At 34.9% G+C, this 71,181-nt stretch overlaps 2 protein-coding genes across 3 annotated transcripts; both read left to right on the top strand.

The window, feature by feature from the left end:
* Window positions 1-27,396: 27,396 nt before the first annotated feature.
* On the top strand, window positions 27,397-42,714 carry LOC18434377 (uncharacterized). 2 transcript variants are annotated; one of them, XM_011625112.3, is made up of 4 exons: window positions 27,397-28,760; window positions 28,888-28,938; window positions 29,158-29,230; window positions 42,274-42,714. In XM_011625112.3, the coding sequence occupies exons 1-4, from the start codon at window positions 28,132-28,134 to the stop codon at window positions 42,421-42,423; spliced, it is 903 nt and encodes a 300-aa protein (XP_011623414.2). In that variant the 5' UTR covers window positions 27,397-28,131; the 3' UTR covers window positions 42,424-42,714. The 2 variants fall into 2 exon arrangements, with proteins under 2 accessions (XP_011623414.2, XP_088726732.1); XM_088870606.1 differs by lacking the exon at window positions 42,274-42,714 and having other exon boundaries at window positions 29,158-29,633.
* Window positions 42,715-55,855: 13,141 nt separating this feature from the next.
* LOC18434378 (TCP-1/cpn60 chaperonin family protein) lies at window positions 55,856-58,449 on the top strand. Its single transcript, XM_006844449.4, has 2 exons — window positions 55,856-55,930; window positions 56,400-58,449. The coding sequence occupies exon 2, from the start codon at window positions 56,538-56,540 to the stop codon at window positions 58,134-58,136; it is 1,599 nt and encodes a 532-aa protein (XP_006844512.1). The 5' UTR covers window positions 55,856-55,930; window positions 56,400-56,537; the 3' UTR covers window positions 58,137-58,449.
* Window positions 58,450-71,181: the final 12,732 nt, after the last annotated feature.

The raw sequence follows: 71,181 nt of genomic DNA, 5'->3' as shown, positions 1-71,181 counted from the left end.
TAAGAGATTCTTCAAAACTTTTTCAAGGGGGTTGATAAGGTGAAAATAGTGTGCCTTCAAACTCTTAGGGCTGAGTTTGAGGAATCATACATGAATGAATCTCAAAAACATTTTGGAGTACTTTTCAAGCATCTTGGTCATTGTAATGGATAAGAAATGCAGAAAATGTCAAAAATATTAGAGATTATTGTAGCCATTGAAGAATCAAAAGATCTAGAGACTATGACTACAAATAAACTCATAGGTCCCTACAATCCCACGGGCAAAGATTACTAAAAAAGACTCAAAACTCTTTGGAGCATGTAATTCAAACAAAACTTATGATAAAAGAAGAGAAAAGAGAATCCTATGGAGTAACTGGCCAAAGAGGTTGTGTCAATGGAAGATTAGGATGAAGAATATGTTGAGGATTGATGTCTTGTATTATGAGGAAATAGATCTGCCAAGGTAGAGTAAAGAGTCGACTCCAGAGGGCCGTATATGGGGTATTTCAATAATTTATACCATTTACCTGTGACTATATATATTGTTGCGATAGAGGTTCTTTTAGGGTTAAGGAAAAACATAGATTTCTTTTTAATAAGGAAGCAGAGAGAGGTGTGAGGAAGGGAGCTATAGTAACACTATTTTCCATTGCCCGTAAAGAAACTCTCATCTCCTTATGGACGTAGGCACGTTGCCGAACCACTTATATCTTTGCGTTGTGGTTGTTTGTTTATTTGATGTTTGTTTCTTCTTTCTTACTCATTGGATTGCTATTTCGTTTTTACAAATTGGTATCAGAGCCTACCAGGTTATTCCACTTTCTGGGGTTTGTTACCACGATGACAAGAAAGGGCTCAAGCGTCAAGTTTGACATTGAGAAGTTCAATGGAAAGAACAACTTCACTATTTGGCGATAAAGGATGAATGATCTTCTAATACAGCAAGGTCTGGTTAAGGCTTTGCTAGGGAAATCGCAGAAACCAGCAAAAATAGACGTTGAAGAGTGGCAAGAGATTGAGAAAAATGAGGTAAGCGTGATTTATCTGAATCTATCAGATTACACCTTGCGTTATGTGGTGGACCTTGAAACTGCTCTGGACGTTTGGACAAAGCTCGAGAGTATTTACATGACGAAATCCCTGACGAACAAGTTATTCTTGAAGAAGCAGTTGTATTCTCTTTAAATGGAAGAAGGCACGGATGTGATTGAACATCTCAGCGAGTTCAACCAAATCATAAGCCAGTTAGCAAGCCTTAAGGTTGAAATCGATGATGAAGATAAAGCCTTACTTATGTTGGCTTCGCTTCCAGGATCATTCGATCATCTAGTAACAACTCTACTGTAGGGAAAGGAGACTCTTGAGACGGACAAAGTCACTGCTACTCTTTTGTCAAACGAGACAAGGAAGAAGACTAGCAGTATTAAATCTCAAGGAGAAGGTTTCTTTAGAAAACACAAAGAGAGTCATGAAAGGGGCAGATCAAAATCAAAAGGGATCTGGAAACAAAAATCGGTCAAAATCAAAGGGGAAGGGGAAGGGCAAGTTTGCTTGATATTACTGCAAAAGGGAATGTCATATGAAGAGAGACTGCATGAAAAGAAAAGAGGATATAAAAAAGAAAGCAACATGAAAAGCATCTGATGAAGCTAGCGTGTCTGATAGCTTTGACAGAGATGATAGAAATCTTCTCTCTATATCTTTAGGTAAGAATCAATATACTGATTATTGGATTTTAGATTCTGGATGTTCTTTAAATAAGTGTCCAAATAAAAACTGGTTCGAAACCTACAAATCATAGAGTGGTGGGTCTGTTCTAATGGGGAATGATGCGGTATGCAAGACCATTTGAATATGAACTATCAAAATCAAGATGTTTGATGAGATAGTACAAACCTTATCAGATGTGAGGCATGTCCCACAATTAAAGAAAAAATTAATATCTTTGGGGGCCTTTGATTCGAATGGTTGTAAGTATACGATAACAAGTGGAGTTCTAAAAGTTAGTAAGGAATCTATGGTTGGCATAAAATGTCAGATGACTAGGAACCTATACAGGTTGATAGGGAATACAGTTACATGTGGAGCTTTTGTAATCATAGATGAAGAATCCAGCACAGATGTGCGTTTAGGGTATATGAGTAAACAAGGTATGATGAAACTTCATAAAAAGAAATTACTGAAGGGTGTCAGAGCCTGTACATTGGATTTCTGTAAATAATGTGTTTTCGATAAACAGTGCAAGATTAAATTCAGAACTGCAAATCATACGAGCAAGGATATACTACACTATGTACACACTGATGTATGGGGGCCTTCACCAATCAAATCTAAGGGTGCGACATAATATTTCATTATCTTTATTGAAGATTATGAGGTTTCACAAGATCAGGGAGCTTGTGTCAGAAGGAATCATTCACTTGAAGAAAATTCATACGAATGACAACCCTCTAGATATACTTACAAAGCCAATCACTATGGAAAAGTTCAAGCTTTGCTTAGACTTGCTTAATGTCACTCATTGTTGAGAGTGTGGGAAGCACCCCATGGGAGGTGGGGGTGCAGTCCCGTACCTTTATGAAGGTATGCGGATGAAGACATCTTCAGGCTATCTTCAGGGTGGCTCGACAGAATTCAACACAATGTAGAGATTATTGAGGATTGATGTCTTGTATTCTAAAGAAATAGATTTGCCAAGGTGGAGTCAAGAGACGACTCTGGAGGGCCGTTAAAAGCCCGAATGGGGTATTTTGGTAATTTGTACCATCTACCTGGGATTATATATATTGTTGCGAGGGGGGTTTTTTTAGGGTTAAGGAAAAATGAAGATTTCTTTGTAATACGGAAGTAGAGAGATGCGTGAGGAAGAGAGCTATTGTAATCATATTCTCCAGTAAAGAAGCTCTCATCTCCCCGTGGACATAGACACGTTGCCGAACCACATATATCTTTGCGTTGTAGTTGGTTGTCTCTTTCTTTTGGTGTTTGTTTCTTCTTTCTTGCTTTGTGGATTGTTATTTCGTTTCTACATAATAGAAAAAGCAACCTCAACAATGGAGGTGAGATAAAGTAGAAGATGACGAAGAGGTTATTTTTCAAGGCCGTATTATCATTCAAGGCATGCAATATATAATGTTCAATATTATAATTGCAAAAATTATGTTCATTATAGTTCTAATTGTTGACATTAGTCTCACAAGGAATGGTTTGAAAAAGCTAATTTTATTTTTAAAAAAAATTGATGTAGAAAAACTAACTTTGTTATTAGCTTATTATGATACCACTGAGAATAAAATGATATTTGATCACTGGACACCAGTTCAAGCAACCAAATATGTGGTAAAAAAGAGTTAATCCTAAAGTTGAATGAATTGACTCATGGGCATGTAATATTTGGAGATTCATCTAAAAGAATCCCAAAAAGCCAAGATAAAACTTTCAAATAAAAATTGGTAGTCATCAATTTATTTATGATGTATATTATGTGTCGGATATGGATAACGAAAAATGATACCCTTTCTATAAGGGACCAAATAAACAATTTAATGGTCAAAATGGTTATGTCTAAGAGTAGAATGTTTCTAATGAATATTAAAAGTGAAAATGTGAAATGCCTCAAATCTATTAAAGTGATGATTCATAGTTATGGTACTTTGGTTTTGGGCATCTTAACTTTCATAGCTTGAAATTATTATCAAAGGCAAATATGGTGAATGACTTGCCATTGAGAAAGCAACCTGATAGTGTATATAAAGATTGCATTGTAGGAAAGCAAAACCAAGAAAGCTTTAAGATTGGAAAATTAAGAAAAACATAAAAAGCCTCTCCAATTTGTCCATACAGATAGGTATGGACCACTTGAACCCATGTCACTAAGAAAAATAGGTATTTTCTAACATTTATTTATAATTATGATGGAATAAACATGTGTTTATTTCTTTAAAGAAAAGTTAGAAGTTTTTAAGAATTAGAAACAAAGTGGTTGTCAAATTAAAGTGATATAATCCGATAGACGTGGAAAATACAATTCAAATATTTTTCTAAATTTTTGCGAATAACATGGAATTTGTAACTAAATGACCACCACCTACAATGAGGTTTTGGAAAGAAAAAATAGAATTATTTTAAATATGGCATGATGCCGGTTAAAAAAAAAATGCCATTTCTTGTGCAGTGTATTTGTTGAATAAGTATCTTACAAAAGATTTGTGGTCTATGACACTCGAAGAGGCTTGGAGGTCGTTTCTAAAATTCACAAAGACAAAAAGGCAAAGCTTTGATGGCAAGGGAGAAAAATGTATTTTCATAGGTTATTAAGAAAACATAAAGGGCTTAAAGCTGCACAATTGCATCACAAAATGGTATTCTGGAGTACAAATATGATTTTTAATAAAAATGGTGTATGAAGTTGGAAAATTTTATCAAGTAAATAAAATTATTGAAGTTGATAAAGTGGAAGAAAAGAAAGAGGTTGAGCATCAAGAAGGCTCTCTGAGTCATTCTTGTACCTCATCTTCTAGCAACCAATCTATTTCTTTAACAAGTAGTTCCTTTAATAGGCTCATAAACACAAAAATTCTAAGTATTCAAGAAATTTATTCAATTACTCATAGGAATGATATTGCGAATGATAATCTTATATTGTTTTCTCTTTATGCATATTTTGATCCTACTGGTTTTGATGAAGCATTTAAAAAGTATGAAAAAAAGCTATAAATGAAGAGATAGATCCAATTGAGAGGAATAACACATAGGAACTTACAATATACTCAGAGGGCATATAGTTATTGGTGTGAATTGGCATGACAAAGAAATACAGATGGCCAAATCAAGAGGTATAAAGTAAGGTATTTGCTCACATTAGACATTTGGAGACTATTAGATTAATTATTTATTTGGAGCCCAAAATAAATTAATTTTTTTTCATATTGATATAAAATTGCATTCTTGAAATGTGTTCTTGAAGAAGATACATATTATTTGAAAAAAAATATGAGAAACTAAAGTTTAGAATTTGAAAAAAGGCTTTTCATGGGTTAAAGCAAGTACCTAGGGCATAGAATATAGTAGAACTAATAAATAGTTTATAGAAAAAGGTTTTTCTAGATGCCTATATGAGTATAAATTGGGCATAAAGAAAATAAAAATGAAGGTATATTGCTTATTTGTTTGTTTTTTTGTATGTTGATGATTTGATCTATACAAGCACAATTCAAAGAATCCATGATTAGGGAATTTGAAATGATCGATATTGGGATCGTGTTTTATTTTTATAGGATCGAAGTTAAATAAATGGCTAATGGATTTTTCTCTATCACAAAAGGCTTATGCAAAATAAATTATCAAGAAATTTAAAATAGATGTAATCTGGTAAATACGGTGGTGGAGTATGGTTTAAAGTTGAGGAAATAAAGTGATAGAGAGAAGCTCAATCCTACTTTCTTCAAAAGTCTTATGGGAAACCTTTGATGCTTAATATATACAAGATTAGATATTCTCTATGGGCCAGCATGGTTAGCCAGTACATGGATGCTTCAAATACATCTCCCTTAAAAGTAGATTATCCGGTATATTAAAAATGCATTTGATCATGGTTTGTTTTATTTATGTTATAATATTTACGGTCATGTAGCTTTTATTGAAGACTTGGATAATAGAAAAAACACCTCCAGTTATGTCTTCTACATTGGGAGTACGATCCTTATTTGGTCATCACAGAAGCAATCGATCGTTATAGTCTCAACTTGTGAGGCCTTGTATATAGCCGCCACATCAAGTACTTGTCATGCATTGTGGTTTCAGAATCTTCTTAAAGATCTTTGAAATCCTCAAGAGACTCCTACCAAGATCCATGTCGATAACAATCATGCAATTGCATTGGCAAAGAGCCCAGTATTCATAAGAGACGCAAACATATTGATATCGGTTTCATTTCATTCGAGACTAGGTAAAGAAAAGAAGTTACAACTTATTTACACAAAGATCAAGTTATTTTAACCAGAGCCATCAAAAGTGAAGTAGGTAAAAAATTGGAAATCATGTCAAGGGTGACTGAAATGGACAATCAAGATTAAATGGGATGTTAGAAATGTGTGTGATTTTGATTAAGGATATTTTTGGATATTTGAATTTATGTAAAGGATATTTTGAGAAATTTATGTTAAGCACATATTTAGAAGAATATATTAAAATCATCGTAGAATTCAAAGGTGATAATTCCAAGAATGAGAAAGGAGTCCAATGAATTTGGAATGTGTATTCAAATGTTTTGTCATAAATTCATCGAAGTATTTAGGACATATGTTAAGAGATAGAACACAAGAAAGGTGTAGAAAGAATCTGAAGGCCCTCAAAGGTGTGTGTAGACACACATGCACACTATGTATTTGTGAAATTGGGACGAAGAAAAAAATGTAGTTTGGTCTATTTTGGGTGCATAGTTTATATATTTATATATAACACTTTTTTCCTCCCTTTTCCTAACATTCCAACCAAGAAGGAACCTCTAAAAACTCACTTACATGTCCAAGAGACCCCAAAATAAAGAAATAAAACGTATAGGAAAAATAAAATAAGCCAATTTGAATAACAAGCTGAACCTAAATAGTGGACATAGATTTGTTCGAAGTCAAATTCTTATTTAGTAAATCCTAGAGGAAATTAGACTTCTTATCATCTAATTCTCCGATCAAAGCCAACATGGAAAGCTACTAATATTCATCATCTGGTCTTGTTAGGAACCGAGGCTATCTCGATTATCCTTTGTTGCAGTGAACTCCCACTACAATAAATCTAATACATCAAAATCAACTTGTCAATCATTGACAACTTGATTCCAAGAAATCTAACATCTAAAAATCAAATATGGTCTAGTAAATTTGGTAAGAATATGATGAAATCAAGAGAAAGTAAAATAGGAACTCTAATAGTACAACTACACACTACAAACCATAATCAAATCAACATCAATACACAATAAATGCAGTTCACTCAAAATCGGGCTACATCCACAGGCAACAGGCAAAGAACTTATTCACTATTAATGGAAGAAACTAACAAGTTTGTAGTTTTGTAGAGATTACCTCATACAATGATAAAGAAAGCTCAAATTGATTTTTTTACTACAATAATACCATCAATCGACCATTTTCTTTGTATCCGTCGATGAACACCGGCCTTGCAAGGAAATTCTGATGATATCCGCCCAATACAAGGGCACAATGGTGCTGGTTTGTGCAAGAAATCCTAATATCCACCACCCAAAAATTCTCTACACTTTTCTGTCTCCCAACAAGAGCCTCCCTCTCAAAAAACTCACGTTTCTCTCTCAACACAATGACTTTATGGGATCCCATAAGAGTCATATTTCTTGTGATGAAAATAGCCCTTGGCATTAAGTGAAATGTCATAAATTAATGGGAGGTGATTTTTGCATCACCTTCTTAACAATCTCCACTTTGATGCAAAATTACATCTTTACTTTGCCAAACATATCTGGTTATTCATTTCTTGAAGAGCCTAGAGAACTTAACCAATGCCACAAGCTCTCTAGCCTAATAACCATAATGAGCATGTCTTGCCCATCTTCTTTCATGCTTGTGCGTCTCATGCAAACTCCACCCTTTTCAATACTCACAACCTTGAGTTGAGCATGTCTTGCCCATCTTCTTTCATGCTTGTGCGTCTCATGCAAACTCCACCCTTTTCAATACTCACATCCTTGAGTTGAGCATGTCTTGCCCATCTTCTTTCATGCGTGTGCGTCTCATGCAAACTCCATCCTTTTCAATACTCATATCCTTGAGTTCTTGAGGCCACCTTGTCTTCATACATGTTCTAGGTGAATCATTTTTCTACACCTTTATTTTTATAACTGGTACTTAATATCGATCCTTTGCATAAGTTGTTTCCATAAAACCTTGCATAAGTGTTCACGAACTTCATATCGCAATTTTCTAGAAACTAATCTGATGTTGTTATGGATCTCCAAAATTAAAGATTTCTTTTTTTTTTTTAAAAAAAAAAGGTCCTACCAAGTACTCCTTTACTTGAGGGAGTTCTTGTACAGTATATGTCCATAGGAGCAGTTGGCATATGCGCTCGCACATCTTTATCTTTTTCTTCCAATGACGATGACGGTGAATGTCTTCCAAGGCAAGAAAAAAACTCAAAGCTCAAATCTGGTAGGGTGCGGTCCTGGTCGTGGAACTCCCACATTCACGTTGTAGCTTCCATTTTCATTGGCGTCATTTAATTAATATTTTTTTAAAAATTAATTTTTAAACTATTTTAAAAAATAAATAATAGCCTATCTTCCTCATTAAATTACCCAAAAAAAATTGACAAAGCTCAAATAGGATGACAACCAATTTCTTTTCTTTTTTTTTTTGTGAAAAAAATTACATCGATATCGAAAAACTTTATGGGAATTAGAGTTTAGTAACTTTTGGTCTATACCTTTTGATATTACAAAGGGAGATCCCTCTCTCATCCTTTGTTTTTTAATTCCGGTTTTATTATTTGATTCAATGTTACAAAGATTAGAATGTATTTTTATTTTATTAAATTTTTTTTTTTTTGTTTCTAAGGCAGTCCGATGCTATGAATATTGTACCGATCCATTTTCATGGCAATTCGATAATGGAAACAGGGAACCACCTTATAGTTCAATATTTTAAGTGATCAATTACTTTTAAAAAAGAAGAGCAAAAATAAGCTACACTGATATCTCCAATAAACTATTCAAGGACTTTATGTCCTTGGTGGTCCCCCTAACCACAAAGAGCCCAATTTACCACAAAATACTTTTGAATTTTGGTGAAATCGTGATGCTTAAGAGCTTAGGTAGACTTGCCGTTTTGGAAAAAATAAGAGATTGCTGATGGAGTCAAGGAAATGGTAATTTTTTTAAAAAACGTTGGGGTCTAGAGGACCACCTACCCGATAATATCCTTCGACATTAGTAAAATTACATTAGTTATGCCTTGGGTCGGTCCGATATTAAATATATCAGACCGACCTATTTATTTATTTTTTAATTTATTTGATACCTCCAAAACCATATAATTTAAAAAAGTATGAAGTATGGGGCAGTCCAATATCGAAGAGTGGGTCCATCCATCATCTAAGACATTAGACTTTCCCAAAAATAATAAATATAAAAATAAAATAAACAACAATCCGTTTGTTTGCAACATCGTACCCATGGGAAAGCCGGAATAAAAATGAGATGAGATAAAAGGACATTGTTTAAAATATCAAAAAACATGGACTAAAATGTAATTTTGAAAAAAATTTCCAATCTCTCCAATTTTTTTTATTTTTTATATTTATTTGGGGGGTTCTGAAGGCATTTTAGAGGATGAAAAATGACCATTCTTCTCAGGAACAATGTAACATTTCTACTCTGTAACTTTTGCTTAGAGAGAGAGAGAGAGTACCAATAGAGAGAGAGATATATGGATTTCACTCTTCAATTTCACATAACATATTCCATTACGCTAATTCATTGCCACCAAAAGAAGGTAGCAGGCCCCATAATTCCCAAAGAAATCGATGTTCATATGATTTGTCTTTCTTTATGGTAATGGTCGTATCATTGGTTTCATAAAACAATGCCATTGATCAAACTAAAATTAGTGGGAAATGCTCCACTTTCCTAGTCATAAACGTGCCTCAATAATTTGAAGAAAAGTGTAGTCAAATGCAAAAACCACATCTCCTCAGTCCTCTCCTCCTCGCAAGAGAATCATTAATGGCTTGACGTTATAAGCCTCAACAATGGAAACATAAATAACCTCCACTCTGTTCCTTTCTTTTCTTTCTAGAACCACCCAACATTATTTGAAGCCAAACATGATAATCTCTTAGCCCCATTTTTTTTCTTGGTTAAGTTTCTTCATCTCATTGTGTTGGAAAAATCAGTCGTGAAAAGGCGCAAAAAAGACTAAAAGTTAAAAGGATCGAACTCCCTTATTGTTTTCGGGCAAACAAAGCTCATTTTAAAGACAATATTTTCCCCCTTTCGATACTGTAATAGATGTACATAAGAATGGAAACTCATCCTCGGGATATAGAGAAATAGAAGGCCTAATTTTTAATGCTTAAAGTTTCCATGCACCCTGACCAAAACTCCGTTGTTATCACCAGAGTCTTGTGTTGTTTAGAGAGAGAAAAAGAGAAAAACGAGAGAGGGAGGGATGAGTTCTCTGTTATGCTCTCTGAAAATTTACAGAATGGTGAGAACAAAAAGTGTTGGAAGAGTGTAATTGAGATGGAAAAAGGGATCCCTTTTATAGAGTTTTAAGAGGCAGCCCATTTACTATAGGAGTGGTTACATGCATCACCAATAGTCACAAGTTACATGCATGCCCTTAATCTCGACGGCCTTGCTACGAGCCTCCATCTCTTTAATGGCTAATCATCATTGGACACGATCTCCACTCATGTTACAAACCTCCATCTCTTCAATGGCTAGTCATTGTTCCATGCTAACCGCACTCACCCTTACACGCACGTATGCATGTATGCACGTCACTTTCTTCGTGTGCTCTGCCCATGCACCACCATTCTCACATTTATACTGAGAGTAAAAGGCAAGAGAATGCCAACATTTAAATACCACTCAATCTTTACTCTCTTATATAATGTAAGACTAAAAACCTATATTTTCTCTCCCTATAAAATATAGCTTAGAAAAATCACAAAAAATAATATTGTTATTTTGAAATACAGGCAAGTATTTTCAAAACAAAAAAAATACTAATACATTGCCCAATTTTTTTCCGCAAAGTGGAACAACTTCGATTACCTTTATTTGTGTATATGTCAAAAAGAGAGAGAGAGAGAGAGAGGTCTTTGGTAAGGATTTAGGACTATAGTCTTTGAAGCACGTTTTCTCAAATTCATTTGTACATTTTTTTTATCTTTTTTTTTTTTGCTATATTCTTTTCTTACCATCGATGCGCTGTGACACTTTTTCTCTAACAACCCATAACCATGCTTGAGCTCGTCCACCCATTAATTTCCACAATCTACTCATAATCCCCAGCACTTACTAAAACTTTCACATACTCACAGCACCCAGCATCACTCGGGTTTGTCATGTTAAGGAAATGAAGTAACTTTTATTTTATGGTAATTGTTAGTTAGGTGCAATCACCTGTATTTTATGGTTAGTATGGCAGTGCCTTAAAGTTTGGGTAACTGTCTTAATAACGAAAAACCTTCAAAAATTAAAATTTGAGTTGATCGAGTTATAATTTTGGATAAAATAAAAAAAAAAATCAGTTGATCGATATTTTTTGTAATTTTTACCTATAAATGGAGCATTTTATATTTTACATAAAATTATAGAGTCCGCCCTAAATCACTCAAAACAAAAAAAAGGGCTCTTGTAAAGGAGGAAACAAGATAATAAGAAACCTTAAGGGCTCTTGTACACCATATATAAATGGTTTAGGAAAAAAGGTTGGGCTTGAGCACAAATAGATGTTTTTTTTAAATATATAGGGGCAATCACATGTACTTACATGTTTTGACTCAACTTTTATGAAGGAAAGTAAAGAAGAAGAGAAAGGTAAATGTGGTCGAAGATGCCTTTTTGAGGTGTGTATTTAATATATAAATTTAGTGTGGCTTTTGTTGATGGATAGTGGGATTGATCATCCCAAAGCAAAAGTGGTGCAACTTTCCATGGTCCTATGCATGTTCCATGAAGGGAAAGAGAAGGCATTTGCTTGCGCACTCTCTTTATTTTATGGCAAGCATGGGAGCCTTTTAACAACAATAACATGCACGCACACATACACACATGCATGGCCCTCTTCCTTGCATGCATCTCTCCCCAAAATATTCCCCCACTTCCCATCACTCCTACATCATCATTGCCCAAACTCCAGTTTTTGCACACACCTCTCTCTCTCTCTAAAGTTTTTGCACACCCCTCTCTCTATCTCTCATAGAGTATTACTTTCCTTTTCTCTTTCTTCTGCGACCTTAACTTTAGTTTGACATTTTTGTGCTTCTCTCTCTCTCTCTCTAGATTTTGCATTTCTTTTTCTCTTTCTCATTCTTTTGCAAGCCTGATTTTAGTTTGACGTTTTTCAAGCTTTTCTCTCTCTCTCTCTCAAATGGAGTTTTTGTTTCTTTTTCTTTCTCTCTCTTTCTCTTGCAAGCTTAACGTTAGTTTGACATTTTTCAAGCTTCTCACTCGCTCTCTCTCTTTTTAGTTTTGCACACATCTACCTCTCTCCGAAAGACTATCTGTTTCTTTTTCTTTTTTTTCTCTTTCTTTCGAAAGCCTAACGTTAGCTTGACATTTTTCAAGCTCTTTACTCTCTCTCTAGTTTTTTCACACCTCTCTTTCTCTCTCTAGTTTTTGCACACTTCTCTCTCATAGAGTATTTGTTTCTTTTTCTCTTTCTTTTGCAATCGTAACTTTAGTTTGACATTTTTCAAGCTTCTCTCTCTCACATAAGGTACATAGTCTCTTTTCCTTTTCTTGTTTTTTTTGCAAGTGATAGCATTGCTTGTTAGTTTGACATTTTTGCATTGTAGTCTTTTTTTATTGCCTGCAAGCTACCAAAGTAAAAGGCCATTGTCCTTCTGGATATTGTTAGGTTATAGCTCGGAAATCCACCATTGAATAATGCGGTAGAGCTATTACACCATGACCACCAAGTCAAGGGACCCAACTTCTCGTTGACCCAAGCTTTCTTCATATTCCCATCTAATTCGTTCAGTTCGTAGATATTTTTTAGCGATGTACGTACATTACTACACGAAATACTCTGTTTATAGATGAAAATGATAAGAAAGTTTGGTCAACCTATTTTTTTTTTTTTTTTTTTAAAAAGATCAAAAAAAAAAAATAGCCATTTGGCCATCCTCGAATCGCATCATTTTTTTTTTTTTTAGTTTTTTTTCCCTAGTAGGGTAGTGCCCGGAGCCTCTAGGCATAGTGCCCTGGTGATCCAGGTTCAAGTTTGTGGATTGCTCTCTGGTTCCTGAGCAGTCTGAGGCTCCCATCCTCGGACGACCACTCTTTCTTTTTTATTTTTTGAGAAAAATAACGGTCTGAGGTCGTCATTCTTAGACCGCGCTTTGTATATTATTTTTTGAGAAAAAAACAACGGTCCGAAGATGATAACCTTGGACTGCTCTCCGGATTGAGCACAACTCAGATCTAGAGTGGCTTGACGTCCCCATTCTCGGACCACTCTTTATTTCTTATTTTTTGAGATAAACATCAATCTGAAGATGGGTACCTCGGACCGCTCAGCATCGGTCTAATAATTCTAATCTCACAGAGCCTGGACACAGTCCAAAAAGCTTGGGGCACTACCTTATTAACGAAAAAACCAAAAAAAAAAAAAGTTAAATTGCCGACATTTCTTGTAATTTCTACATATAAACTGAACATTTTGTATTTTAGATAATGTTTTTGGGTCCATACATAAATCATTTTTTTTGGGTAGTTCAATAGTACGAGTTAACTTGGGATGTAGTATTGCTAAATTCAACTACTAATCGTTATAGCGCGAGCCCGACCCAAATCAATTTGTTATAAGCTATATCTAAAAATACATAAGATTACGAAGTATAAATAGTTTGCAAGCAAATAAGTAGCATAAACCATATGTTTCTTCGTGCTATTAGTTTATTACAATTCTTTGAAAATTTTAAAGTTTATATTAAATTTTTTAAAATTTCAAATCATCATGAAATAGTCATATCGTAAAAAATACAAAAATAAAAGATTTAAAAACTGTTTTTCCTAGGAAAATACGCAATAAGCCCATACTTAGCCTCACTCTTTTATAACCAAAACATATATATATATATATTATCACTAAATGTTAAATAAAAAAAAAGGGCAAGTCATCTCCCAAACAACCAACTGCATGGCAGGGCTGACGTGGACCCCTCCCTGACAACGCGTGCGAAGCCGTAGTTCATGGGGGAGCAAGGCTATGGGTCCCACCACCCCCTATTTTCTTCTTATTAAAAAAACGCACTACTTTTTAATCCTTATAATAAATAATTTTAATTTTTTTTATTGGGCCTCTTACCATTTGCAATTTCGGGTCATGATTATCGGTTTTGCGTAGTATGGAATCGTCATCATTCCTAGACAGCCTGAGACCTCGGTCTACCCGTTACGAGCTTTTCAACTCACTTAATTATTTTAAATTATTCCTATTTTCTGGCCTCAATAGGTCCCACCCTTGTGGTTGCTTGCCCTTTTCATTCTAGTTTCTCGGCGCGTGGAGTTGAAGAGAAAGTGGGGAGATAGCTTTTTAGAGAGAGAAGGAGATAATGAGTTTTCAAGGGATTTTTTTTAGGGTGTAGAGAGAGATGACTAGGATATTTAAGCACGTTTAGAGAGAGAAACCAATGATGGGACAAGGGTGGGTTTTGGCCGCGAGAGGCTCACTTGTTAGTACAGTTGTTAATGGACCCGGATCCGGACCCCACCTGGACCTGCCGGGTATAGTAGACACAGGTCTATTTATTGGTCTAACATTTGAACCCGGTGGGTTGGGTCTTGATCTAAAACCTCGACCCGAACATTATTCAGGTTTGGATTTGGGTCCGATTGGACTTTACCTGTACTCGTAAATTGTTCGAGGGAAAATGCTTCAAGCTTGAGTGTATTCAGGATCTTATACAATAAGAACTTGTAGTCATCTTCGCTTTTCAACAATAAATCAGACGACTTAAAATCTAATGGTTGGTGATTGTGACCTTGTTGTCAATAATATGGATACATAATGGTAAAAACAAAAAAAAACAGCTCATAGTAAGAGTGGTAATGGACCCGACCAGACCTGGGACCCAACGGGTACAAAAATGAGTTCAACTTTTGGACCCGATGGGTCGGATCCAGGTCCAAAACCTGGACCTGAATACTATTTGGGTGTGGGTCCGTGTGCGGACTTGATCCGTACCCGACCCATTGCCCCCCCTACTTGTAATGGTGGCAATACAGATCAACGAGTGATTTAAAAAGTGGACTGCCTAACGCTTGGGTGGCCGCCTAGGCTGTCTAGACGGCTTGGGCTTGTGCTCTGTCTAAGAGCGGAAATGCTAGGCAATTTTTGTTATTGTTTTAGCAATAGAAGGGAAAAATTATGGGGTTTAGTTTGAAACTTAAAACCAGCATATCTGAGAGAGAGAGAGAGAAAATAAAAAAATAAAAAAAATAGTTTTTAGTGATTTTCATATGATCGAAAAAGTTTCTCAAGCCGATTAGAACCTAAATCCTTAATTCTTATGTATTATATAGTTATATTTATGTAAAAATATTTTTTTTTTTATTGGGCTACTGATTCTGGGCACCTACCTAAGTGTCTTGAATCCCCTAGGCCGCCCAGTACTTTTTGAAACATTAAAGTCGGCCCAATCTTCCTGCGTTCTAGGACCAGGCTGGGTTGGGCTACGACAGGCCAGTCCGAACGTAGTTCTAGCTTGGTTCTTAGGTCATAGATTGTAGCCCAATCCTTACTTTTTTAGTACTGGTCTCCGGCCCATTGCTAGCCTGTCTTGCTCTCTCTCTCCCTGCTCTCTTTGTACTCTCTCTAAGCTTATCTCTCTCTTGAGTCTTGACAGAGAGCGAGTGCTAGCCATGATCGATCATGCATGCATTAGGTAGGCCCACATTTTCGTTAGTGGATGAGTTTGCGTGGCGAGAGAGGACAAGTGTGTAGTCTAGAGAGAGAAAGAAGAGGGACCCTACTTAGTGCCCCAAACTCTTGTTACTATTCTTGAGAGAGAAAAACAGCGACGGGTCTCACAGGGTTCCCTCAATGCACTCTTTAGAAAGCTAAATGTCATGTGACGTTATTAATCAAGTTTTGAAGGATGTCAATTGACGTCTCTCACTTTCTCTCTCTAAATATTATGTCATATGACGTGATTATTAGAAGTGGAGGCATGTCTAGAGAGAGAAAAAGGAAGAGAACTACATGTATGGAATCCGCACAGGAAATCATTGTTCCAAAGTATGGGCTCAGATTTGGGTCAATCAAGGTGAAAAATATCTCTAAATACTACCTAAAAGAAAATCTGCATATATGAATAATCAAATTAAAATATTCAACGAAATGGGAAATTATAACAAATAGGTGGCTACTAAAATAAGGAAAAAGTTTATATAAGTGAGAGATTATGGAAAATCAAATTAGGGCCCACTTCAAAATTTGACTAGATGAGATTGTTTTTATGCCTGAATGTCATCAAATTGATCAACGCAACATCAAGATGTATGCTTGAATGTCATCCAATTGATCATCTCAACATCAAGATGCATAGATACGAGGAAAAAATAGATTTCAAGTTTTGAAAATAGTGCATCTTGTAACGCATTTTTGGACCGTCAATGAATTGTAAGTTTTCATAGATCTGCTCAATCTACATTATTTTTGAAGCTTTAAATTTTATAATTAAAATGAAAATAGATTTCCAGTATGAAAACCACATTTCTCAACACTATTTGAAGGTGCACATTACTTTGATTGTTTAGAGCCCAGCTCTATATAAACTGCACCCTTAAAATAAACAAATGGTCCAACTTCTCCCTAAATATGTTCAATTATTTCACATTTGTTATAAGACAATTGCTGTTTAACAAAAAAAGAATTTCCATAGATAATTACATAGTAATGAAATATATCACTTTTTTGGCGGAGCACCGTTCCATCTCTTGAGAATGATTTTCATCAGGGGCTCAATTTGTACTTTTTTTTTTAAAAAAAAAAATTTATGGCAATACTGAAAAGGAATGCGTACTCAATGTCTTGCATTGCATTGATCTACAACTTTTGCAAAATGAAAATAGTATACTTTTACTATTTCTACGATTTTTGGCGAGCATAATTTTATTTTCTTTCTTCTCGGTTTTTCTTTTTTTTCTCACTTTTATAAAAAAACGAGAATTTCACTGAGATGAAATCGGTACAAGAGAAAAACACAAAAGAAAATAAAGAAAGAGGAAAATAAGAGAAAATAAAGAGCAAAATAGAAGAAAATGGGGAGAAAGAAAAGAGAACCTAGAGAAGAGGATGATTAAGAAGTAGCCTCCTTTGCTAATCGATCTGCATCACAATTCCTCTCCCTATTAACATGAGAGAAGATCTATCACTTATTTGTTTTACACACTCACATCCTCTCAAATTTTTTGTCATCCTTACCAGAGAAAATATGACACAAAATTCGCCCCGACACACTATGACGACGATAGCCATCTCTTAATGTGCATCGGAGTGTAAGATAACTTCCCTAAACAGTAAAACTTCCTCCATTTGACAAAAAGTCCAGTTCTCTATCCCAAGAAAGTTTCATAAAATTCAATGGCCAAAGCAAAGATATGCATAATACATGGATTGTATTACAATAGTGCACACAAGGCCCGATCCTATCAATTCTTTTTACAACCAGAAAAAGAGTGTGTCACCTCAAAATATTGGACGGCTATCAATGGTATAATCGGGAAGAAAACTGTATAAATTTTTTTCAGTGCTGAAAAAGGAAAAATTATGTTTCATTCCTATAGTTCTTTTGTAGCCATTAGGTTTACCAAGATAGCAATTTCTTAAGATATTACTTATTGATTTTCTTTTTTTTTAATAGTAGCAGTGGAACGGATGCAAAATCTTGCTAAACAGTTGAAAATGAAAATTTTTACAAAATACATTTTATTATTTCTATATAAGCGTGGGAGCAATATTCAACATGTTTTTCTACAAAATTACATACCTGTGAGAAAAATAAAAACAAAAACTTGATCATCCTCATTTTAATCCAGAAAGATCTTCTAGAAAATGGGCTCCAATATTGGGGAATGGTTTGATAAGGCTGCAGCCCTATAATAAAGTCTCACCTCATAACTCAATGAAAATTGCAAGTCAAGTATTGAAAAATCTTTGTATCGATCATTTCGGTTTGATCATTATGATTATGAAAAAAAATTTAGGATTTTAAGCTCTAAATGTTGTAACCATTTCGCCTAAAAATAAGGTGTTCAAGTATGCGCAAGATCTGTACATTTAATTTCAAACAGCTTAGGAAAAATTGCGTCCGGTTAACTGGATTTCGACCAGTTTTGGTGAACAGGCTACGATATTTAAAATAAAAAAATAAAAAAATCATATAAAATCCGATAAAATAAATGATTTTATTTGTAATGTATTTTTTAATGTTTTTTATTATTTTGGCAAATATTGGAAATGGTTTTGACAATTAATACTTACTTTATATTTTTTTCAATTTTTTAAAAATATAAAAAATACTCCTGAAGACAAATTGATTTTTTAAAACCATTTTTAATTAAATTTCAACTTTATTCAGATGTGGTTTTTTTAATCATACTTTAAATATATTTTTTATTAGATTTATTTTGTATTTTTTTATTTCTTTTAATACTTTTTTGACTTCTGGAACTTGCCCGGTTGGAACGGTTTACTGGTTGTCAGTTGACTGTTATCGGCCCCATGTCCAGTTAACCATTCTAATTTAATTTTTTTCTATACTGGCTTCAAATGTTTTTTTTAATTCTAAAAATTGATTTTAAAGGCATTAAGGAGAATTCAGTATCGAAAATACTTTCCATACAATGATTTGGGATGAGGTTTTATTTTGTTTTTATGAAGCCTAGGCCCTAAAAAACCTGTATCCACACCTATATATATTAGCCTTATGACGTACAATAATACCAAGTTATGACACATCAACACAAACAGTTGGAAGTGATGTTAAACATGATTTACAAGATAATTCTAAACCCCATTGTGCGCGTGTAAGGAAAGGTACCATGATGGAAGGCCTCTTCATCATAATTTGTACAACAAATACTGACGATCTGACTTATCGAACCATACTATTTCTAATTCTCCATATGTGGACATAAATGCCTTCAAATTCAACCACAAAGAAAAAAGAACTTAATTTTGGTCCAGTAAACATAAGTAAATAAGGGAAGTTCATTAACATGCAATTAAGAGATGATTTATCTAATTTTTTACTTCATTTTTGGATTTAATTTCAAAACCATCAAAATACTTGGGATAGTTGCGAATGCGTAAAATGTTAAACTAAAAGGATTTTATGCTCCTACAAGAGTATTCTGTTTCCCAGAGCCCCAAATTTTTTGGTTGTAATCTCTTCAACCTATGGGCTAACCTCAATAAGAAATAAATGAATAAATTCCAAATTGTACTCTCTCTACACTTGAAAAAATTAATTTCTCAATATTGAATAGAAACCATACAATTTTTGAAGGGTGCTATCTACGTGATAGAAAGCTCAAAATTAGTTTTTTTTTTTTTAAAAAGGAGAGTATAGAATGAGACAATTTACTTTTTGTACAAAGTAATCACATTAATCTTTACTATTTGATATGAAATTGGGTGGATGCAATTATTCCATTAACCAAGCTCAAACTTCAAAACAAAATTTGTCGAGCTTTGTGACACATCCAAACTATCGAATTTCACATCAGATGGGTGTAAGTAATTGTGACCGCCTTATATCCAAGATAAATGGCCTTGTTGTATACAATCCCTTTTGAAAATAATATGCAAGTGATTTTAAGATAGTTCTCATAATTTCATATTAAACAGTCCTGTCAAGTAAGTCTTCTGACCGAAGGAGCAGTTGTATGCTATGCTCACATGGGAGCGAAGCGTACGTGCTTAAATGTTCAATATTTGACAAGAGAAGTATAATTAGAAAAGTTTCAAAAAAGAAAATGGGCCCTTCATTTTTTGGGGAGAGAAACTCTCTTCACCAATATCCCTAACGCCTCTAAAAATTAGATAGTCCTTGTTCAATCTCGGGAGTGTTATTTTTTTGAGCATAGGGAACATGTGATTTTGGAAAAATCTACGATGCCCAAGAGTTCATATCTCCAAACTTTAGGGTCCTAAAAATACTCTTAGCTTGAGATTTACCCGAAGGAGCAAAGGGACATCATGCTCCCGAGCGATCACGCCATATTTTGGCATGTACTAAAGTAGATAAAAAGAAAAAATGTTGTTGGTTCACCCCACGTGTGATGGGCCTCACACGAGTTGTAGCCATCATTATATTGCATGCGAACATGGGCATGATGGGTCTCTTCAATTATAGGGTTGCTTGCATGTATCTTCTCTTGAAGGCTTTTGGGACAACAATACGTAAGGCATGGTCGATAAAAGCTAAAGCTTTGAAAGACGTTCTTAGATGGGACCCCTTATCAAGTACTCTCTCTCCTTTAGTCTTCCCAAAATCTTAGAGTCATGATCAAAGGAGATAGAATTCAGATCTCTCAAGTCTTTGTGGGGAACCCATTTTCCTTGGTTCTCCTTAAGCAATATCACATCTTTTCTCCTTTGGGTAAATGGAAACACATCTTTTAATTAGTCTTTTGGCTTAGTGCAAATACTTCTAGGTTTAAGGATATACCATTATACACGTGGTGTCTAATATGCCACTAATTGAAAAATCGTGGATCTGACTCAGAATTACTCGTGTCGATCCGAAAAGTAGGCGATATTCATTTCAAAAATCCTAGAGTTGTCACGATTATTTGATTGTTAAATTTTTTTTTTAAGTTTTTTTGTTCAATATAGCTTGATTCGACCTTGGCATCGCCCCAATCAGATGCATTGAATATGAATCAGACCTTAGCAGATTCGACCCTGGAATCGCCCCTGTCGGATGCATTGAATCTAAACCAGACCTTGGCAAGTCCGAGATAGATTCCGAATCTTGAAACAAATGGAGCATACTATGTAGGAAGGCACTCCACCATCTATCTCCCACAATGATGGACGGTGGAGATTAATCGTTGTTTCTTTCTCATGTATGCATGTTCTAGGCTATGATGGCATCCATCCATGTATGTTCCATGAGATGAATGCCATATGACTTATAACTTTTGAAGGTAGATTAACCCTCACTTCACTTTCTCAACGTTTTTTCTCAAGACACGAAGTGGGTGCAGTGGTGGTGATGGTGATAATGGTGATGTGGGAGTGATGACATAATGACGACTCAAAGTGAGAAGATAAATTATTTATTTACATTTTATTTTACCACGGTTGGGAAAGGAGAGAGGCGCTTTGTTTGAATGTGGAATAGATTTGGTGCACAAATTGAAAGGCCTTACGAGATGCAATGTGGACCAATCAAAATGTGTTTGGGCTAAAACATAAGCATCATCATCAAAATGGCGTATAAAGTCATGGCTATGATTGGCCATGGAAGCCTTTTTCCCGGAATTAAATGGAGGTGCAATCACATGCATGGATACGTGCATACATGCCTCATGAATGATTTCGCTTTCTTGAAGAGTAGTAGCAAAGGAATCAATGCACCCACCCAAACATTATACTTTTTGGTACTCTTGGGTCCTTTTCACTTATCGAAAAAATATATATATATTAAGTAGTTTGGTTAAAAGATGAAGTTTCTATAAACCATTGCTTTATGAAAACAAAATAAAGCCTCACCTCAAATCTCCTTATGGAATACTACTTTCGGTAATGAAAGTCTCAATTATGGCTTTAAAATTAATTTATAGCACTAACAATAAAATTTGAAACTAAAAAAATGCAATGATCCGCATGACATATAAATACTTATTTTTCAAGAAAAAATGGTCAATCTAGATAATTTGTTACGAGATATATAATTTTTAGATCTTAAAATCTTAATTTTTCTTTACAACCATAATGTTCAAGCCTAGATGATCTATTTAAATATTTTTCAAGGCTTGAATTGCAATTTTCAATAGGGCTTTACTTATTTTAAAAGGGTTGCAGCCCTATCAAACCATTTTATTTGGTTAAAAGGTCAGGTTTGTACAAGAGGCTCACCTTATACTATATAAGCAAGGAATACCCCTAAATTTTTCCGGAGGATGTAATTCCGGTGTTGGAAATTTTATTGTCACTTGAAAATTTATGATCAACTTTAATAATAAAATTTAAAAATCTAAAAATGGTGCAGATCAGAGCATATCTATACATACTTAAAAATCCTGAAAATAGACAGTCCAAATAACCTGTTACAATATGAATTATTTTAAAACTTGAAATTCTTCTTTTTTTCTATATTCATACATCTCGGTCGAGATGATCTATTAGAAGCCTTTCCAAATTTGGAACATTCTTTTCTATTAGATTTTTGATGTGCACCTAATTTCTATAGTATAAGGTTGCAAACTTTTTCGTTCTAAGGGAAAATTTTCAATTATCCCTATGAGATGAACAATTTAACATTTTGCCGTATCTTTCTGTTAAATTTAAAAAATATTCATAGAAAAATATGTGGTTTTGATTTGAAAAAGTTGCAAATGGAAAAATGTTAAATACTTCACCTCTAATTGGCACTTTGATAAGTTTTTATTTAGAATAAAATTAATAAAAAAATAAGTGACAACTCAATTAAAATTTTCCAAAAAAATTGTACTTTGTATAATACTTTTTAGGAGTCAAAATAGCTAGCTATGTTTAAAGAAATTCAAAAACTTTTCTCCATAATTTTAAGGAAACTGCAAAAAAAATATATTAAAACAAGTAGTTCTTAAATGTTTTGAGTCCTTTTAAAGTATTTGAATTTAGATACGTACAAATCCTTTAAAATACGCTCATCATCCTGTGATGTACACCTTCTCAAGAATATTGTTGTTGTGGACTCATATAAGCCAAGAAATAAGAATGGTAACTTATATGTTTGATCTAAAATAGAAGGCATTGAATTTGGGTCATAAATAGTCAACCTAATTAGCCAGCCTAGATCCCGATTCATTGCCTATGATATTTCATTTAAACCTCAAATGGCACGCCGGCATGCATGATGCACCATAAAAATCAGATAGCAAATAATTTTATGGAAAAATTTACAGTGAGCCCATTTACCTTGGTACGAGGAAGGCACTATTAATCTTGACCATTAGATGTAAAATCGGGCGGCTGCAATTATTCCGTGGCTTAAGTTCAAACTTCAAAAGAAATTTTTTCGAATTTTGTAACGTATCCAAGTTATTAGATTTCATATGGGATGGTTGAAAACAATTGTGACCTCCTTGTATCAAACGTAAATGGTCCCATTGTATACAATCTCTAATCTTTTTTTATATTGTTTTTTAAAAAATGATTTTTGTTATTTGTATTTAACTTTGAGCAATTAAACTGTGCCCCTATACCTTTGAATTGCCATCTAGTTTTTATTCAATTTCTTATGCTTAATTTAGGTTTTTTAACATTCCAACTATTTTACATTTTTGTCACAGAAGTATTGAAACTGATATTTTAGTGGTTAATAGTTGTTTTGATGAGAGTTCCTACGTCGGCAGGAATTCCAATTTTAACTTGATAGATTATTATGCGGCCATCAATATCTTAACATATAATTTTATTTTTTTGGATACTTCTTCATATTGGTTATCTCTAGCTTATATTTATAGACAAGAGGGAAAATATATCGGTACTTTTTTTTTTAGGTTTCATTTCTCTAGAGTCCCAAGGTTTCAAACATATCTAGCGGCATAGAAATCTCATGTATTATATATTCTAACCCCCTGGACCAACGTTATCTCATTTGATCATATCTTTTAAGCTCAAACAAAAACTCAAAAGACACCATTTTCCCTATTCCTATCTAAACCCCTTCCTCTCTCTCTTCTCCCGAAACCTCTCTCCTGTTTTTCAATACTTAAAGAAAAAATATTTTTTCGAGAAAATATGAATTTGAATAACTAATGAGAGAGATGTTTATACATAGGTAAATATGAATTTATTCTTAAAAAAATTATTATTGAATTTCAATAACGAGCTAGGATAGATTTTGATGTGGAAGATATTTGAGAATCGCATGAAGTGAAATTAAAAAAATTAAACTCTTTTTTTTTGTCGTTAGCGATCCTAAATTTGAGATAACGTTTTGATGATGATGATATGACTATAAAATTTGGAATTAAATATCTTTTTTTAATGTGATTTGAAATTAAGGGAAAAGTTGCAAGGGCTTAACCCTAATCTTAACATGAAAAAGGGTTAAGCCCTTCGTGAGAGAGAAGGATGAGCGATCCCCGATACCATACATAGCGTTGTCACACTTAAGTTAGAAGGAAAGAAGAGGCCATGTCCTAAGAAATCTCGAATGTCACCCTTTTTGGTAGTAAAATTTCGCCTTCATCGCCGTTGGTGTCATGCTTAAATTCCAAGTATGAGAGAGAGAGAGGCTCTTTTCACTTGGTCTGAGCCTGCACACAACACAAGGGCGACCTTTCAACCTCCCCCTTTTCCTCTCAGCAATCATTTGCTAAGTGAAATTTGCTTTCCACTTCTAAGATTTTACGGTGGGTTGGGCGGCGTGACTTAGATTTTCTTTTAAGGACCAACCAAACTCATGCTTTTAGCCAAAAAAAAAAAAAACAGAAAAAAAAAAAAGAAAAGAAAAAAAAAGAAAAGAGAAGAGAAGAGAGGAGTGATTTACATACAGGCCTTAAATTTTTAGGTAAAATACGAAATGATCATAAAATTTTAAGTAAAATACTAAATGTTTCAGTTATAGGCCAAATTACAAAGAAATCGATTAAGTTGTTTTTTATTTTATTTTTTTCAAAATTGCTTTTTGGTCAACTTGAATTTTGATTTTTTGTCGTTAGCAAGGCAGTATGTTAAAGCTTGAGGCACTGTGCTATTAATGAAAAAAACTAGAAAAAACTAAAATAAAAATAAAAATTTGAGTTGACCAAGGGGCAATTTGGAAAAAAAAAAGCAAAAAGAAAAGAAAAGAAAAGAAGAGAATAACGGGTTGTCCAACCTTCTTTGTAATTTCCGCCTAGAAACAAAGCATTTTGAATTTTACCTAAAACATTGTAACGAAACATATCGGTGATAATAGGCAAGTCGAATCGGCAAAATTTAGGGCCGAGGTTACAAAATGTTGCTCAAGGGCCATCGAACAGGCAAAATTTAGGGCCAAGGTTACAAAATGTGGCTCAAGGGCCGGAAAACCATAGCCTAAGATCAGGCATGGTCGGGTCTAGGGCTTGGGTTAAGACAGGCCTAACCCGGTTTGTTGCTGGCCAACATGTTTGCTCTTTACATTTTTTTTTAAAGTAATGATCCTATGAGACCCTCCTACACCCATGTGTGTAGGATATCAAACGATCACCACTAAATTTGGCACATATCTTTAAAAAAAGTTATCACATGAGTATGAGACTTAACTTTTCTAAAGATTTGTATAAAATTTAATGGTGATCTTTTAGGATCCTACACATATGGGTGTGGGTGGATCTCACAGGATCATTACTCTTTTTTTTTTATATTTTTTTTTTTCCATTTGATCTCGACCAGCCCGGATCTGGCCTGGCCTGACGTTGATATGGCTCGGGTGTGTGCCACACTTCCTATCTCTCTCAAGGTGTGCATGAAAAAGGACTAACCAAACACTCTCTCTCCCTCTCTCTTGTGGCTTGAAGGGTAGTAATATCATAGTTTTAGGTAGATAAGAAGGACGCAATATGTTTTCTTAGTTTACATGCTTTTGCATCACCCATTTTCTTTCACACACACACACTCTCTTGTTGTGCCTTGAGCCCACAGTCCCCCCCCCCCCCCCCGCTTCCTTTCTCCATCATCACTCAATTACTCGTATTTCCTCCTTCCTTCCCTCTCTCTCTGAGTGGGAAATGTAAACTATGAACTTTGAAACCCTGTAAAATATAATTTTAGTGAGTCAAGCAATATCTCTTTCTCTCTCTCTCTCTAAATTAGTTATGCAAGTCATCTCTCTCTCTCTAGGAGTTAATGAGTAAGTGTGAAGAGTGCGGTTTCAGCCTCGGTCGACGAGGGCTTGGACCGCATGGTCTTGGTGTATGCAAAGAGAGTCAGAGCTTCCCCGTTACCCGACCGACTTTTATGGGCTTTCCACATAAAGTACCCCATCTCTAACTTAGAGAGGCCAACATTATCATCCGCTTTTCAGGGCACAAGTTTTAGAAAATCCAGACCTTCCACCTCCTGACCATTTTAAATAATAGTATGATGTATGCCTCTGCACCTCTCTTCATACTTAATAACAAGAGGATATATTTACATGTAAACAAACACCACATGTGGTTTAGAGAGAGAGAGAGAGAGAGAGAGGTGGGTGCACCGATTTAGTAGCAGTAGTGAGAGTGAAAGAATGAATGTGCGTGAGAGTGTAAAAATGGTGGATTTAGAGAGAGAGAGATGGGTATGGGTTATAGAAGAGAGAGGTTGCAGTTGTCTGTAGAAAGAGAAAGTTGCATATAGAGAGATTTATAGAGAGAGAAAGTTACACACAGAGAGATTTGTAGAGAGAGAGAGGGTTGGGTGAGGAGAAAGAGAAGGGAGAGGTGGTGCGCAGATGGAGGATAGAGAGAGAGAGAGAGAGAGAGAGAGAGAGCATGGAGTGAGCGTTGCAACGAGTTTGACGATTCCGGGGAATGGTCCTTCGGTACGGGCACTGTCATTGGCAGGGGCATTATGGGGCTTTCCCTTTGGCCTTGAAATTCTCAAAGCCCATGTATCTTATATGCCTCTTTGGACGCTTTTGTCCTCGCTTTTATGACGGAGATGAAAGAAATAGCAAAAGGCCCAGAGACTAAAAGCCTCCAACCTTTTCTATTAATGACGAATATACCCTAAAAGGTCAAAACTTTCTCTCCCCTCTAAATTTGACCCCCCACTTAATATAGCTTAAAAAAGCAAAGTTTGGAACAACTTTTTAATGAATTTCCCCGATAAAATGAGCACCTTCCTTTAATCAGATTATTCCTCAATTCGAATGCCCATTTTTTTTTAGAAAGGGGCTGTAGGGTAGCTATAGACTCGCCCGGTAGACTTGACTTGGGGTCCGAGTATGGGTCTAATTTTTAGACCCAATGGATTAGGTTTGGGTCTAAAATTTGAACAATGAATACTATTTGGGTTTGGATTTGGATTCAAGTCCAACTGAACCCAACCTGTACTTGACTTATACCCATAAATCGTTGAAAATAAAATATTTTATTTTAAACCTTAATTGTTTTGGTGTGTTAAAAATTGTATATAATAAGAATCAATAATCAACTATTAAACAACAAATCAAACAGCTTGAAATCTATTGGATGGTGCTTATGACCTTGTTGTCAATAAAATAGATATTTGATAGTAAAAAAAAAGCAAAAAAAAAAAAGTTCATATTTATAGGGTCGCAATGGATCCGATCAGACCGATGGGTATGGATATATGTATGGGTCTAATTTTTGGACCAAACAAACTTGGTTCAAGTCGAAAACCTGGAACATAATACTATTTTCAATCAAATCTGACCCATACCCAACCCGAGTCCACCCCCTAAAGAGCTAGGGTTGTGGCAGTAACACCCCATGATTCAATTGTACGTTGCGCTTCTATTTCCATTAGCACCTCCATTACCCTTAAAAAAACAACAACAACAAAAAAACAAAAAAAAGTCCCTTTGTTATATTTTTTGGGCGGGGTAAAAAAAAAAACTAAATCTTCGGAGGGGCAGATTGGTTGTTTAAGATATCAATGGGGTGTTCTCTGTCATAGCAAATATAGTGGGGGTTGGTTCTTGTCAATCTCAATCAACCCCTGATAAGCGCCAAATCGACCTCTCGTCCCCCTTCTCTCTCTAGAGAATGCATAAAACTACAAACTGAACATATTCCCTTCTCTCTTCTCTCTCTCTGTAATCCAAGCTGACCCCTCTGGTCCGAAACTCACCCTTTCCTCTCTCTGAAAATAAACTACAAACCATACTGTCCGAATCATCGAGCCCTCTCTCTCTCTCTCTAAACTGCAAACGGCCATATTCCCTCCCAATAGGCTGCCCCCTTCTCTCTCTCTCTCTCTCAGAGGTTTAATGGAAATCCTTATTCCAATCCCCAATTCTCACCCATTACCAAACACCCAACCGTGATTTCGCCCAAAGCCCACCCTGTCTCATCCTTTAATGGGCTTTTCCAATCACCCAAATGGATACACACACCATTGAACCAACAATCCTAATACCCAAACCTCATCTGAACGAACACAAGCATGAGTTTCTCTATCTACCATCATCAACATGACCAACCTCGGATCCTTTCGAAACTGTGCGAATCAAACTCCCTTTTGTGACCATGGTTCCTTCTCACTTCCCTTCTCCTCAGACTCGAAACCATAACGGCAAGGGATGCTTCTTGGAACCAGGCAATTTCATGGAAGATTTTGCACTCTGTTTGTACCAAATTAACTGTGACAATTACATTGGATCAGACCTAACCAGTGATTTCATGGCTGAAGAGGACTCGAGAACCAGTAGCTTCAACGAAGCTGGATCAAGCTCCAGGGTTCTTCAAGAAGAAGAAGATAACTGGCTCCAATTAGGGTTAGGGTTAGGGCAAAGAGAAAATCGCCATGAAAGCAGCAGAGGATTAGTAGAGCTCGAGCTTTTGCCTAATCGCCAAATCGAGCTGGCTAATATTAGGCCCCCTCCCTTCGTGTTAAATTTACAGAGACAAAACCGTCCTCCTTTTTTGGGCGGTTTCCCAGCTCCTAGAGCGGTTTTCAGGCCACCGGAAAGTCAGTGGGCTTGGAATTACCCAGCAAATGTTAATGTTTCGGGTCTTTACGGGAGGCCCTTGCCGGAAAATCAACGGGGCTTAAACTTTCCGGCAATTTTGCCTGCCAAAAGTGGCCTGAGAATTGTGGACACGCCTCAAAGGACGAATTCAGGCGTTTGGTTCGTTTTAGAAGCGAATCAGAACCTGTAAGAGAAAACCCAGATGGGGTTTGATATTTTCTTTTATTTTCATATATTTTTGGGTTCTTTTGATCGATAAAAGTTGGGTTCTAATGATTATTCCTTTTTTGTTTTTGGTGTATTCTTATTGCAGAGAGAAAGATCGAGTTTTGCCTCAGATACCAAGGAGCTACTTGAGAATCAAGTATGGGTGCTGCTGCTGAAATTGTGGCTCTTCTCTTTCTCTCTCTAACTCATTCATCTCTCTTTCTCTCTTTCTCTCTCTGTCTTTTTAATTTTTTGTTTTTTCACCCCATGCAACCGTGACTAATCAATGCAGCGGTTATGATTACCGCAGGTCTTTCTCCTTTCTTTTCCATCTTTTTCTCTCTCTAAAAACTGCCTTCTCTCTCATGTTTACAAGGGACGGCAAGATGACGGTTCAGGTGGTGATGAAGTACCTGGCTAAGAAGCTTGGACTGGGCAGTGAATCAGAGGTATTTCTCTCTCTCTCTCTAAATGTTCCAAAAGGAGTTGGCTATCTCTCTCTCTATGTGAATGTTTCAACAGTAGTTGGGTTTTCTCTCTCTAGAATCAGTTTGGTCACACATACATCGTGTATCTCCTTCGATTGGGCAGAAAGGACCACATTTAGAGACGCCATGAAAGCTTACCGACTGACATAATTCCAAAACCAAACATTCAAATATACAATCCACATTAGCGATAGCTTACTCTACCACATATTGCAAACTCTTGTCATCCTCCAGGATAAAGGCTTGTTTGGGAGTTGTTCTTGCCTTGATTAAGGACAATACCTTCAATATTACCTTCGATATATTGTCATTGTCAAAAAAAAAAAAAAAAAAAAAAAAAACATTACCTTCAATATTACATGCTCTACGCCTTCTATAGGTTCAAGGTTCTAGGGTTTTGTAGTTAGAGAATAACTTCTATTTCTCCTTCTTTTTAGTTTTCGTTAAGCAAAAATAACCCATTTTTGGTAATACACATTACTCATTCTAGAACCCATTTAAATGCTTTCTCATAAGGTGTATGAGTTTTTTATTTTTTGTCAGCAGATGAGGAGATAATTGGTATTCCTATAAGAATCCTAGGATTTACTGCAAAAGAACAATATTAGGAATCAAGGACCACCAAAAATTTATGGTTTATTTTATTGATCTAACCCCATTTTAATTATTATTTAATACTCAAGCCTAAGTTCTCCACTGATTAGCTCACGTCCTTAAGCAATTGCAGTTAAAGTAGAGGCTTTAATGCTTGTGTATGCAGTGCCCTAGGACCCGTAACCCTAAATCGAAGAAAAAAACAAGGGCTTGCATTCTTTCTCTTCAATACAGCCTGATTGATTTATGAGCCATAGAGAAGATTTCCCTTAGCTTTTTTCTCTTATGGAATTTGAAGGCCCATTTATTTGTATATCATTCTACTTCATTGATGAAGATTAGGTTCTAATTCTACTTTCTTTTCTAATTTTGATGAAATCAAAACAATCGCTTCTCGCTAGCTTAAATTGACATCAGGAAGCTTAGATGAAAGTGTTAACCTTTAAATAAACCTTAAATTTAAAGATTTTCATTGTCTAATACACATTGTATAATTTAAGTTGAGTTTAACTCTCAATCTGCTATATTCTGATCGACACCAAATCAGTAACAATGCCGGATGAGTCACAAAGTGTAGCACATTAGCTCCTTGCTAATGTTTGCTTTGTGCCAGGCCAAAACATGTATAAAGAGCAAAACATTTTAGGCTTTATTTGTTAAATTTGTAGGAATCATCCTGAATAAGATGGACATAGATTATTTGTTTTTTGCTCGAAGCCCAAGTTCATTTTAAATATGCTATATGTTTGTGTTCTAACATTGATGTGCTTCATAGGCTTCAATAGTCCAGCATTCTATTGTGTAGATAAGCCACATTTGGTTGAAAAGTAAATGAAAACTGTGTATCACTATCAGCAAGTTGTTTGATCTCTAAGGCCTGGTTTGGACAGAGTCGAGGGTAGTACTATATTTTTGTTTTTTCTCACGTACATCAGTAAATAGTTTTAGGAAGTGTTTGGTCCACTCCATCTAATCATGATTGAGGACCGTGTCTCTTCCCCGCTTATTTGGATGAGAAAAAGTTTATATAAGGTTGCAACCTTACTTGTAGAAGTAAGGTTGTATTAATCCACACTGTCCATTTTATTTGGACAGTGTAGATTTAATATTATTTTAAATAACGTACTACCGTTTGACACTGGATGGTATAGTATATTCCAACCTTACTTTTACCAATAAAGTTGCAACCTTATAGAAACAGCTCCGAAATGCCACCAAATGCTTCCAAACGAAATTACCAATGTCCAAACTTCGCCCGACAAAAAATGAGTTGTATATGGCATGCATTTCTTGAGCTACTGTTATAGACTTACGCATGTGTGTTCTTTACTTGTGCCTCGGATTTTCTTACACACCTAACAGTATACTCATACAGCTCACTTGTATCTACATCTATAGACATATATAGTGCTAAAATAAATACTCCAATGTGATCGATAATGGTAGACATTCCACTTTTATAAAGCATATTTATTTAAAACCATCTTGCTAGATTGCTCAAACAAAGACTACCTGAACTAGTATTGTATCTTAAAAGTATTTTAATTGGGTTTAGTTTTTTGTGTCTAAGCTTGTACCATTGAAATAAAATGATTTTCATGGTTTTTGATACCTGGAAGTATTATCTAGCCTAAGTTCAAATTTTTTATTTGTTTCTTACTGCATAAAAATATTCTAAATATATCACAAAAATGAATGAGTTATGTAGGTATGCAAATTGACGAACAGTTGGTCGAAACTCTCCTATGTTTAGTTTTCTTTATGTACCCAATTTTTGTTTCGTTTTTCTTTCTCTAAGGCAGCCAAATAGGAAAAGGAAAGTGTCATGTAGAATAGTGAAAATATGATACAAATTTTCTAAATTTGAGCTTGGCTTCTTCAATTTAATGACATATTTACCTCGAAAAAACTATTAATGTATACTCTTCCATCCCCTTGAAACCATTGTTGTGTAAAGTGTGGTAAATGTGCATCTCTTAATTTATCCAACTGCTATGTTTATGCAAAAAGCAGTTTATAGTTTAAAGATGAAACTCTTGTTCTCCTGGTCTAGTGATTGCATATCTCTTGTTGAAAATCACAGTTTCATTTATGTTTACTTCTTTGATCATAGGTTTCAAGAATAAATATCTTTTCTCAGTCACTTTAAACTGTGCAATAATGATCTCATATTTAGTTAGCTATCTACTGCTAAGAACTTTTAGCAAGATTAAGTAGCAGTATCATCTTCTTTGTGGTAGTCTATATAAGTCCTTATGTTTTTAGTTTTATTTTTCAGCATACTTGTTCTTGATAAGCTTACTTCTTAAGAAATCAAACTGTTGCGTATAAAGAACACTAAAAATAACTGGCATAAACAATTCAGAAAAGATAGTCCTATTCGCCCTCAGAAAAATGGGTACCTACATAGTGAGATCTTCTCTGCGCACTGCACCTCTTGTCTGAACTCTCGATCGGATAGTAGTTCTCATCCTTCTTATCGAACCATTTTGTACAATAATAAAACCATCTTTGAAATTTCACTTATATATATTCCCTCTTGTTAATTTCCTCTAAATGTTCATACAAGAACGATTCATATATTAATTGGGTTTTGGGGGTACAGATTGGTACATCAAGATGAACCATTATCTCTTTTGTTTATTTTTTTTCTTTTTGATAAATAAAATGAGCCACTATCTTGATATGTATAGTAATTATAGTTTCATATTGAAATACATACTCGAGCTTGACTTTAGGGTAAATCTTCTTTTTTTTCCTTTTCGATAAATAAAATGAGCCATTATCTTCATATGTATAGTAATTATAGTTTCATATTGACTTACATATTCGACCTTGACATAGAAATTGATTTTAGGAGAATATTGACTACTGAGAATGTTAATAACATTTATTTGTAGAGACATGATACCTAAAATAAGTAGACCATTCATTCTCCGAGCTAGACATAGTAGCACTTTTTAGGGACTTACAACAAATTATATGATTGGGGTGGATGGCATGTAGCAAGTCGAATTTAGTTGTTAGAAAGGTAGCATAAAGTATAAAAATGATCCATCCCTATGAATTGGTTTAGATGATGTCTCAAATGGAACGTTGCAATCCTAGAGAAGTAATCTTCTCTCTCTAGAATGAATGTCCTGTGTAGAGAGAGAGAGATTTGACTTCACAAAGGGAAACAATTTGACCTAACAAGATGGCCTAAACAAGATCCATTTTAAATGAGAAACAACAATTAGACCCAATGAGGGAGTGAGGACGTGGGCTTAGACAGCTCACGAAGGACCAACACCTTGTAAATTCATGAATATTGTAACCCATGCATCACATTAGGAAACCCTAAAAACCACTCAAAACCCTAAAAAAACTGTTCATGGTGGGTTGGAAGGAATGCATGAAAGTTATTCGTTTGTGAAAGGAATGCACGAAGCTTATAATAATACAAGTAAACGATAAATATGAGATTTTATGGATTATTCTTTTTCTTTTATGTGGGTTTCTCCTAAGTCACCTCTTGTTTTTAGGCGTTTTCATTGGGTGATGCTGGAATTAGGGTTTTTTTATGGGGTGCAAGATTATTTAGGGTTTTTTTTTATGGGGTGTGAGAATATTTAGGATTTTCTAGGGTTTTTTTTGGGCTGGTTTGCTAGGTTAGGTATGTTGTTGTGGCATTGAATAGAATAAAGAGGAACATTAGGGCATGAGAGAGAAGAACGTGAATGTAAAATACTAAACGTGCATGAGTTCATCACGCTATGAGCCATGAAAGCCTTTAGTTTTCCCATTTTACCCTTTTGGGAAAAGAATTGGTCTAATTTGTCGCCGCTCTTTATGGGTCCGCCACCTTTTTATTTGCCCCTTATTGATGTGAATATAAAAGCCATTTAAATACGAAATTTTGGTGTATCTTTTGGTTAAGGTGGTTTTACCCCCAACTTATTGTAAAAGACGACTATATCCATTTCATGTCCTAATTTTATAAAGGAACTAAATTTATATAAGGCAAAAGCCCTAAGCAATCAAATTTAAACGCACCTCAAAGATTGGGAAGATGTTTTGATGCTTAAAAATCCCCAAATCAATCATCTCAACCTCAAGATATATGAACATGAAAAAATTTGGGTATCAAGTCTTGGAAATAGTGCATTTTGTAAAGTATTTTTTGGACTGTCAATTTTCAAGTGTTCTTAGATATGCTAAATCTACGCTATTTTTTAAGATTTAAATTTTATAATTAGAGATGAAAATAAATTTTTAGACTGTTAGAAAGATTTTCAGAACTAAAATAACATATTTTGATATTGTTTCAAGGTGTGCCTTACTTTGACCATTTAGGGCGTCAGCCTTATACGAACCACACCTTTTCATAAACTGTCTCCATACTCCAAATTGTTGGGTAGTTTCCAAACATTTTATGTGGGTCTTGTAGGAAAAAAGGAGAAGAAGAAATGGTCATTGACTGAAAAGATAGGGGTTGGTTTGACATGGTGGGGTTGTTTATGAACGATACAATGGGTTAGTGGGTCACTGTACTATTGCACATCTATTGTTTTAGCACCAAGATTAAAATTTTCCATCTCTTTAGGTCAATGACAACTTTTTGTTCACAAGAGCACAAATATTGCATCTAATTTTTTACTTTTTTTAAATAAATAGATACTATAGTCTTTCATTTACTAAAGGTACTATGTTTGTATTACTACTAGTTAGGTCAATTTTCCCAATTCCTACCCAATGTCTAACGACACCAGATCTTCATTAACAGATGTTGTCTTTCTTAATATTTGGGGAGCTATTGGTAAATATTTGAGACATTTGATTTCTGGGATATTTGTGATGGAATAGCTGCTTTTCCAAAGAATATTATTATTAAAATGTTATCAAGAACTACGGTTTTCCATTTTCTTTAAAAAAAGCGAGGTATTATTTTACTTACAATCACCTCTATTGATCATTGTTCATTCATGATTCATTATTGCCTAGGGTTAATGTATAATTCTCGCTCCATATTAACTTGGATTACCAATATAGATCCAAGCTGTGAGACCAGCTTTGTTTCATGTGGCAAGATGTTGGGCGGTCAAGAAATAACACAACCCATAAGATATGTATGGTTGAGATGAGGTTGTTGAGATGGATGTGTAGTAAGACAAGAAGGGATAGAATTCGAAATGAATACATTCGAGAGAATTTAGGTGTGACTCAAATAGGCCATACGAAGAGAGAAAGTAGACTTAGGTAGGCTGGCCATATGCAGCACAGATCTAGTACACCACCTATTAGAAGGTGCGAGTTTGTTCAAAGAGAAGACTAAAAAAAAGACAAAGGGTAGCTCAAAACGACGTGGTTAGAAGTAGTGAGAAAATATATTGAACTTATGACCATACTGAGGATATGAATCTTGATAGAGCAGAATGACATATCATGATTCGAGTAGCCGATCCCAAATAGTTGAGAAAAAAGCTCTGATGATGATAATGTTACCGATATGGATCCAAGTTGATCATATAACATGTTCATTTTTAATTTTTTTCGGCCTCCAAATAATCAATTTAGTTATTTCTACCTCCCACGAATTTCTACAAAAATGACCAATGAGCACTGACAGAATTGTTGGACCACCCATAGAGGATAACACCATTTAACTTGTGTCCCTTTTGCCATATGGGGTGAAAAATGTAAGGAGGCTAATGGCATTTAGGTTGTTGTTAGGGTGTTATATAAGAACAACACCTTTTATGATGTCTCTCTCTCTTTGTTATATTATAGATTGGTATAAATATGAGGACTTCAGGATTGTAAAATACTTTTTGAGACGGTTGAGGGGTTTTTGTTTGTTTTTTAATATTTTTCCTTAAATACAAAGTATGTGATGAGTGTTTGCCTCATTCGATAACTGACCGCTGACCAAAGAGGCTTTACGTGTAAGACTATTTGCCTTTGGATTGAAGATAGCAAAGAGAACAACGTTGGAGGAAGCATGAAGCTACTCCTGCTATTCTCTTATATTATAAGGAAAAAGTCTATATAAGGTGCTTATACTGTATAAGTAAGGTGCACTTAAAAACCCCACTAGAAAAGGTAGTTCTTATGTTGGAAAACCTTCGCATCAATCATCTCGACCGAGAGATTTATAGAGAAAAAAAAGATTTTTTAGTCCTAAAAATAGTTCATTTTCTAACATATTATCTGGACTATCTATTTTCAAAATTTTTAAGTGTTTATAGATCTACTTGATTGTCACCATTTTTAGAAATTTAAATTTCATAATTGGTGGTAACAATATATTTTCATATCATTGCAAGGCTTTGTGGCACTGAAACTACATTTTCAACATAGTTTCGAGGTGCACCTTACTTCAATAGAATAAGGTTGACACCTTATACAAACGTCACCCATATTATAATATTAGAGGATTACAGTATTAGAATGTAATGTATTATGATTAGGGAAAGTACAAGATAAGCCAATTTGCTTTTGGTACATAGAGATTTCAATCCTTTAGATGTAAAATTGAGTGGTTGAGGGTGTGCCTTTGATAGGGAACATGTTCTTAAAGAATTTCTTTTAAATTTTGTGATAAACCCTAAGCCTTCTGGTTTCTCGTCTAACGGCTAGTATTTATGACATCCTTGTACCAAACACAAAAGGAAAAAATTTATACAAGGGTGAGACCCTAAACAATCAAATTAAGGCGCACCTCAAAAATTCACTAGAAGAGGTTGTTTTAATGCCTAAAAATTCTCAAATTGATCATCTCAACCTCAAGATGAACAAACTGAAAAAAAATGAATTTCAAGCCTTGACAATGGTGCATCTTATAATGCATTTTTTGACCATCAATTTTCAAGATTTTCAAATGTTCATAGATGTACTCGATCTACACTATTTTTTTAAGCTTTAAATTTTATATATAGATATGAAAATAAAATTTTAGGCAATTATAAAGATTTCTAGTTTCGAAACAACATCATTCAATACTATTTGAAGGCGCACCTTACTTTGATTGTTTAGAGCCTCGGCCTTATACAAACCACACCCAATACAAAATGGTGTGATAGTATGCAATTCCTTATGATTATATATTACAACGATTAAATTAAAAATATGGAATCCCAATTTAGCTAACTTTTAGCTAAAGAAAATTATAAAGGATAGCGTTGAAGATTGGAAAGCAAAGTTTCATGGGGCGACACTTGATGAATCACACGTGGCTTCACCTTATGGCCTGTTTGTTTTTTAGGTATTATTTTTGTTGGTTTTAAGGTATTATTTTAGCTTTTATGAATTTTGTAGTTGAAATAGGGGAGTTTTTTCAATTATTGACCGGACAGGAGAACGATTTACGGGGTATGGTGGTCATTTCTTGGTATTAAAGGTTTGCCCTTGTGGGGAAAGAATGTCATGGTCTAATTGGTATGAGATGTATGATACACCATGGTGGACATTAGCATAAGGTCGTGATTATGGACATATTTACTCAGATTTGCTTAATCTCAACCGTCCATTATTGAAAATGCTTGGCTCCTATCATACAAAAAGCAAAAAATATATAAGATTTTTTTATAAAAATATTCAATAAATATATTCGTCGGATTAGAATATGCGAACTGAAAAAAGAATCGAGAAAAATGAAGATAAAAAATACTTTAAAACTAGATAGCCATTGTATAATAGAACAGACCATCATGCATAAGGTTCCTAGTTTTTGGACACGTGTTTTTTAGTTCTTCCTTTTAGCTAACTTTACTTTTTTTTTTTCTTGTAGTTTTTTTTTTTAAAATGTTTGATAGGATGGTTCTTTTTTGGTAGTACAAGAGGAAAAAGGTCTTCTTTACTGTACTATAACTAGAATTCAAGACGTCTTATCGTTACATCCCCCAATCTAATATTGAGGGCATTTTTAATAGAGTGGTATTTATTAGTAATGGAATGGAGGTTATTAAATATGCCAAAAGGTATTCTACGCCTTCAGGAGTATACTGTCCATGTACTCCCTCGACTAAAATCCCACATAGGATTAATTTCACGACCTCAATCTTTTGGGGATATAACCTCTTTAATATATAGATTAAAGTCAATAAAAAAATCCTAATTGCACCTTCTATGGACTTAAAAAAAATAGCATCTCAATATTGAATAAAAACCACCTAATTTTTAGAGGGTGTGATGTAAGTGTTAAAAAACTCAAATTTCTAAGTTTTTCTTTTAAGAATAACCTTTTAAGTGGCTGCCAAACTTTCGAATTGAAAAAGTCAACCGAGGGAGTAGAAGTCTTGGCAGCATGGTATATGTTATCATTAAATATTTAGTAACCAATATTCCAACATCTATAGAATATCTAATACAATGGTTAAGAGGGATTTCTCATATGATGAAATACGGGGAACCACCTACATAATCATTTCGTTTGAATAGTTTTACTAAACTTGATTTTAAATAAATAGTAGTAATAAGACTCGCCTAAAATTATGATAACCTGGATGTTTTTTTGAGTAATTCAATGGGGAAGACGGGCCTCTACCCGTTTTTTTAAGTAGATTAAGAGTTAACTTTTTGAAAGTGTAAGTGGGGTAGCGTTAGGGGTCGGACTTAAAACCACAACGTGGTGATGAGGATGTGGGGTACTACCACCAAGACGCCAACCCCTTCCCAACATTCAAGTAATCAAACAAAGAGAACTAACAAACTTTCTAAAAAAAAGGAAGAAGTTTATATAAGGCGTCAACCTTATAATGTAAAAGTAAATCGCACCTCAAAAACCCATTAGAAAGGTTATTCCGATACTAAAAAACCCTCCAATTGATTGTGTTAAATTTGATATTTGTATGATGATGAATAGAAAATGATTTCAAGCACTAAAAACAATGCATCTTGTTGCATAATATCTAGAACATCTATTTCAAGTTTTCCAAGTGCTTATAGATTTGTACTCTTTTTCATGCTTTAAATTTCATAAGGATGAGGTTTCTAGAAGACCTAGGCTTTATAAAAATAAAATAAAGCCTGTCCTCAATTCCTCGTCCGGAAAGCACTTCAAGCAATGAAAATCGTAATGACATCTCTAAAATCAATTTCCAACACCGACGATGAATTTGAAACTCAAAAAATGGTAAAGATCTTGCCTATCTATGAATACGTTTTTTAGGGTGAAATGAACTGTCTAGATAATTTGTTACAATATAACACTATTTTTAGAGCTTTAAATCCTAAATTTTTTTCCACAACCTTAATGTTCAAGCCAAGAATGATGATGTAAAGGTTTTCCAATACTCGAATTAAAATTTTCGATCAGTTTTGAGGTGAGGCTTTACTTATTTTGATAGGGCTGCAGCCCTATCAAGCCATTTTTCATTTCCTAATTAGGGGGGAAAATAGATTTTCTAGCCATCATGAAATATTTTGATACCAAAACTGCATCATCGAACAAAATTTGGAGTTGCGCCTCACTCTTATTTTTTAAGGTTGACACCTTATGCAAACCGTACCACTAAAATAAATATATATTATTTCCTTTTTATCCTTAATTATATTTATTAAAAGGGTGTGGTTTGCATTAGGTTACAACCTTAAACAATCAAATAAAGGTGTGCCTTCAAATTTTATCATAACCATAACTGTGGTGTCAAAATTTTTAAGGATGGCTTGATAATCTATTTTTATCTCTAATTATAAAATTTTAAACGTTCAAATCAAGTTGATCTATAAACACATGAAAATCTTGAAAATGGACCGTCCAGGTAAAGTGTATACACTATTTTTGGGACTTGAAATCTTTTTGTCATTTTGATGTTGAGATGATCAATTAGAGGGTTTTTTGACATTAAAACAACCTTTTCTAATGGATTTCTGAGGTGCACATTAATTCTACATTTTAAAGTTGTAACCTTATATAAAAAAAATTTCTACATTTTAAGGTTGTAACCTTTTACAAACTTTTTCCCAGAAGCAACGATATTTAGACCCCAAAATTTTGACTAGATTGCTATTATAAGGAAGTAATACGTATTACGTAGTTACAGTTGAGGAGCATAAATCTTGAATAAGCAAAATGAAAATTTGGTATTTATGAAAATTTACTAAAAATAAGCAATTGAACTAAGTTTCTTAAGTGGAATGCTCGAATAAATGTTCATGGAAAAGCATTATTTGATGAATTGAAATTGTTGATGGGTTGTGTGAATTGCGCATTGTCAAAATCCATTCGATGAGAATTTGGTAATAAGAAATTTAGGTCAGGAATGTATGTATGAATAACTTAATGATGGCATCTAGGGCACGTTTGATCATTGGAACCTTCAGCTCTAGAAGCAGGAAGTTCTAGTTTATTGTGGCGCTTTTTTATCTAACAAAAAAAAAAAAAAAAAGGGGACCTGCGTTCCATCTCCGTCACTGATCATGTTTTTTAAGAAGTATGTTTTTCTCTTTTCTTTTTTTTTCTTCCCATGTCCTCTCTCTTTCTATAATACCTCTCTCTTTAACTATGCTCTCTCTCTCTAGCAGTGTCCTTTCTAAATCTTATCCATCTCTTTCTAATCATGTATTTTCTCTCTTAACTCCATTCTTTATCAAATTATGCCCTTTCTTTCTCTAACTCTACTCTCTCACAACACCCATTCTCTAATCATGTCCTCTCTCTCCTCCCAAAGTTCTCTCTTTCCAGCCGTGTCCCTCTCTCTCTCTTCATTCTAATTATGCCCTTTCTCCCTCTTAACTCTATTCTCTCTCTAAGGCCGTATTTGATCGATTTGATTGATGGAAGAAGCAGATATGAAAACCGCCTTTTCCACTAGCTTTAGAAGCCTAATTATGCCCTTTCTCCCTCTTAACTCTATTCTCTCTCTAAAGGAGTATTTGATCGATTTGATTGATGGAAGAAGCAGATATGAAAACGGCCTTTTCCACTAGCTTTAGAAGCCACGGCTTCAATGGTGTAATATGGAAGCTATGTCTCCCCCATTTAGGCTCATTTAAGTCGGGAAGCGGTGTGTTCCAAAATGGTGTAACACTTCCTGTTAAAAAACAGGGGAAGTGCTACAGTAGTTATCCAACATCTTAAATGTCCACTTTCACACTAACAATATCCTTTTCCTCTCTCTAATTGTGCCGGTTCTTTTTCTAAATGTGGCATCTCTAATTTCTTTCTCTCTCTAAATGTATCATTTATCTGTGCATATTCTCTTTAAATGTGGCCCCTCTCCCGTGCACGTGTGTGTGATGTATGTGCGAGGCTAATCTCTGTGAAGATTTTTAGGTTAGTGAGCCATTTGAGAACTTCCAAACATGCTATCCAAAACTTCCAGCTATCCAACTTCTTGGGACGTAGAGCTTTTAGTCCTCGTAGAATCCCCTAGCTTCTAGTACCAAACATGCCTCTTATCCATTTTGGTCTTAGGTAACACAAATGCCTTGGTTGTTTGTGTTTATTATGTTATTCTCTAAGAAAACTCGAGGACTTGCTCTCTGGTTATCTTTACATATGGCCACCATGTAATGTGACTGCTATTCCCAACCATCAAATCTAAATAGGTGGCTGGTCTAGCTTCAGCGATAATGTCATAAATAAGCCTCTTAAGCATTTGATCTTGATTGGTCACCTCAAATTACTTTATTTATGTTTTTTATTTTATAGATCATTTCAACATGAAATTTGAGTCGTGCCTACTTCTCGTAGAGGCACACTTAAAAAAAAAGAAATTACTTTTGATAACAATAAATGACCAAGGTAATGTAAAACTTATCAAAAGTATTTTGGCCTGTTTATTTTGTTCGAATTTTTTCATTTGTTTTTTGTTAGGTGTGCCCTGGAATTGGGCATTGCCCAAAATTTAATGTCAACATGATTTATAGAAAAAAGAAGAAGTAAAGAGTAAACTATGATAAGAATTTAATGTCAACATGATTTATAGAAAAAAAGAAAGAAGTAAAGAGTAAACTATGATAAGCGTGGTTGTGACTGAAGCTATCCTAGGCATGCATTCAAATCAGACCGATGAGAATAGCAGTCACCGTTTTTTATTTGGGTGGCACCACGTGTAAAAATTTCCGTACTTATTACCCTAAAGAAAATAAAAAGATAATACATATGAGAGAAAGGGGGAAAATGTATTTGAATCCGTTAAAAGGCCCAACCATAATCCACAAAATTCTATTCATCACAACTTGGCTTAGCCCACTTGATAATTATCTCACACCCCCATACCCTAGTCACCACATTGTGATTTTCATTCTCACTGTCACCACCCCACTAACATCCTCAAAAAACTAACTCCTTAGCCATCTGAAAAAATGGGTAGGGGCCTATCTTCCCTGCTGAATTACCAAAAAACAAACTTGATAATTAGCTCTAGTATCTTCGATGGTCCTCACAAGATTCATGTTCATTGATTTTTTTTTTCTCATATTTTCAGGTAGAGATAACATGTAGAGGCCAACAAGTTCTTCCTTTCTTTACATTGCACGATGTTAGAGATGCCATATGGTGTTTGAGGGAGGAGAGGGTGGCTTTAACTTCAAGCAGCGAGCAAGTCATGGTCTTAAGTTATGCCAAAACGGCTTAATCTGTGTATTGTATTACCTGTTTTGCTCTTTCATTTTGCTCCTTTTTGCTTTTATTTTGCTGCTAATTCATTGAGAATGGCTTGGAGATTCCACATTTTGCTTAACCAATTTTTAGGGTTGGTAATCTCAAACGCTTGTGTATTTCCAAGCCACAGGTATTTTGGCTTGATATTCTTTTTTTCCACCCTTTTTCCTGATAATCGAGTCGTGATGACTTTGCTTGCAAAGATTTGCTGGTGCCTTTATCCAGTGATCAATTAATATTTGAAGTGAATTATTATTCCTCGTAACATCTATGATTCGCGCCACGTTTATTTTTTTTTATTTTTTTTGAGGTTTTGATGCTTTAGTTGGCGTTCAAGACTTTGTTATGAAATCGAGGAATACCGTTGCATTTTAAAACAAGGAATATTGTTGGATTTTTTGTAGGTGAAAGTGGGGCAGAGTAATAAGTACATACACTTCCAGTATTGTGGCTCTTTCCTGTTTGATAGCAAGGAAGTTTTACAGTGACGTGGATACCGTTGTATTTTTCAAAACCGTGTCTTCTATAAATCAAACACGCCCTAATAAGGTTTCACAATTGAAAACTTGCAACTCTCAATACACAAGAGAATATACACAACCATCAGTGCCACAACGTTGCATAAGAGGAAATGTGCAACAACAATCAATCAATGCACCAAGAGAAGATACACAACTATCAGTGCGCAAAGAAGTGTTGAAATGTGGAACAATCGATAGAGGAGAAACAAAAAAATCAGTGTGAAAGAGGGAATTGCAACTATTAATGCATAGGTACAGAAACGTAAAATCGATGCATACAAGAATAAGGATCCGATTTCTCTGCGGCCAAGCCCGCATATGTAGATATGCGGGCCTATTAATAAATCTATTTTTGAGATGGATTTTAAGACTTAATTTTTAAGGATATGTAATCTCTAATATAGAGATCATGGATATGCATAAATAAATAAATTTTAAAAACTAAAAATAGTAATTCTAGTAAGAAAATATTTGGACTGTTAGTTTCCATTGTTTTTAGATGGAACACCTGATGCTTTACACTTTCTGGACCGTATATGTAGAAATGCGGTCCAACCCGCATGAAACAATTTTTCTAAGAATAATGATCTTTGGTTTCTAGGCATGCCATAATGATGCATTGATGAACATGTATCCCTCTGTTGAGATGAAGTTCAATGTATAACTCTAGGAACATAACTAAACATATGAACATACAAATTTTTGTTTGCGGACATACAAACTTCCTCCGAACTTTAGGATAAATATGAAAGTTCAAGAAGAAGAGAGAATTTGAATCTATTTAATTCGTCATGTAAATGTGCGGTTCATTGCTGTTGTGCAAATTCAAATAAAGAGAAATGATTTTTCATTGTGACTTTTCATAAAAGATATTCACCACTATTAGCATTAATGACAGTTCAGGAAAATGGGTCATCAAACAGTCATTTTTTGCATTAATGATTTTTTTTTTTGTAATTTAAAGTAGACACATTTATGTTTTGCGTTAATGATGGTTTATTTGTAATTTGGTGTAGACACCCATTTTTAAATTCATCTTCTTTCTAGATCCTTGAACCTTGAAACCATAGCGAACAAACTTAATTCAACCTACTACACCAGTGGGAACTCTATTAGCTTGATACACCATACACCATGGAGTACCATAATCCACCTTAATATCCTCCAAATATTCACTAAATCACCTATTAGGCTAAATCCACCCAAAATGACCAGAAATAAAATGAGAAAGGATAGAAAAATTTGAAATGTGTGGCCCAATTATAACAAGTATGCAATGTCAAAAAATCTCACAAAACTGGAATCGATGGAAAAAATTGCATTGAATGAGATCCAAAGATGGTTTAGCGCCATGCTAAGTCTAGCAACGTGTCACTGATCGAATACATAGTCTAGATTAATTTGACAGGTTGGCATTGCATCATTCCTCTATAGATAGGCCACTTGATTTCCCCTTTTTCGATCTTTTGGCCCCATTTTCGGTCGATTATCTCATGAAATCCTAGAAACCCTAACCCCAATCATCAAACCCAAGTTTTAAGTAGAAAAAGTATCTTGTTATTCTTTATTTTTAACTTCTATATCTCATGAGACTTAAGAATTGAAAATATTATTTATAAGCAAAATGTCTTCATCTTTTCTATCTTACAACACCCTGGATCCCTTTGATCATAAAATTTTGATCCAAACAAACATTAAAATGACACCTTATTCAAATTCTATCTCTCTCTCTAAAACTCCATCTCTCTCTCTTCGCTTCTCGATGAGTTTACCAGTCAAGGGGTTTAGCTTGAGCTCAAAGACGATGACACCTTCTCATGTGTGAGAGAGAGATGGATTTTTAGAGAGGGAGAGATGGAGTTTGAGTTTTAGGGAGAGAGATTGAGTTTTGAGAGAGAGAGAGACGATGATGAGAGAGATAAGGAGTTTGGGTTTTAGAGAGAGATAGAGTTTTGAAAGAGAAAAAGAGAGACGATGATGTGAGAGATGTGGAGTTTTAGAGAGAGAGATGTATATAGTCATTTCATAAGTTGTTGAGGTCAATAATACATAGTCAAAAGGTTTTAGAGGGTTAAAAGATATAAAAGATGAAGTCTTTTTACGTACAAGTAATATTTCAATTCTTAGGTCTGATGAGATATAGAAGTTAAAAATAGGTGATAATAAGATATTTTCCCTTTTAAGTATTCCAAACCATAATATTTCCTACAACCCATTAGATCTCATAAAGCTTCAATCATATATACTCCTGTGCTCTACAACTTCAATAAGAAGGAATCCTTTGCTCCATTCCAAGCCTTGAAGTTGGAGAAAAGGTTCATGGTCATTCATCAGGTCGAACAGGGCCCCGACTCCTGGTGAGGGGCCCGTTGGCCAAGCCTCAAGGTAGAAATGCCTTTGCTTCTTATTTTATTTGCCTATTTCTTATTCTTTGCTATTTTCGTATTTTTTATGTTTTACATTTTTCTGATATTTTCAGCACTGATTATCCATAGAGGCAGCGAACAATCTGCAATCAGTTGTCTATCTAGATCGCACGGTTGGGACCAACTCCCTCATAGTATAGTTGAATGAGATAAGCATGTATTTTAAATTTGGATTCAAAACACCTCTAGGGAATATCATCATGATAACCTCTATCTTATTTGAACTTAGGGGTTGCTGTATTTGATTTTGAACCTATAACCAATAAGATTTGTTGCCTTATTATAGGAAAAAGTCAAGGAAATAAATCATCGGCGGACCTGTCATCGGTCAAGCCATTATACAGTTCTGCCGTGTCAGAGTCTAATCAATGATGGTCCTTGATGGTGAGTTCTTTTAGTCTTATGGTGATAGAGGACTTAAAGATAAACCCAATGGCCCAAGACTCACCTCAAATGGATTAATAACGAGGGAGATATGGCTCATCCAAATTTACCCATTTCTGCTTCCCAATGGTATGGCCACTCCGTTTTCTTCTCCAAGGATCATATGCCTTGGAAGGTTCATAATCGTGTAGAAGAACTCATGATGCACATCCCCACAATTTTCCTACCAAAATACTCCTGTTGTTGCAAGGCCAGCCGCTCACATGGAAGACGTATAGGGTGATACCCTTCTCATGCCCGATAGTGTTTTGAATCAGGAATCTAATTGTTTAGGTTTCATGAGAAAATTCTTGATAGATTGAAAAAAATCTTAATTTTAATGATTGAAGGTCATCCTGGTTGCATAAAATATACCTGCAGACAATGGATATAAGTCTTAGCTGCCGCCTGGAATATATGAGAGGTCATATCATCTCTAAATGATCTAAAACTTTAGGGGGAGGTTTATTACATATCTCATATGATTTCTCAAAAATATCATGAAGAGGCAAGCGGTCAGGGCATATCCCAGTGACCAATAAATTTAGATGATGAATTAAATGGTGTCCAATTTGTAGAGGCATATAAGGCCTAACACATCTGTAAAGTTTCACTTCATTTTGATATGATTAAATGATGTTTCACAAGGTGTGGCCATCAAACACCTCCTTGACAGACAACGGTCAGAAGACACATTGAGCTGTATCCAAATTCCTCAAATATTGTGTGGAGAGGCATATAGGGGCCATAGGAGCACAAGTTCCAAAGTTTGGTCTCAAGTTGAGATTGTTTGAAAGTTTTTATGATGGGATGGTTATTAACATACCTATAATGATCCGCGGTCACGGCTTCAAGACGTATCGAGGCTTTGTATTTTTCTTTCAGGTGATTTTCAAGGGTGAATCTAGTGAACAATCCCCCCTTTTTTAAATCCCAAGCAAGTTTATCTGGCATCTTTTTTTTATTGTTGGATTTATTATTGGAAAAAAGTAAAAGAAAAATGGGGATTTATGGTGGTTTTTTGCAAAAAACCATATAATGGGTGTTGAATCTCTTGATTATTGTATTGGGCAGTAATTTCATGCAACGGTTGTATAATAATATACTACAATAACTTTCAAAAACTATGTTAGGGTCATTTGTTGGATCCAAAATTTGAAATATATACTATTTTCATTCTAATGAACAATACAAAAAATGAAAATTTGAAAACACAACCTAGAAAGTATTTTTTTAGCCCAATTAATATACGCCGTTCATTATGGTGAGATGCTTAATTTTTTTAGATAATTTTATTATCATTAAATTAACTATATTAAAAAGAAAAAAGATGATTTTGAATTCATAAAGGCATAGATCTTAAAATTCATCAAATAGATGGTCAAGATTCATTATTGGAGGTGACTCATTTTGACCATATATGGTGCAAATTATTATTAATTTTGTTTATTAAGATTGGTTATTGAGATGAAGAGAGTATGTGCAAACATGGTTTTCTAGAAGTATGATTGCATTATACTATGATACAACCGTTGCATGAAATCATTGCCTTATGGTATTTCATTGTCTTCATGCAATTCTTGTGTGAAAACTGAAAAAAAAAATTTAAATTTTGTATTAGTTTTAGATATTGTATTATTTTTCTTCTTTTTTCTTTTTTTTATGAAAAACCCATATAACAGGTACTTATATCTAGAGATTTGTTTAGGTGATTTCCAAGGATGAATTTGATCATTAATCTGCCCTTTTTCGAAGCCCAAGTATATATATGGAATATTTAACCATTTTGAGTTGTTTGATTTATTGTATAAAATAATAAGAAATTTAAAAATGGCATATAACTGAAATGTCCAAATTACTTTCATTCAATCATCATTTGATTTATTCAACCATTCAGTTTCCATGAGAAAAATAAAAATATGAATTTGCACGCAGGTGTATGTTTGTGTAAGCGTAATTCTACTGCTTATTAAAATAAATAAAAAACACTATTGCTTTCATTATTATTAATGGGTACTTGGCTTATTGTATTGCTGATGAATATTTGACAATTGTTCGATGAGGTTTCTTGTGTTTAATCCAATGGTTTAAAAAACGGATCGGTGATTCGAATCGGGCTTCTAAAAAACCGATCCGGATCGACGAATCGGCGATCCGGATCGGGAATCGGGTGAATCGGTCAGAATAAAGCTTCAAAAAAATCCGAAAAAATGATTAAAATTCATTATAAATATTGTTTTTTAGGAATTCAATAAGAAATGAGGGTACTCCATTAAGAATTTTCATGTTTTTGAATGAATATGGGAATATTGATATGTTCTTTCCCTGCATGAACCGCCATTCAGCATTTAATTTACATCACACAAAAGGATAAACATAGAATTATCATGGAATAAGTATATCAACATACATGGACTACAATAAAGCATAAAATTAGTAACATACGATCTAAAAATAAAATGATAGACGACGTTGTTGTTCTTCTTGGTCACGCTGGTGTTATTGATTGAATTTGTTTGACAATTCATTGATTCGATCTAAAAACGAATCATCGATATTAGCGGGCGTCTGACTATTCCCAAATCCCTGAGTGTTAGTGTTTTGTTGTGTTCCCAATCCAAAATCCCCGAAGCTTGTCCATCCTTCATGCTCACCTGCACTGTCGTGCTCATCCCTACACTGTTGCTGTTGGGACTCGATATGTGAATAATATGGCTGGGATAGGGTGGCCTCAGAATCATCATCTCTCTTATTTTCTCTTAGACCCCCTTCCCACTCTCCCTCATTAGGTGCAATATCACCGACATATTGTGGATACATTGGCTGGCTGCTTCCTCTTTCATGCTGCTCATCACTTTCTTCAATATCTTCATCACCGATAGCCTCAAGGAACGCTCTCTTGTACAACACTGGCTCCTCCTCTTCTACTACCCATTGGTCTGCTGTGTCTGTGACAAATATTGTGTCTAAGTCTATCGGCCTATAGTCTTCAAGCTTCCTTCTTATTTGTCGCTCTCTGAGGTTTAAATTATAATGAACGTAGACTAGTTTATGAAGCTTATCAGAAGCGAGTCGATTCCTCCTAGTAGTGTGCAACCATTAGAACGTACTCCAGTTGCGCTCACAACCAGTAGCAGAACATGTCTGGGAGAGCACCTTGATCGCTATGCTCTTTAGGTGAGGTGCATCAGTACCATATATCTCCCACCATTCACCAGGATTAAAATGTAAAAAGCATTGTAAGGGCAAGAACAATTCATAAGATTAAATATATGAATGAACAAAATATTAGCGAGGGGATAACCTGGATCCATCATAGTTCGAGAATTTCTGGCAAGTCTAGTTCCGAAGGATCCTATAGCATCCCTATACATAGCAAGCTAAAACAAATATATTACGTTTTAGTGCATTATTCCTCACAAATATAACAACTCAATGAAGTTCTTACCCAAACATTAAATAATACCTCTTGTATTGCTGCTACTTGGTTTCGATGGCTTCTCTCCAACCTTACAATAATGTATCTGACCCCTTCCATAATCTTGTGGGGTTGTTCAGGTGTCAAATAGAAAAATTTTGGGTTGAAGTAGTAACCTAAAAAATATATAGGTAGAAAAATGTCATTTACAATTTCATAAAAAATGATTTAAACTGAAACATTGTAATGATATAAATATATATTTACCAGCATAATGAATTGGACGTCCAAATTTGGTGTTCCACCTCTTTTCTATAATCTCGATCACTTTGCTAGCAAAATTACACTTCTCCCCAATAGCTGATTTCGCCCTCTCAATACCTTCATAAAGGATACCCATGGTAGCTTTCTTGTCAGCATCCACCATTCTTAACACCCAGTGGCCTCTACAACACTGGAACATGGAGACCAGAACAACCTATTTGAGATTATGTTGTCCACTTTTATACCGGTACTGGACTTCGAGAGACGGTCATTTAACCACTCTTCACAAGTAAACAATCTCTTTAATGCACCTTCAGATTCTCGAATGGAGTCCACAGCTAAGTAATCGGTCGCAAAGCGGGTTATGGCAGGCCTGATTATCTCTTTTTTCTTAGAGTGTTCTCTAAACAGAAATAATATTTTAGAGTGGTTGTATATAAATCTCGACACTAACCTTGCTTCATCTAGAGTCTCCTTCACAATTTTGATCTCACCGATCTCCTCTAACATAAGATCGATGCTGTGTGCAGCACACGGGGTCCATACTAGATACTTCCTCTTATCCATCAACTTGCTGCCCGTAGAAACATATGCACGCGCATTGTCCGTAATAAACTAGACTACATGCTTATCTCCCACTTCCTCCACTATCTGATCATATAGTCGTACGTAGAAGTTTGCATCCTTCTTCGTCCCTGATATGTCTTTGCTAGACAAAAAAGCTGTACCTTTTGGGGAATATGCCAAGAAGTTTAAAAACTCCTTTTTGCTAACTTTATTCAACCAACCATCACTCATGAGAGTAATTCCTGTCCTTGGCCAACTCTGTTTATATTCTTCAATCCACTTTTTAACTTCCTCTACCTCTTCATCTAATATTGGCCCACTGAGCTCATATGCCGTCGGGGGTTTTACCTCTGGCCCGACTCTTTGGATTGCACTAATCATAAGTGGAAAATATGGGCTATTGGCTGCATCAAAGGGAATCCCTTTATCGTAGAACCATTTACTAACATATCTCCCTAACATGTTTCTTGTACCTTTAACCATGCCTTTTAGGGTCATCTGTTGTGACTTAGGCTTTGAGAGAAATGGGTCTTTACGACCATGACCTGCAATACTGGCACTCCTAGGTAACTTAAAAACAATTTCTTCAATAACTGATTCTCCTTGATACATATTGCCACCAACCCCTCCATACATATTTGAGCTAGGCCCGCCATACATGCTCGAGCTGGGCCCGCCATGCATATTTAAACTAGGTCCACCATGCATATCAGAGCTAGGCCCACCATGCATGTCTGAGCTAGACCCACCGGGCATTCTAAACCCACGCTCCCTCTGATATTCTTCATGTAAACTCAATCTTGTGGCCATGTCCAGCTCATTATTATATTGCTCTTTTAAGTCATTATTATATTGCTCTTCTGTATCATTCCTGCTTGATGGTGTATATAAACTAGCTATCTCCTCATTCATCCTATGTTTGACAATTTTTTTACCTTTGTTAGCATTAAGAATTGCCACCATCTGTTTTTTTACATTACTAGGGATACTAGTGCATGCAGAAACTTCTCCCTTAACCCCTGCCAAGTGTTGCTTGAACCTATGTACCCCACTACTTATCACTCTTTGGCAGTAATTACAAATAATTTTGTCTTTCTTGTTGGGATCAAGTCTGACCCCATGTTGCCATGCAGGGTCTTCTGCAGATCTTGACATGATTCAACTGTTTTAAGATGTAAAAAGTATAAAATTAACCTGACAGTTCAAAAAAGAAAAATAATCACCATGTGTAGAGATAATATGTTGCGGTAGTTCATGTAGTCATATTCGTTGTTATTTGTTATTGCAAAATACCTTTTTTGACAATAATATTTTCGTACATATCAATTACAAACATTCAGAATAATATAATACAAAATGCAAGCTCCAAACATGGCTACAACTCAATTATCAAGAACATACATTTTTTGCATTAAAAAATTAACAATAAAAACAATTCTTCAAAGAGCCAGCTAACATCAGTCATTCCAACTAAAAAATCCATGAACAACAGATAAAAAAAATACAGTTTTGTATTAAAAATATAATAACACGCATTTTTTTACATAAATAATCCATCAACATACAATTTTTTCAACAAAAACTTTAACAATAAAAATTTAAAATATGGTTTAATACCTCATGATAATTAAAACCTTGTCACGATTTTCACATCTTTTCGGAAAATCATCATTTTTCAAAAAATTTGATCGTGGAAAAAAAAAAAAAAAATTACAGCAAACTCAAACAATAAAAATTAAAAGTTGGGTTTAATACATCATGATAATCAAAACTTTATCACAATTTTCCAATCTTTTCGGAAAATCATCATTTTTCAAAAAATTCGATCATGGATAAAAAGAAATAATAAAAAAAAAGTACAGCAAATTTTCAAAAAATTCGATCATGGATTAAAAAAAAAAATTAACAAATTTTCAAAAAGTTCGATCATGGATTAAAAAAAAAAAATCACAAATTTTCAAAAAATTCGATCATGGATTACAAAAAAAAAATCGATCATGGATTAAAAAAAAAAAATCACAAATTTTCAAAAAATTCAATCATGGATTACAAAAAATTCGATCATGGATTACAAAAAATTCGATCATGGATTACATAAAATTCGATCATGGATTACATAAAATTCGATCATGGATTACATAAAATTCGATCATGGATTACATAAAATTCAATCATGGATTACAAAAAAAAAAAAAACATAAAAAAACAAAAAATTCGATCGTGGATTACAAGAAGAGAAAAAAACAATTCGATCATGGATTACAAAAAATTCAATCATGGGTTACAAAAAAAAAAAACAAAAAATTCGATCATGGATTACAAGAAAAAAAAACAAACATTTCGATCATGGATTACAAAAAAATCGATCATGGATTACAGAAAATTCTATCATGGATTACAAAAAATTCGATCATGGATTACATAAAATTCGATCATGGATTACAAAAACAAAAAAACAAAAAAAAACAAAAAATTGGATCGTGGATTACAAAAAAAGAAAAAAACAATTAGATCATGGATTACAAAAAATTCAATCATGGACTACAAAAAACTCTATCATGGGTTACATAAAAAACAAAAAACAAAAAATTCGATCATGGATTACAAAAAAAAAAACAAACATTTCGATCATGGATTACAAAAAAAAAAACAAACATTTCGATCATGGATTACAAAACATTCGATCATATATTACAAAAAATTCTATCATGGGTTACAAAAATAAAAAATAAAAAATAAAATTCGATCATGGATTACAAGAAAAAAAATCAAACATTTCGATCATGGATTACAAAAAATTCGATCATGGATTACAAAAAATTCTATCATGGGTTACAAAAAAAAAAAAAAAAAACAAAAAAACAAAAAAAATTCTGTTCTTCACAGAGCCGTTTTACATAAGCGATTTTAACTCAAAAATCCACCTCTAAGTGAATAAATTACATCCAATTGAGTATATTTTCTGATAAACAACAATATAAGGAATCAAAACCCTAAATTTTTAACACATTATTTCTAATATATCATGAAAACAAAATCAAAAGGCGGAAAAAAAAAAAAAAAACAGCGGACTTTTGGTTCCGCAGACATCTCAGTGTTCATCTCAAATTTCATGCTGTAATTGACCAGATTACGTAAAATTGAAAATTTTAAATCATACTAGACACAATAAAGATTAAAAACCCTAATTATTGAACTCATTATGTTCAAAATATGCCGTGAAATAAATCAAATGGCGGAAAAAAAAAAAAAACCCAAACTTCTTACCTGATTTTGTGAACCGAAGGCTTCAATCTCCAAAAAACTCCGTTTTTCTCAACGATTATCACAAATTAGTAACAAAATGTTTTGATTCACAGCTTTAAGATCAAAATGCCTACAAATTTTGAAAGATTCATGCCCTATTTGGCATGAAACCTTCAGAAAAGGCGGAAACCCTAAACACCAAATTTTTTGTGATCCAAAAACACCAAATTTTTCAACCATTTAATCCTTGAAAAAGCTGAATAAAGCTGTTTACAGCCTGCAAATTAGATCACGTGCCAAAAAAAACAAGAAAAATGATAAAAAAATGACAAATTTCAAAGAATCCTGTGAAGAACACTGTGCACCCCGTGTTATTCACGGTCTCGCCGATTCCGCACAGTGACTCGACGAGTCACTGTGCAGAATCGTCCGGTTCTCTCTAAAACCGGACGATTTCCGATTTTTTAGCCAATCCGATCCGCTTTTCGCGATTTCCGAGTCGAACCGGGCGAGTTCGATTCGACTCGGCGTTTTTTAAAACACTGGTTTAATCAAATGCTTTAAAAAAAGTTCAATTAAATTAAGTGATTTTGAACCAGATCATGAATCGGTGGGCCATGTTCATAGTGAGAATCAAGCTAGTTCCTACATAATCTTACATAACCCTCCGCTTCTGCAAGGGTTGCAGCCGAATCAACCAATTATGTCAATGCACTGAGCAATCAATCGCCATCGCTTTTATTTTTTAAACTAATTTTCCCTTAGAATTTTCATTTTCTTTGTTATTTATTGATAGATCAGTCAATTTGTGGATCTGGATCAGCAATTCATGGATATAGTTCACGCAAGCGATCAAGGTTTTAAAATACTCTTCATAATAATTTTAAGAAAAAAAATTATTTAGAATTTTTTATTTTTCTAGATTTTATTTTTATTCTCAAACCGAAGAATTTAAGTGGGGCACCAATAGGCGATAAGACGAGGGATAGTAGACTTAAATGGGTTGGCTATGTGTGATGTCGACCAAATACAATACCTGTTAGGAGGTGCAAGTTAATTCAAGTGGACGGACTGAAAAGGGGCAACAAGTATGCCCAAAAAGATGTGGTTAGATGTAGTTCAAAAAGATATGGGGACTTATCGCCTTACTGAGATTATGGTCTTTAATAGAGTATAATGACTGACCAAGATTAATGTAGCCGACCCTACTTAATTAGAAAAATGCTATGATGATGATGATATTTTAATTTTATTTAATACATTTATATATAGCTCGGTCAACCGAGTCTATTTTTTAAGGGCCACATTGAGGTGGGGCTGCAATCTTTCTGCTCGAAATCAAATTTTTTGTCCTGGGCTCGGGGCAGATTGGTTTAGGGAGTGACAACCCTTGTATGGTAAAAAACACAAACTTTTGTAAAAGAAAATTGTTTCATGCGAGCTAGACCGTATTTTTATAATATGCGGTCCAAAGGTATAAAGCATCCATTTTAAATATGGATGCAAATAGGTGATCCATCTAAAAACAATCCTAACTAACTCCATGTTAAAGAGTAATGACACTGTGATAGCCTTCCACACCTATGTGAGTAAGACGTCAAAGGATCACCATTAAATTTTAACACAATTCTCTGTAAAAGTTATCAAATGGGTATGGGACTGGGGCGAATGGGTTTATTGATAACTTTTATAGAGATCTGTATCAAAATTGGTGATCTTTTGGGGTTCTATTCACATGGGTGTGGAAGGGTCTCATTGTATCATTACTCTTTCTAAAAATTAAAAATCAAATTATATTTTAAAATTATATTTATTGCCAAGCTCTCTTTTCTACGAAGTGGGTTGGTAGCATAGAAACCGTATCGTTTTGTAAAAGGTGCGGTTTGTATAGATCCTAGGCTCTAAACAATCCAATTAAAGCCTACCTTCAAATAGTGTCGAGGAATGTGGTTTCAATATTGAAAATCTTTTGATAGCCTTAAGATATACTCTTTTATTTATTTATAAAGTTTAAAAGCTTAAAAAATAAAGTAGATGGAGAGATTTGTGAAAATCTTTATAATTGATGTTCCAAAAATGCGTTACAAAATACGCTATTTTCAAAACTTGAAATCCATTTTTTTCTCGTGCTCATGCATCTTGATGATCAATTTGAGGATATTTGGGCATCAAAACAACCTATTCTAGTAAAAGTTTTGAGCATGGTTCGAATTTGATTATTTAGAGCTTCGGCTCTGTATAAACTTTTCTCTTTTAAAAATAGAGAAATGATCCTATAGGTCCTTTTCCTACTTATGTATGTAGGACTCAAAAAATCACCATTAAATTTAATACGGATATCTAGAAGAGTTAAATCTTCTATTATGTGATAACTTTTTTAAAAATACATTCTAAATTTAATGGCGATCGTTTCATGCCCTCCTCAAAGTTACGCGATCGTAAAAAGCGATCGAGGGCATAACCTTCGATATATTGAGGATACCATAGCCGTACTTTGGTCTTTGATTACATATATAATGCATTTCTCTAAGCTTCACTGGCAAAGTTTTCAAATACTAGTAACAGGGCATCTTGGCGCTAGGGTTCAGCATTTTCCTCCTTGTCTACGAACTTGCCGTAAGTTCCTCCCTCTTCTCTCATTTTACTCTCTTGATTCTAGGTTTAGGCTCTCTTCTCTGCTTTCAGCACCTTGAAGTTTTATGGCACATGGTTTTCTTTTCTTTGGATATGATATCTATGAATCTTTCAGAACCTAGGGTTTTCACATGGCATTAGCTTCCTTACTGCCAGCTACGGTTTTATATTCACTGCAGGAATCTCTTCTCTTCCATTAGTATTGAAAATTTATTGTTTATCTTCTCATTGGCGTTGCTTTCTAACTGTTCAGTGATATCTCACTAATCTCTGTTAAACCTAGTTTTTTTTTTCTTTTTTGTATTTTTTTTTTTTTTGTTAAGAATTTTGATCTTGGATAGCTTTGTGGCGACACTAGTAAAGACAACCATGGCTTTGAAGGTTTGTTTGCTATGTAAGTCTAAAAAATCGTATCTTTTCACCATTTCCTTATTCTTACCCTTTTCTGCAGGTCCTTTAGGATTTAGGGCTTTCAGTCTACAAATTCTGGAAATATTTTGGCCCGGGTTTTTAGTATACATTCACCTGATCATCAAGAGCATATTTCAAATCACATATTCCTTTCCATCTAGTATTTCAATCCACAAGAATGGCTGCAACAACTGCATCAAAGGGATCATTAAAAACTGAGAGTTATGTCGACAACAAACGAAAGGATGACATTCGCTATGCCAATATTGTTGCTGCTCGAGCAGTTGCAGATGCTGTTCGCACAAGCTTGGGACCCAAGGGCATGGACAAGATGCTTGCTACTGCCTCTGGTGAAGTCATCATAACCAATGATGGGGCCACCATTCTCAATAAAATGGAGGTTCTTCAGCCTGCTGCGAAAATGCTAGTTGATCTCTCGAAATCACAGGACATAGTGGCTGGTGACGGAACCACCACTGTGGTGATTATTGCTGGTGCCCTTCTCAAGCAATGCCTTGCTCTGTTGAGCAAAGGTATTCACCCTACTGTTATTTCAGATGCTCTTCATAAGGCCTCTGAGAAGGCGGTTGAAGTGCTTTCAGCCATGGCTGTTCCCCTCGAGCTCTCTGACAGAGATTCCCTTATAAAGAGTGCGAGCACCTCTCTAAATAGCAAGGTGGTGAGCCAGTACTCGACACTTCTTGCCCCACTGGCTGTGGACTCAGTCCTTGCAGTTGTGGATCCTGCAAAGCCTGACCTTGTTGATCTTAGAGATGTTCGTATAGTGAAGAAGCTTGGGGGGACAGTTGATGACACTGAGCTTGTTCGAGGGCTCGTCTTCGATAAGAAGGTGAGCCATACAGCTGGTGGGCCCTCTCGTGTAGAAAATGCAAAGATTGGGGTGATTCAATTCCATATTTCTCCCCCCAAAACTGATATTGATCAGAACATTATAGTATCGGATTACACCCAAATGGATCGGATCCTCAAAGAAGAGAGAAACCACATATTGGCTATGATCAAGAAGATCAAGGCTACAGGGTGCAATGTGCTTTTGATTCAAAAGAGCATATTGAGAGATGCTGTTACTGACCTCTCACTCCACTATCTTGCTAAGGCGAAGATTCTAGTGGTGAAGGATATTGAGAGGGATGATATTGAGTTCATAACCAATACCTTGAATTGCTTGCCCATTGCAAATATTGAGCATTTCCGAGAAGAAAAGTTGGGTTTTGCTTCTTGTGTTGAGGAGGTTTCGATCGGGGATGGGAAGATTGTCAAGATAACAGGGATCAAGAACATGGGTAGAACTGCAACTGTGCTTGTAAGGGGTTCCAACCAGTTGGTTTTGGATGAGGCTGAGAGAAGCTTGCATGATGCACTTTGCGTGGTGAGATGCCTTGTGAACAAGAGGTTTTTGATAGCTGGAGGTGGGGCCCCTGAAATTGAGATATCAAGGCAACTTGGTGCATGGGCAAAAGTTTTGCAAGGGATGGAGAGTTATTGTGTCCGTTCTTTTGCTGAGGCGCTTGAGGTTATTCCATATACTCTGGCTGAGAACGCAGGGTTGAACCCAATAAGCATCGTCACTGAGCTTAGGAATCGTCATGCACAAGGGGAGATAAATGCTGGAATCAATGTGAGGAAGGGGCAGATCACCAACATTCTTGAGGAGAACGTGGTGCAGCCGCTGCTGGTGAGTACTAGTGCAATTTCATTGGCAACTGAGTGTGTCAGAATGATTCTGAAGATCGATGACATTATAACTGTGAGGTAATTTGTTTGATCTGGTACTGTTATAAGAAAAGGTAGTTTGATCTAGATGATCAAGATGGTCTATTTGGGGGGCACTCAATTCTGTTCTTGTTTGAGTGTTTTTTTTTTGTAACTTTGTTTTGACTAGAGGAAGTGTAGGTATCTATTTGGGGGCGCCTATTCTGTTTTTGTTTGAGTTTACCACATTTTCTTGTCTTTTTGAATCAAAGAACTTGGATTCCTGTTTTGCTTTCTGTTTTGAGTGAATGGTGTACAAGCTTTGTTGTTTGCACTTTCATGAATAGATAGGTCTGAATCTCAAATTTTGCATTAAATCTGTTACCTAATCTCTTTTCGTCGAAGCACTATCTCATGATATCTATTGCCAGGTTGAAATGTTCTGTACTATTTTTTATTATCTTATAGAAAATATCTTTTGTTATGTGAGATGTCATGTGGTTTTTGATTTTCTTATTTTACTCTTTGAAATGACTGGTGAGCTGTGTTCATCAAGAAAAACTCTTAGGGATTCAAAATTAAGAGATCCTGCTTGCACGTACTACCATGGGAACATGCCTCTTTCAAAGCTTTTTGTACAATCTCTGTTTCTGTGAATCCCTTTGGTTGGGTGATAGGATGGTCGGTTTGAGATAGGTTGCTATCATTCTCACATCTTCAATGAGCAGTGGGCCACCCATTTCATAATAAGTGTGGACTTAACTGTAAATAATGGAGTTAAGTGCATTGGGATCAAGAACACTGTACTCTTGCAATGTTATTACGTCCAATGTCTAGAATACCCTATTGATGCATCTATAATATCTCCATGAAACTATTACATTGTAATCTATAAGCTGTAGTTATCGAAAAAAAGAAAAAAGGGGGGAAAACAGGGATGTCAATTACTGGCTTTATTTTTTTTCTTTTCGATCAAATTGCCCATCGTGCCAGTGGATTTATGGGAGAATATTAAGTTGTGGTTCACTTGCGATTTTTGTCTGCTCATGAGGTACTTGGCTGATACCTGATTGAAAGATATAGCATAATTAGTAGTCAGTATAATTTGCAATACTGACCCACATAATGTAGGTCCCTCATCCAAATTGTTTTGCCTCTTATCTAAAAGTTGGGGCTATATGTTAAAGCATCACAGGCTTCAAACATTAAATCTTTGTACTCCTAATTCATGTGTTATGGAACTGTGCTAAAATATTGACTAGCAATTAAAAATGTTATAAATATTAAGCTTGAAATATTCCCTGCATGGTTTTTTTTTTTTGGAATTATTCACTGCATGAATTTCCCAGTGGAAAATGTATCACGGATTGCCTTTCTATGTGTCATGAAGGGAATGAGCTCTAGAGTCATTGTACGATGCTCATAGTTGTCGGGAACTGGAGCTGGGGATCAGTTCTTACAAGAAGCTCCCTATTTAGGGAGTGCCCACAAAACATGACTAAAAATAAAAACTTTGCCAAAACTTTCCATGATGATGAGATATAGAGTAATACTTATTACAAGAGAATAAAAGAGCAAAGAGACCCAAAACAAATGTATGAAAGAGAAGAAAAATGGGTTCTTGTCGATAAAACAAAAGGAAAAAGGAGTTCTCTGTTTTCTTTTATTTTTTAAAATGAAAGGAGTTCTCCGTTTTCAAGAAAAGTTTTCTGTTAGGCACATTGCACTAGACACCATAGTTACTAATTGTGGTGTACAATGCATTATGTGGTATTCAAAGTCGATGCGCTCTTGGGCGCACCACATATACTGCATATGTAGACTGTCATGATGCGTGCGCATATGCTATGCTCGCATATGAGGTGGATCACCTACATATGTGGGCACATCTCCCAGTGTTATGCGCCGGCATATGCTGATGACTACTTGTGGGCAGAAAAATCCCACAAGCAGGGGCATTTTAGGTACTTTCCTCTCTGAAAAGATGGGAAATTGGGTTTTGGTGGGACCTATATTCCCCCAAATCCCCTTTAGAACATTTTTCACATGGATCTAAGGGATTAAAGTGTAACAATTATGAATCAATTTATTTTTTTGTCAAATTGGAAGATTTTAATAAAAAATTGGGGGATTCTTTGGATGTTATTTACTTTTAAGTACTTGTAGACAATCATACTCTAATATTTGGCATTTTGGGTTCTGCTATATGCTACAGCCTAGAGCCTATTCTACTTAGTTGCTAGATGCTAATTTCTTTTTGAAGTGCTTGGTTGGTCACTTGGTATAATACATATTCTTTATGTCTTATTTGATGTAGGGAATGGTGTGAATTAGTTATTTTGCATTTTAATTGAGAGTATTAGAGAAAGAAATGCCCATGTTACTCTATATCAGGATAGCCTAACTCTATATCAGGCTATTAGGATATCAATGACTCAAACAACTGATATTAGAGGCAAATATTAGATTAAAATGCCTACTATCATACGGATTGCATGTTCATGTTATTCTTTGTATTCTGATATTTATCTGTTTTTTATTTTTTAAAATTTATTGACCCCATCAAAAGTGATGTGCTTGCATTGGATCCAATCAAGCATTGGACCCTCATAGGCATTGAGTCCCCATCCCTCATTTGATAACATTTTAGAGATGGTGCCAAGTAAAGACAATTCCACTGAATAGAGAAATAGGTATTGGTAAATGGAGGAATGGGCAGCATTCCCCATAACAACTTCTATGAAGATTTAAGGAAAAAGATAGGGTTTCACGATATGGAGTAATGGATTTTATTGAATGGAGAAATTTTGGAAAAATGAGTTTTCATTGAATGGAGAAACTATGAAAACAAAAGGGTGAAAAGAATTGGGGTCCTTGGAATGGAGAAATAGGGGTTAGGTATCATAAAAGTGAGAAAAACAATGTTGAAGAGAGAGAGGAAAGCGGTTAGAGAGAGAGAGAGAGAGAGAGAGAGAGAGAGAGAGAGAGAGAGAGAGGTTACCTCTTTTGACTTTTCTCTGAATATGATACATTGTTAGATGGAGATCTAATCATTGACGCTTCGAGCTTGATTATTTTGAGGTTTGCAGAGTCCACAAGTGATGGAAAGAGAGACAGGGTTTGCTAGGGTTAGGGTTTTTTCTCTTCTCTTAGTCCTCTGTTCGTTCCCTGTTAGTGGGGGGTGTTCAATGGGATTAATTTTGGGGTTTTTAAGTTTTGGGTGTTTTAATCAAAGTTAGGACTTTCCATGAGTTCATGGGTTTAATACATTTGCCGATAGAGAGAGAGAAAGTTAGAGTTTAGTTTCTGGGTTTAGTTTTTTGGCTTTTTTAATTAAGCTAGAGAGAAGTAATTAGGGGTAAGTTTTTGGATTTTAATTAGGGGGGATATAAATTATACAAATGAAATCTTATAATTATAAAAGTATAATTACAATATAATTTATATTACAAGGATTTTTTAATCACAATAAAATAAATTTATATTCTATAATCAATTTATTTTAAAATGTGTAGAATATTTTGTGTATATAAAAAATGCGTGAATACCCAAGTCGGTTGGGTTGAGTAGACCTTGACCTGGACTTGATCCTAGAAATATTTGGGTCTGTTCTTTTGACCCTTGACTTGACTAAGTCTAGAAGATGGACTTGGACCTGGACCCTAGTCCGGTGGATTGACACAACTTGATTACGATCCGAACCGTTCCTTTGATAGGTTTATAGGTGTCATTACTCATAAGAAATGTCAAGTGATGACACATCGTCCTACTTGAAGCAATTCCGTTATTGCAAAAACACCAAAAATTGCTACTGGCTATGAGGACTGTGACGTACGGATTGTTAATTTTCTGACTCCAAATTTATTCTGTCTTGTATTTTGGATGTAACTATTTGCTGAAATCAAGTGACTTATTAAAATACAAAAGAAAAACATATCTCCAACATCCCTAGTGTGGCAGTTTAGTACTGGGGTTCACTAGATGATCAAAGAAAAATAAGCAAAGGCAATTATGTAGTCATTGTTACATGACTGACCAGGCCATACCCATGTGGTGATTGCGTAGGTGACATGGACAATTGGGCATCTTTAATGACATAATCAGCGCTAGAGTGGAAGAAGTGAAGAAGACATCCTGATCGTGAGATCTCAACTTTGATCACTGTCATGATCTCATGGATGCAATTTGTAATTGGTATACTTGCTTTCCTAGGAATATATGGTGATTCAAAAGGAAGGCTTTTATATTACATTTGTGGTAGTTTGGTGATGGACCCGTTGGACTGCAATGTAATTTGCATTTGAATGAGCTATAAAATCTGGAGTAAGTGCTGATGAGTTGGCCAGTCTGAATTGACATTAAGAATTTGTGGGAATTATTTTGGGACCTTATTCCTTTTGATCAATGTTCAAGAAAACGCGGGCGGCCGCCCAGGGCATCGACCAACCACTATGTAGGCATTTTTTTGTGGTTAGGGGTTTGGGGAGAAAAGTGGGGTTGTGGGGTTTTCAGTTTTGGGATCTAATTACTTATAAGCTAAAATTTACATGTTTAAAAATATAAAATTTTAAAATTGTCCAAAATTTGACATCAATTAGTCATTTAAGCAAAAATACAAAGTCACATAACATAAATGTACATCCATAAGCATTTCGAACATTACTTCAAAGTTTACAAGTTCAACTTCAACACATTCCACTACCCAAAAACTTCAATTGCATTCCAGAGCTCCAAAATCCAAAGTTCCAACATACAAACATGACAATACAAAGAATTAAAGGATCTTGAACTCAAGTGTATACTTTCTGATGCCATAGCCTCTTTTTGGCAACCTCTTTAGTCTCCAAAACGATATGAGTTGAATGTCTTTCGATTTCTTGTCTTTCGATTTCACAAGAAATCGAAAACTTCAAGTTCGAAATCAATTTTCAAAAAATTAATTCAAGCAAAAAAAAAAAAAATGGTTTTTGGGAAATTTCTAGGTTTTTTTTTTTGGGGGAGGGGGGGGGGGGGGGGGGCGGGGAGGAATACACCCCATACCCTTTTAAAGAGGGGCAAATGACTTAAATTCCCTTTTGGTGAAGGCAATTCTGCCCTCGCCAAAATGGCCCAAGGCAGGCACTTAAGCTAGTCGCCCACCCTGGGCTACCGCCACACCTGGGCCATATAGTCCGAGGGCAGGGCGGTGAGGCATCCTAATCGCCCGGGCTGCTAAGCAGCCGACTTTTTAAACATAGCTTTTGATATTGATTCTTACTATATGATTTGTGGGAGTCAATTTTGGACTTGGTATATATGCACTTAAATGTCTCTCTAGACAACAATGAAAATAGGAGGAGTTTATTTAGAGGACTTTGCCAAGTGGGTAGGGGTGGGAATTGTGTCAAAGCTGACCCCTCGACCCTGGTAGGTGTCTAGGTTTGTCTTCTAGACCGGTGAGCATAGTTTTAAAAAGCGGACCGCTCAGGGCCTAGGCAGCCGCTTGGGCAATCTAGAAGGCCTGGGCGCATCGCCCAGGTCTAGGCGGCCAAGCTAGGCGGATATCCCTCGGCGCCTGGGAACCTGCCTAGGCGGCTGTCCAGGGGCGGAAATGTGGCTTCTTGAGGGTATTTTTGGGTCTTTTTTTTGGGGGAAAATTGTGGGTTTTAGGTTATTTGAAATCTAAAACCTATTAGAGGTTATTTTAGAGAGAAGAAAAAAAAAAAAAATTTCTACTAGGCCGCTCGGGTTTTGGATGTCCGCCTAGGCGCTGGGCGGCCTGGACCCCCCCCCCCGATCGCCTTGGTGCCGCCTAGTGATTTTTGAAACACTGCTGGTAAGTCAAGGCCGGTTCCATGTTCAAAAGCATGGACCATACCTTTTACTGGATTGGCTTTGTGTTGAGGTTGGCCCATCCCAACCTGTCTATTTATATATTTTGGATACGTTTCATTAAATAGAATTTAGAATAAATTTGTTATGAATATCAAACTTATTTTATTGTAATTATAAAGTCAGAAATTATATTGTGAATTGTGTATATTATAATTTATAGTTATACAATTTTAGTAGCACCCTAATTATAACCCAAAAACTTCAGCGTACCCAAAACTTTGGTTCGCCCTAATTATCTCTCCTTAGCTTATTTGGAAAACCCAAAATGCTTGATCCAAAAAATCTTCTCAACTCTCTCTCTCTCTCTCTAAAAAATTCACGAACTCAAAACGTAAATTAAACCCATGAATTTATCAAGCCCCCAAACTTTGATTAAACCACCCAACATTCCAAACCCGAAATTCCCCCCCCCCCTCCCACTCACACACACAGCCCCCACCCTCCTCTTCTCTCTCTTTTCCTCCTCCCCCCTCTCTCCTAAGTTGGAATGACATAGAGAAGAGAGAAACCACAACCCTAAGTAATCACTGGTCTCTCTTCATCACATACGGACTTTGCAAATGCCCCTCCCTCTTCATCACCCGTGGACTCTAGAGATCGCCAAAATTTTCAACTTTGAAGCCTCTGTGAATAGATCTCTGTTTGACAATCTCCCATTTTTATGGAGAAGTCAGAAGATGTAATCTCTCTTGTTTCCTTTCTCTGAAGTCTGAAACCCCGCCACCCGCGTTTCTCTCTCTCTCTCCAACATAGGTTTTGCCTCGTTTATGAAATCCAACCCCTATATTCTCCATTCGATGGAAACCCCAAATTTTTTCACCCTTCATTTTACCAGTTTTTCTATTGAGTGTAACCCATTTTCCCTTTCTCCATTCAATGAAACCTAATTCACCATCCATGGAAGACCTATATTTAAGCTTCAATGGGGTTGTTTCTGAGAATGAACCCATTTCTTCATTCAATGGAACTCATTTCTCAAATTGATCTTTGTTGGTACTGCCTCTAGTGCAATGCATTTGATTGGAATTTTTTCTTTCTTGAAGTCAGAGAACCCTGTTTCCTTCCCTTTTCTCAATGTATTTTTTTTCATGAGTAGCTTTTTTCTTCTCTTTTATTGATTTTTTTAGAGATTTGCATCTTTGCTCTTTTATTTCCTCATGATTAGCTTTACTTTCTATCTCTGCTATGTTAAATGGTTCTAATATTAATAGGTTTTGGTTAATGTTTTTCTTATTCTGACCCATTTAGTTTGTTCTAGTTGATTTTCTTCTTGTACTTCTTATTTGTTTGGTATAATATTGCATCTAAAAATATCATATATTTTTTTTATTTTTTCACTTGTTTTATTTTTTGAACTACCAGCATTAGTGGATCACGGTTTATTTGTATCGATCTGGATGGATTCCCCCGCTCCCCTTGTGATATACGTTTGCTTGATCTATGTTTGCTTAATTTGTTCGCTACAATAAAGTTTGTGTGGGTTGGGTTGGGATGGACCTGACCTGGATCCCCTGAATTAGCCAGATCAGGCTGGGCCTGGGTCTGGGTCTGGGTCTGGGTCTGGGTCTGTGGGTCCACCTTGTGTCAGGTCCTGTTCCCCACCAATATACTTTTAGGTTAGGTCTGGCTCAATCTGGACCTGACCCGATTGCACATCTAGGATTGGAGATGCATTTACGTTGGAGATGCACATCTTGGGTCATAGTTGTACTATAGGTTTGGGTACTAGTTATCAGTTCAGGGGTGTCATTAAGTAAAATCTTTGGCTTTTGATGTCGAGCCATGTACCTGAGACAATAGATTCAATCCCTTATTCTCACATCTTATAGCCTGTTGGTAGTTTTGAGCAGGCAATGCTACACCTTCATTTCTTGCAAGTTGCAACCTTTAGCCAGTCTTGAGGAGTGGGAAATTCTTGCAACGATGAGGCATAAAAATCAGTGAACAAGTTTTCGATTTTGTGGTGTGACAAGTAGCAGCTTGATACCTATCTTTTGGGGTGTTGGGATTTCACTATGGCAGAGATGATTTGTGATTTTGAGTTAGCTTATGTAAGATGAAGTGACTTTTATTTTTTTCATTTTCCAAGTCTAGTTAGCTCCATAGGTTTGAGAGGATTCATATGATTCTAGAGATCGTTAATTGGATATTGGAGCCTTTCAAGAACTTGGTTAGGCTGCCCACGGGTTAAAAAGCATGCAGAGGGTTTGGTTCTACATTGGGGATCTTTTGACCTTGGCCTTCCTAAATCCAAGGCTTGATGAAAAGACGTGTTTTGATAAAAACTCACCGACCAAATTCGGTTTCTGATGGACAACAAAATTTGTTCACTTCAGTTAGTTTGATATGAGAACTGGTGAGAGGTTGGTGGTGGTGGCGAGGGGACACCTCCAAATAAATTGGGTCATGCTTTGGCTGGATCCCGAGCTAATACCGAAGAACTGTATATCTGCGTTGTATGGCTGGATCCCGAGCTAATACCGAAGAACTGTATATCTGCGTTGTATGTTATTATAATGATAGCGAGCCCTGATGGATGTGTTTCCACGAGAACTCTGAAGTGTATTTATGGAGGAATATTATGGGTCATGTCACCATAGTTGCCCCTTTAATGTTTGAACAAAGGTTTTTAAAATCGCCTAGTTGACTTAGGGGTCACTGCGTCAAATTAATCCATCTTAATTCCTGATTTTTTCCCGTAGTACCCAAACCCGTCAAAAATCCCGGGAAAAAATCAGGAATTTTTTTTTTTTTATATTTATTTTTCATTTTACAACCTTTAATCCTTATTCAATTCCTATTTTGATCAATTTTAACCCAAAGTAATCCATCTTAGCCCCCAAAATTCAAGCTTTTTGTTAAAAAATATTATTTGGATAAGGTTTTTTTTAAAAAATACCCCATCTTTAAGCCCTTAAGCGGAATCTGCCTTTCTTTCTTGCAATCTTTCTCGCATCTCTCATTTCTCAACGAAATCATCTTGAATTTGATTCAATATTGGTAATGGAGCTTTCTAAAAAGGGTGCAGTTTGCATACGGATGCATCCGTAGGTGTAGAGGTAAGGTGCACCTTCAAATTTTATCATGGTATATAATTTGGATGTAAAATGTTTTGAGGATGATCTCAAAATCAATTTTTATATCTAATTATAAAATTTTAAAATTAAAAAATGGTTAAAATCAAGTAGATCTATCAACATATGAAAATATTGAAAATGGAAGGTGTATATAATATGTTGTAAAATGCACTATTTTTTAGACTTGAAATCTTTTTATTTTTCATAGTTATGCAATTCGATGTCGAGATGATCAATCAAAGGGTTTTTCAACATTAAAACTACCTTTTCCGATGGATTTTTGAAGGGCATCCCTAGTTCTACATTATTAGGTAGCATCCTTATATAAACTTTTTCCTTCTAAAAATCCCTATAGAAATTTGTTGAATCTGAAATCCTAATAGAGGAAATTGATAGTTCAAATTCAGGTTTATTTGAAGATGTGATTGAAAATATTTGATTTCTCTCTCATTTTTTCACCAAATTCGCTCAATTTTTTTCCTAAAATGTTCCTATTATATTAGTTAGTTTATAGAAGGCGTAAAAGTTTGTTTGAATGAAAATAAAAATAATCTTCAACTGCGATTTTTTGTTTTTTGTTCTATATTTTTTTCTGCCTTTTATTACCAAAATTTATTTTCATTATAAATTTTTATTTGGATTATGTTTTTATACCTGATATTAGATGAAATAAACGTAAACTTTAATTTTGATTATTTATTTGTTTTCTTGTGTATTTTGTGTAATTTTGTTTTTGCTTGTTTTCTGTTTCTGCTGCTGTTGTTTCTGGTTTTTGTTTTTGTTTTGTTTTTTTGGTTTTTGACTGAGACGGTGGGGCCCACTCGGAGCCAAATGGTATGCATTTGGGTACCTGAGCCAGTTTTTTAAGCAGTAGTTTGAACCAGCGTTTTAAAAAACGCCGAGTCGAACCGGACTCGCCCTGTTCGACTCGGAAATAGTGAAAAAGGAACCGGATGTGTAATCCATGATCGAATTGTTTTTGTTTTTTTGTAATCCATGATCGAATTTTTTGGTTTTTTGTAACCCATAATAAAATTTTTTGTAATCCATGATCGAAATGTTTGTTTTCTTTTCTTGTAATCCATGATCGATTTTTTTGTTTTTTTTTTTGTTTTTTGTAACCTATGATAGAATTTTTTGTAATCCATGATCGAATGTTTTGTAATACATGATCGAAATGTTTGTTTTTTTTTTGTAATCCATGATTGAAATGTTTGTTTTTTTTTTGTAATCCATGATTGAAATGTTTGTTTTTTTTTTTTAATCCATGATTGAATTTTTTGTTGTTTGCTTTTTTTTGTAACCCATGATAGAGTTTTTTGTAATCCATGATTGAATTTTTTGTAATCCATGATCGAACTATTTTTTTCGTTTTTTGTAACGATTGATTGTTTTTTTTTGTAATCCATGATCGAATTTTATGATCCATGATCGAATTTTATGTAATCCATGATCGAATTTTATGTAATCTATGATTGAATTTTTTGAAAATTTGTGATTTTTTTTGTTTAATCCATGATCGAATTTTTTTTTGTAATCCATGATAGAATTTTTTGAAAATTTGTGAACTTTTTTTTAATCCATGATCGATTTTTTTGAAAATTTGTTTTTTTTTTTTTTTTAATCCATATTATTCAAAGAGAAAACGAGAGAGATGATGATTCTGAAGCCAGTCTATCCCAGCCATATTATTCACATATCGAGTCCCAACAGCAACAATGTAGGGATGAGCACGAAATACTGTAAATTAAATGCTGAATGGCGGTTCATGCAGGGAAAGAACATATCAATATTCGCATATTCATTCAAAAACATGAAAATTCTTAATGGAGTACCCTCATTTTTTATTGAATTCTTAAAAACCAATATTTATAATGAATTTTAATAATTTTTTCGAATTTTTTTTAAGCTTTATTCTGATCGATTCACTCGATTCCCGATCCGGATCGCCGATTTGCCGATCCGGATCGATTTTTTGGAAACCCGATCCGGGTCACCGATCCGTTTTTTAAACCATTGGTTTGAACACTATAGGAGAATGTTCTTTTAGGTATCGTGTGACCCTTCTACTTCGTCTGGGGGAATCTATGTATTGCTGTAACCATTCAACTGAATCTTCTGTTCTGTGTAGAGATATTTGATTCTCCATCAATTTTGACTATCCTTTGTGATAGAATGTTCAAAATAAATACAGAGTTCCTTCTTTGGGATTCTCTGGTCATTTATTGTGATCCTTATTGCTTTTTAGTTTGTATATCTTCTTGATGCCACCAGTGTTGGGACTTGTTTGGATGCGTGACACTTTCTTTAAAATTATAATACTGTTGTTTGATGGCCCAGTTAGGAAAAGTTACTTTTTGCATATCTTCTAGAAAATGTCAAAGCGGATATAAATATGAATAACTGAATTAGGAATTACAACTTGCTTTTAGATGGCATCAACCAACTATTTTCACTAAAACGAAATATTTTAACTTTTTTTTAGATTGTTTTAGCACTTAATCTCCCTTTACTTTAGTTTTCTGATTTTTGGTCCTTGGTCCTTGGAACCACTAGTATTTACGTGCTCCTTCAATTTGATGGACCACAACCTCGTAAATTGAAGGACCATTTAGTTTTGGTCCAATTGTTCACAACCATAAGACCTAAAAAACATTTTTGAGGACTTCGAGTGGTGGACGGACAAAAAACATTTGCCGGTGTCATTTGGGTCTTGGACTTTGAATTACTGAATCCATTATGTTTGTATTATTTTGCTAGAAGATGGGTTCTGCCTTTGAAGCGTCGAAACTCGTCTTCTCTTAAAATGATGGAAATGAAGCGCCAAACAGGGGATAATTTGGGGGAAAAAAAAGTATAAGAACTATATTTGGGTGTAAAATATAAAATTTTTTTGGTAGAAGTTTGCTTAAAGTGGAGGGTCAAAAAGTCAAATCAAGGGGCACATCAAAGATTTAGTAGAAGTTGTTTTGATGCCAAAAAAAAAAAGAAACTCAAATCCGACCATCTCGATTGGACCAAAAAAAAAAAAACTTCAAGTTTGAAAATAGTGCATCTTGTAATGCATTATCTAAAGAAAAAATTTATATAAGGATGCTACCTTATAACGTTGAACTACGGATGCCCTTCAAAAATCCATCGAAAAAGGTAGTTTTAATCTTTTGATTGATCTCAACATCTTGATGTATGATTATAAAAAATAAACAGATTTTAAGCCTAAAAAATAGTGTATTTTATAACATATTATTTACACCATCTATTTTTAATATTTTTATATGTTTATAGATCTATTTGATTTTAACTATTTTTAAAATTTAAAATTTTATAATTAGATATAAAAATAGATTTTGAGATAATCCTAAGAACATTTCACATCAAAATTATATACCATGATAAAATTTGAAGGTGCACCTTACCTCAACACCTACATATGCATCCGTATGCAAACTGCACCCTTATCTAAACCGTCAATTTTCAATGTTTATAATTTGGGCAAGCTTTCTATGTTTCCCTTATAGCATAAAACTTATATACTTCTTTTTATCCAACCCTCCATTTTGAATGGAGGGTTAAAATTGCTCTAAATTTTGGATGTCCAATTCTCTATTAAACTCGTACTAGTGAAAAATATATATAAAAAAATTTCCAATAAAATAAAATGATCAAAATACCCCTGAAAGTTTCAAGGGGTATTTTGGTTTTTATATTTTATAGGTGCCCCCTATTGAGAAGATGGCACATTCCAAATTTCGTATTCATACAATTTGTATAAAAAAAAAAACTAAAAATAAAATACTTTGAGACGTCGGATCTAAGATCAAATGGTAAGTGGCTCTCTTGATCAAAATTGGACGACTGGATGGTCGGGGAAGTATAATTTTTCTATGCTGTAGGGAAAGTAGAGAAACCTTTCCCTTATAATTTTGCTTGATTTACGGGGAAGTATATTTTTTCTATGCTGTAGGGGAAGTATAGAAACCTTTCCTTTATAATTTTGTTTGATTTATACTATTTTTGAAGCTTTAAATTTTATAGTTAGAGATGAACACAACAATTCAGGTCGTCATAAAGATTTTTGGTATTGAAATGAAATATTTTGAAAATATTTGAAGGTGCGTATATTTTGATTGTTTGGGGCTTTAGCCTTATATAAACCAC

Source organism: Amborella trichopoda, chromosome 6 (assembly GCF_054954075.1).
Source record: "Amborella trichopoda isolate Santa Cruz 75 chromosome 6, AtrichopodaSantaCruz75HAP2 v2.0, whole genome shotgun sequence".
Lineage (NCBI taxonomy): Eukaryota > Viridiplantae > Streptophyta > Magnoliopsida > Amborellales > Amborellaceae > Amborella > Amborella trichopoda.
Note: the sequence above shows the minus strand (reverse complement) of the source record. Positions and strands in the feature narration are given on the sequence as shown.

Bases quoted from the DNA above. Each gene is read 5' to 3' on its own strand.
- LOC18434378 (XM_006844449.4), top strand. From the start codon at position 56,538: ATGGCTGCAACAACTGCATCAAAGGGATCATTAAAAACTGAGAGTTAT.
- LOC18434377 (XM_088870606.1), top strand. From the start codon at position 28,132: ATGGTTCCTTCTCACTTCCCTTCTCCTCAGACTCGAAACCATAACGGC. The intron at 28,761-28,887 runs GTAAGAGAAAAC...TTCTTATTGCAG, and splicing joins TTAGAAGCGAATCAGAACCT to AGAGAAAGATCGAGTTTTGC. The intron at 28,939-29,157 runs GTATGGGTGCTG...CATGTTTACAAG, and splicing joins AGGAGCTACTTGAGAATCAA to GGACGGCAAGATGACGGTTC.